The 72,089-nt window shown below is 46.8% G+C and overlaps 1 long non-coding RNA gene, 1 pseudogene and 2 gene segments (V, D, J or C); all 4 read left to right on the top strand.

Annotated features, from left to right (window-relative positions):
- Nucleotides 1-5,424: 5,424 nt before the first annotated feature.
- LOC119258609 (immunoglobulin kappa variable 1-39-like) lies at nucleotides 5,425-5,910 on the top strand (annotated as a pseudogene).
- A 10,556-nt stretch (nucleotides 5,911-16,466) lies between these two features.
- Nucleotides 16,467-17,209, top strand: LOC119259172 (immunoglobulin kappa variable 1-39-like). The segment is given in 2 exon segments: nucleotides 16,467-16,549; nucleotides 16,664-17,209. Coding segments are annotated over 2 exon segments (372 nt in total).
- Nucleotides 17,210-41,535: 24,326 nt separating this feature from the next.
- On the top strand, nucleotides 41,536-49,798 carry LOC119259171 (immunoglobulin kappa chain variable 6-17-like). The segment is given in 3 exon segments: nucleotides 41,536-41,564; nucleotides 44,467-44,777; nucleotides 48,739-49,798. Coding segments are annotated over 3 exon segments (675 nt in total).
- A 15,940-nt stretch (nucleotides 49,799-65,738) lies between these two features.
- On the top strand, nucleotides 65,739-69,603 carry LOC129146974 (uncharacterized). Its single transcript, XR_008554401.1, has 3 exons — nucleotides 65,739-65,759; nucleotides 67,729-68,112; nucleotides 69,456-69,603. It is a non-coding gene; the product is annotated as an uncharacterized LOC129146974 (long non-coding RNA).
- Nucleotides 69,604-72,089: the final 2,486 nt, after the last annotated feature.

Here is a 72,089-nt window from a genome sequence, read left to right as displayed (position 1 = left end):
CCTCCAAGTGGTTCAGCCTTGAACAAATCTCCTTCGTGAGTGACCATCTGTCAACTGGGAGCAGGCAGGTGCTCTCAGGGTAAGAGGAAGACTTAGGAGAACTCAGGGGGCTTGTTCACATGCAAGGGCTCCTGATCATGAGTCTCCACTGCACCTCAGACACCACCTTTCCCAGCCTCCTCCGCTGAGCAGCCTCGTCCGGACGGAAACCACAAGAGGATTTGTTCCTACCTTACTATACGTCGGGTAGCAGCCCTGGAATTTGATTTGAAACCATCTTTGCTGTTACACGTGCTCATTGCTCCACACTCAGAGCCCTGACTTCACTGCTTTCTTTTATTTTCGTATACACATCTTCAATTCAAATTTCTTTCTGGTTTTCTTTTTTGTTTCATGTTTGAATCTAATTTCATAATTTCTATTTATTTCCAAATAATTGGGAATTTTTGGATAGATTTCTATTACTAATATTGAATATAATTTTTTAAAAATTGTATAGAATGTACTTTGTATGATTTGAACGTGTTTAATTTCAGTGTCCTGTCTTGAGGCCCACAGTATGTCATGTCTTAGCATATGTTTCACAGGATGGGAATGTGACTGTTGCTCACTGGAGCCTCCCTGGTGTCAGCTAAGGGCAGGGTTGATCATGTTGGAGTCTCCTGTAATCCCAGGGGCCCGAGGGGCAGGACTGCTTGGCCCCCAGGCTGGCCAGCACAGAATCCATCACTTTCTAGTCCCCATTCAAAGCTGGCTCTTCACATCCTCTGCTTCAGGAGCCAGGCCTGGCCTATACAAGGAGTGTACTGTGTCCAGAAGACAAGAGGCCTGGCCATTTCTCTAAAGAAGAAGACACACGTTCAACACAGGGAAAGGGATGTCCCACCTGTTGTGGGCCCCTGAGAGCTGTCATCCCACTGCAGTTGGGAGCCAGCCTGAGAGCAGATGAGGGCAACTCCCAAGGGGCAGATGAGCTGTGAGACTGTGGCCTCCTGTCCTCAGCAGCCAAGAAGAGCTCCCGGGTCCTGTGCAGATGGTTTGTTTGTCTTGACGCAATTTCTGGACAGGTATCATGTTAGGAGACTCTAAGATTTGAAATATCATTGCTCTATTTGTATGTTTCTGCTTTCACCTGTTCCTTCTGTCAGCAGCACTCTAGGGGGCAGGCAAGTCAAATTCTTATCACAATCTTTCTCCTGTGGCAAGTGCTGGCCCAGAGTTGTTCTGTACTTGAATGTAATGTGAAGTTTCCATACAGGCAATAGCAATTCAGTGTCTCTCTCCTTTCCTTACCCACTCCATCAAGACCCACGCCTATCAGCATTAGGACTTTTCTCCTTCTGTATACAATAAATGGTTATTCACATTTCATACACAAAATTTTTAGTGAAATTCAAAATTTTGTTTGATATTTATGTAAACATGTATCTCATTAGCGAATGGATCATTTTTACCTGTGAAAATATATACCTGTCTTGAAGTCAATGTAATGCATTGAATTATTTTTTAGTAGCAAAGAATGGCAAGTTTTCCCCTAAATGCTTTTTTCCCTAGTGTTAGGATCTCAGACACTAGTTCACAGTTGTCATGTGAGCAGCAATTTTATATGAGCAAATAATACAACTTAGATCCCATATAATCCTGTGCCAGTGGTAGCAGAGAAGGGAGCTGTACAGAAATAAATAAGTGTAAACTGTTGAATAAATAACATAGGAATTGTTAAATTGAATAAAAATCAGGCAATGGGATGGAACGTGGAGCTGAGAGACTACTGATCTATGGGGACCAGGGAGGCCTCTGGGTTCTGTTTCAGATGCATCTGAGCCAGGAGGAGGCAGCAGTGACCATGTGACTGAACATAAACAGCAAAATCCAGAGATTTTGCAAAATCCAATCAATGGAAAGGGCAAGTTCTCACCTGCACTTTTTTTCCCCCATGAGTCATGGAAAGAGTCATGTGTCACTTGCTTACGTTCTCCAGCACAGGGAGCCATCATAGCAGAGAAGGAGGACTGAGAAGCTCTGGGTCTACTTGGTGAGAAAATGTGGCCAGGAATAAGCTGTCCTGATCACCAATCAGAGAATTACAGTAAATACTTTCAATACTCTTTTGCTCTTCTTACATCCGCTGCCTCCTTATGACATTCCCATCTAGAGAGAGGGAAACTCACTTTGCCACAGCCCTCACGCAGCTTGGTACAAACTCTGTGTTAAAAATAAGTTCAGGGTCTCCTTGGTGGCTCAAGGGTTAAGACACAACTTATGAAGCTGTCTGAAGCTACTGTAACAAGAGTTTGCCCCAGCCAGGGAGCTACCCACATGGTGCAGCAGACCTCTCCTGTCTCGCCCGCTGCTCCCCTCAGCAGTGTATTTCAGTCAATCTGCCTGTTCTGTTCCCCACTCTGTCTCTGATGAATCCTCTCATCACCCAAACCTCTGACCTGCATCCCAGCTCTTTTATGCATATATAAATAAATCTTAAAAAAAATAAAAATAAGTTCAATATCACAACGATATTTATGAATATTAATGTAAAACAGCAGAACCTAACACAAACCACAAGCAGATCAACATATTTAAAATAGACTTCATTAAAATGAGAGACTTTGCTCCTAGTTGTACCAGAGATTTTTTTATTTTTTAAGATTTATTTATTTATTTATTTATTTATACATGCACTGGGTACAGTCAGAAGCGCGGGAGTGTGAGAGAATTCACCAGAGCCAGAGCGGGGAGCAGAGCAGGCAGAAGGACTGAAGTACACTGCTGAGGGGAGCAGCGGGCGGCAGGAGAGGTCTGTGCGCCATGTGGGACCCTCACTGGTGGCCGGGGTTCGAACCGGTGCTGCAGAGGCTGAGGGCAGCCTCGCAGCTCAGCGCTCAACCCCTGCACCACCAGGGGAGGCCCTGTAACAGCGATGCTTTAAGTGCTGACTTAACACTGTGGTTCTCACCTGCACGTCTTACCTGTGGCCCTAGAGATGCTCTGGACTGTGTCTGGAGGAGGGACAAGGCTGGGGTGACAGATCTAGAGCAGGATCCTCTGTCCTTCCCCATTCCACCATTGTGCCTGCAGGCTCCCTCCTGCTCCACCTTCTCTCTCCAACCCCAGCTTTGGTCTCTCAAGTGATCAAAGGACCTGGTCGGAGCAGCCTTGTCACGAATAGGATGGCCAGTCCTGCTCACCTGTTTTCTACTTTTCTTCTACCAGGTGACCTGTTTATTGCGAAGAGGAATCATTTTCTGTTACTGAAGAGTCTGTTCTGGGACCCCTAACAGTAGTTTCAGCATCACCGAAAACAGGGAAATTCTCAGCCCTGACTGAGTGGGGCCCATAGAAAATCCTATAAGTTGCTGCAGCACAGATCAGCCAATAGATGTCACCAAACCCCCAAGTAAACACAAGACTCAAACCCCTGAAAGAAATACTGAGAAAGAGGGAGCCCCTAAGGCAGGATGGTCTCTGGCTGGACTGGGAGCCTGGGGGACTCCAGTGCTGACTGTGAGCAAACCTGCCAGTGCCTGTGCTCAGTGTCTGGAAGCATCTTTGCACTCCCTGCTGCGGGCTGTGTCCCCACAACCACCCCCAACTTCTCAGTGTAGGATCAGCCTCAGAGGAAACTTGATAGATGGACCCAGCTTTGCTCCTTTTCCTCCAACTCTGGTTCTGCTGAGGAAAAGGGTTCAGACTTTACCCCAGGATTGCTTGCCTGATAATCAGACATTTATGTGAAAGTGAACTCCTAGCCTGTTTTGTGTCCTGATCATAAATAAATCTTACCTTAATGATCGACATGTTTGGCATTGCTATTTGGGGATCTCCATGTTCATTTCCCACTTAAGTACCAGTGGGGAGGACACTGAGTGAGTGATGATCCAGGCTCCTGCCCTGTGTCCCATAAGAGGGATATTTTCACCTGCAAAGTCAGGCAAAGTTCACATAATCCCAACCTGAAATTGCAAATCCAGCTCCCAGGCTCCTGCTCCTTGGTGCTGCCCCTGGACATGGTCCCTGCCAGGGCCAGCGGCTTTGGGTCTTGAGAGAAGACCCACCATCAGCTGCCAAGACACCCTCATCCTGCCCTCTGTCTGTGCCTAAATCCCCCCACTTTTACCTCCTGTCCTGGTGCTACTCTGGTCTCAGGAACCTTCTCAGGGAAGTAGACCTGAACAGATAGCTGTGCAGTCTCATCCCCTTCCTTCCTTACCTTTCTGGTCACCTTGCCCGCCCCTCCCCACCCCCAATGCATTAATGCATTTCCCCTAAATCACTCAGTGGCTCAGTGTGTCTGGACCCACCTCCTGTGCTGAGTCCCACACCAGGACGTCCTGCTTCACATACAGGCTGTAGGCATCTCCCAGTCAAGACCCTGGAGTGTCTCCCCATCCTGCCATCTGCTGTCCAGAGGTGGTGCCTTTTCTAGGAATCCTGTGCAGGAGGTTGGGGATGGGAACAGGACACACAGGAGGATGTGCTCAGAGAATGCACAAGGGGCAGACACTGTATTAGGGCAGCGTCCTGGCAAGATGAGAAGTGAAGGGAGCAGGGCAGGGAGACCCTCCCTGACAAGAGCTGCTATCTCTGGACACCTGAAGGAGACGTGGCGATGGGGGAATCTGCAGGTGCAGGGACACAGTAGACTCCAGGGATCACTGAGAAGTTGTTCTGGGAGGACCTCAGCTCAGAAGGGTGCACCTGGGGGATGAGGATGAAGGACGTGAGCTACAGTCCAGGGAGACCCGGGAATTTGCTCAGGTCTGTTGATGACAAAGCACCGGGGAGTGAGGAGGCTGTCAAATGTGGGGGGAGAACACCCTTGACTTTGGGAGGAGGTGGATGTGGTGGGACAGGGCCTCAGATGTGGGGGGACACAAGGCCTAACCGGAGATGAGGTCAGCAGGGAGGATGGTCAGTGTCTGGGTTCTTATTTGCAACTCAGGACACCCACAGTCTTATTTCCTTTCTACCTCAATGCATTTCTCTCTGGAAGTGAAGACAATTTCTCAATCAGTAATATCAGGGAGTCACAACTTAGAAATAGCCTCTCGGGCTCCAAAGTTCAAATAAAGAAGTTTGTAAAATTTCTTTGAGTGCCATTCTTTACAGGCCCTGTAATAACTACATAGAGATTAAGAAGTAAAGCATGTCAAGGGTAAGACTAAAAGAACACTATACTCACAGGAGTGTAGGTGATTCTGTCCTGTCATCCCCAGTAGAAATACCTTCTCTGCAGGCAAGTTCACCCTACCGTTGGGGGACCTGGTGAGTGGGGAGTCCCTGCTTCTGTACTGCTTAGAATAGCCCCTGCAGCTGTGCCCACTGTCCTATCCCTGCTCATTTGCATGTTCCCAGAGCACAGCCCCTCCCTCCACACTATTCATAGTCTGCCCCAGCCCCTGAGGGTCAGTCCAGGCAGGACCCAGCATGGACATGAGGGCCCCTGCTCAGCTCCTCAGCCTCCTGCTGCTCTGGCTCCCAGGTGAGGAAGGAAACACCTGGAGTTGATCAGTCCCAGGTGGACAGGCCCCCTAGCCCTCAGGGAAGTCCTCTGATAATAGGATGACAGTGTGGGTGAGTTTTTTGTTTCCTTCTCAGGAGCCTGGTGTGACATCCAGATGACCCAGTCTCCACCCTCTGTGTCTGCATCTTGGGAGACAAAGTCACCATCTCCTGCCGGGCCAGTCAGAATGTTTACAATAATTTACACTGGTATCAGCAGAAACCAGGGAAAGCTCCTAAGCCCCTGATCGATCGTGCATCCAATTTGCAACCTGGCGTCCCATCCCGCTTCACTGGCAGTGATCTGGGACAGATTTCACTCTCACCATCAGCAGCCTGGAGCCTGAAGATGCTACAACTTATTACTGTCAGCAGTGGAAAGCTGTTCCTCTCACAGTGATACAAGCCTGAACAATAATCACTCAGAGGCAGTTATGTGAAACTGGGCAGCCCAGATGTTCATTCTTCTACTGAGAACTGTTCTCAAATGCAGATATGCTTCCATTTTTTTTTAAAATATTATTTATTTATTTATTTATTTATTTATTTATTTATTTATTTATTTATTTATATTTATACAAGCACTGGGTACAGTCAGCAGCGTGGGAGGGTGAGAGAATTCACCAGAGCCAGAGCGGGTTGCAGAGCAGGCGGAAGGACCGAAGTACACTGCTGAGGGGAGCAGTGGGCAGCAGGAGAGGTCTGCGTGCCATGCGGGACCCTCCTCCAGTGGCCGGGGAGCAGCTGGGGATTGAACCAGAGCTGCAGAGGCTGCGGGCAGCTTCGCAACCCAGCACTCAACCGCTGCGCCACCGGGGAGGCCCTGATATGCTTCCAATTTGACTGGATATTTCTGGAAGAAGGAGATTCCCTCTTCTCAACATTGAATATCCTATACCAAGATAAGACTTTTGTTATAATTGATGGACATAGATTGACATTTCCTTATAACCCCCAGCTGTAATTTACAGAAGGGATTACTCTGGGTGTTTTATATTCTAAGGAAAGTTGAGAAAAAAGACACATTGACACTGTATGTATCCACTATAGCAGGATGTAAAGAGCAGCTTCACTGCCCTAAAGCTTAAACTGCATCTTTTAATTGACTTGGGGGTGTGCAGTCAGGGCGGCAAATAATAGTAGAAACGGGGATTCTCGGAGCACAGCCTCCTTGACTGGATAAATGGCTTAAAGTGTGGTCCTTTCCAGAAAAGAAAGCTTCCTTGAAAGCCCAGGGTTCGGGAGTGATGCTGAGGCCTCTGCAACATCTTTGCAAGCAATTCTCAAAACTTCACTTTGTCCCTCTCTGAGTGCAGATATGATAGACAGGAGTGAATCCTCCCCTAACTTGAAAAGCTCGGTAAACATCCCTCACTGAACAAATCTACAGAAACCCAAAAGGAAAATGATTCTGGTAAATGATCTTCCAGAAGAGAAGGCTATGAGGGGAGGTGACAACTAGCACCCCAATGTAATCAAAGCGTCCCCTGCTCAGTTGGGACTTGTCTCTTCACGTGGTCCAATGTCAGCTCCAGATGTGAGGATGGGAACCGAAAGAGCTGCTTTCACCCTCTGCCCTCCTTCAGGTCTTACAGGGCAGGGAGAGGGGCACCCCAGAACCCCCAAACCTGCCTGCTCTAAATAGGTTCTGCCGTCTGCCTCATCAACACGAAACATACAAGACTTTAATGGGAAGGAAATTTAATACAATTAGTGAACAGTGCAGAAAAGACAAAGAATTCAGTTTCTAAATCAAGCACCCAAAGTCACCCATCCCCTCCTGGGTAAATGTCCACCCCAATGGGATTGACCCATAGCAAGACCCGAAATCCTGACACAAGTCTAAAGCACCTTCCAGTGGAGACACATAGAAAAAGGTCAGGAACAACCAGACAAGTCTGAGAGGAAAAGAGCAAAATCAAAATCAAGAAAAAGCTGCCATTGTCACCTCCCCACGGGTCTCTCACCCACATCTGTGTCACCCAGTCCACGACCAAAAGGCAAGTTCAGAGTTTTCCATGTGCCTCCTCCAAGTCTCCTTCTGGCTCCATCCTGCTTCCATCCTTCCTCTGTCTCTTCTCCAGCTTCTTCTCTTCTCTCTTGAGCTCCACCCTCCCTTGGTTGGGGCAGAGAACCTGGAACTTCCATTTTCCCGTGGACCACCCTGTTAAACAGGGACCGTGTCAGGACTGCAGACACAGGGGTCTCCCTCTCCCGGGACCTCATGCAGCTCATTCTCTCCAAGCAGCATGTACACGCTTAGAAGCATCTTCAGTGCCGCATTCCTCCACCCCTAGTGGGCTCCTCCATTTCCGGGCTCCCCGAGACTGCATATCTAACCTAACAGTAGTTTCAGTCTTTCCCAAAAGTGGAAATTTAATCTAGCCAATTAGGATTTTCCCGGTCAGTACTGTGAGATCATCTGTACGAGACACCCCTAATGGAAGGTGGCTTTTCCTAAATGATTACTTTTGGGGGGTTAATAACCTTGTCCCACCATCTTTCTGGCTACTAAAAGCCTCTATTGTAACAATTTCTTGTAGCATCATTGTATTTGTTATGGAATAGTGTAAATCCCATAGAAAGGGGAGATTCCAGGTTTCCTGCCCCACCTATTGCAGAGTGGAGCTGAGCAGGTGGGAGAGGGAAGGATCTACCAAGGACTTGAGAGAGACCAGGAGGAGGAGACATGTGGAGTGGAGAGACAAGGGGAGAGTCAGGTAAAGACAAAACCGCACTTGCTTTTAGGTGTTGGATTTGCACCAGGGACTTGGGGGACATGAAAGGAGACACTTGAAAGATGTAGGAGAAAGATCCCTGGGGATGCCGACCATGGCAGCCTTTATCTTGACTTGCGTTTTGATTTTGCTCCTTTCCTTCCAGGCTTCCCTCGCCCCTGCTACCGTTTCCTATGGTCCCCACCAGAAGGTGCCTTTTACTGTGGCAAGCTTTCGGGCCTCAGTGGTCCAGCTTTGGGCCAACCCTGGTTAGCTGGACATTTACCCAAGAGGGGATGGGTAACTCTGGGTGTTTCATTGGGAAACTCTATCCGTTTTCTTCTCTCTATTGCACACTAATTCTATTAAAGTTCCTTTCTATTAACGGTATTCCTCACTAAGACGAGTACGCTTTGTTTATGTGGTGGACGGCACAACCCATTTAGAGCACGCAAGTTTTAGGACCTTGGGGGACCCCTCATTCTGCCCACTACAAGATGGGATGCTGCCTGTATTCCAGGGTATCCCACAGGAAACAAGGTGACTTGCATGTGCGTCCTCATTGTCAAATCTTAGAATTTGAGTTATACCCAAGGCAGACACGTAGAGAGAAATAAAAATGAGATAAAAAGATTTACAAAGGTAACCGGAGTGAGAGAAAGAGGGATAGATTATTAATTGGCTAACACGTGGTCAAATACTATTGCCCTACTGCCATGAGGTAATAGGATGTCAGTAGCCTCCGGAGAAGCAAGAAGAAAAACTCCAAGAGCCCCAGGCTCCCAAGTGTTCAGTTATACACTGAGCTGCCTGCTCAGCCCTGCCCCAGGTCCCCTGCTCAGGAAAACTGATTTAAGCATTCTAGAATGTGTGGTTTAAGGGAGCTGTTCCTAAGCGGGGCAGGGAACATGGTGCCTTTCCTTTTTGAAGATTATACTGTTACACCTGGTTTGTGAGTCATTTAATAAACTTGATTAGCTCTTTTAAATTAATTCATTTGCATTTTTGCTATTTAACACAGTTGATATCAGACAAGTCTTGAACTGGCTCCAGCCCATGCTGGTATTGGGAGAAAACTGATTGATGGGGTTTTGGTGAGAGGAGTTGTTGGGGTTCTGTGAGGGGGTCCTTGGGTTACCTGTGAGAAAGTTTTAGCAGAGTTCCCCTTTCAGCAGCACGTGGTAAGTTCACTAAGGAAAATATGTTTGCATGGACACAGCAGGTTGCATTTTGAAAGGACAAAGGGCAAAGGGAAAAAAGAGGCAGCTGCATAGACACAGGTAGGCAGAACCACCTCTGCTTTTGAAAGGAAAATGTTCGTTAAAGGAGGTGTCTGCATAGACACAGGAGGAGAGTCTTGGGACATAAACTGCAGTTTGTCAGGGCAAGAGTTGTTTTTATACAGTGTTTTTATTTTAAAGATTTATTTATTTATGCATATAAGAACTGGGGTACAGGACAGAGGTTTGGGGTGAGAGGATTCACCAGAGACAGAGTGGGGAACAGAACAGGCAGACAGACTGAAATACACTGCTGAGGGGAGCAGTGGGCGAGACGGGAGAGGTCTGCTGCGCCATGTGGATCACCTCCCTGGCCGGGGATTGAACTTGTGCTGCAGTGGCTGCTGATAGCTTTATAGGTTGTGTCTTAACCCCATGTGCCACCAGGGAGGCCCCATTTTTTTTTTCCTGAGGGAGTTCATCCTCTGTGGACTGATGATCTCCATTCCTGTAGCAGTCTACACCTGAAGCTCTCCTGTAGCCGTCTGCTTCTAACACCTTTCAGTGCCTAAGGATTTTTTTTTAATATAGCCGTGATGGGGGCTCAGAGTAGAAAATTTGGGAGGACGGCATCACAAGACGAGAAATTGGGGGTGAGGGTAGAAATGATCATCAAAGTTGTTAATCCAGATAAAGAAATGGAAAACCCTTGGGTGCAGACTGCTAGAGCGAGTATCCCAAGGCGCAGACCAGAGGCGAGTTGTGAAGATGAGGACCGTTACAGAGAATCATGCATCCTTACAAATCAACCTTGCCACACCCTGGAAGTAAAGAATCTGACAACAGATAACAGTTCCACACATGAATGAACCCCTCTCCAAAACAACACTCTATTAGTAAAATTTCTACACTGGCAAAATGCAGGTCTCCCGCCTGCCCACCTGTGCTGCAGGGGCCTCTCCTTTCCTGTCTCCTGTTCCCAACAAACCTGCCCTTTAAAAATAGCACCATCCCCTGCTGGTGTTTATGCCAAAGTCTTCTTCTCCTGGGTGAGCTCGCCATGTGCCGCTGAAAGGGGAAGTCAGCCGACACTTCTCAGACTTAACCCCGAACCCTGTTCACTGAAGCCTGCAGCTCATCAAAGCAACATCAGTACTTTGTAATGACTGACAATCTCCATAAGCCCATTTTCAGTGAGGCCTAAGAATTGTCTATTTCCCATGTTTAATGATTATGTCAGTGATTTCTACCCTCGCCTCCAGTTTCTGGCCTTGCGAAGTCTCCATCCCAAATTTTCTACTCAGAGCCTCCATCAAGATGATCAGTAATTGTGGGTTGGGGGCAGTTAGGGAGCGAGAGATAGCAAGAGGAGAGAGAGAGAGAGAGAGAGAGAGAGAGAGGAGAGAGAGAGAGAGAGAGAGAGAGAGAAGGGATGCAGGTATCTGGAAAATTGAAGGTAGAGGGAGCTTTGTCTTTGGTTTCACAAAGCTTAATCATTTATTGGTGAGTTTAAAACTTGAGATGGGAATGAAAGAAAAAAAAAATGCTGGAAGGAAAAGCAAGAGGTCAAAATGTCAGTTAGGTAATCAAGAGTCAGTGCAGTAAGTCAACCACTGTCTCTGAAATGAAGGACAATTAGGGCTGGCTGGGCTGCTCTCTGTCCAGCCCTGTCCCTGCCCCTGGGCCAGCCTCTCACAGCCAGATCCTCCCGGCACCACTGCAGGAGCACGGATTCTACCAGGTACATTCCTCCACACAGAAAGCACTCTCTGTTCTCTCCCCTCACAAGAGCTTCCTGTGTCCTCCTTGAGGCTCTCTCCACCCAGCTGTCCCCCCATCCCAGGGCATTTGCATGAGGGTCCCCAGGGAGGAGCTGCCCTGGCAAGTCTCAGCTAAAAGGCCAGCTCTGATCTTGCCTTGACTCAGGGGGCTCCTCAGTCAGCTTCTGAAAATGAGGTTCTCGGTTAAGCTGCTGGGGCTGCTGAAGCTCTGGCCCTCAGGTAAGGCAGAGGGGAGGGGGGAAAGGTGGTGGGGTGGGAGGCTGAGCTCAGGGTGACCACTCCTGTGTATTCTGTACACACTTTAGACACATACCTCTCAGTGTCTCGGTAGCAGCAATCAAAAATTAGGACTCAGTGTTAGGGACCTGTGCTCTAGTGAACGGTGACACAGAAAGAGAGGGAGGGTGTAGGAGGATTGTAGAGATTCCTGCAAATCAGTTTGGAAAGTAGATATTTTCACTATCAGTATCATAATCAAAAATACAATGATGTAGCAAGAAATAATTACCAAAGGAAATGTATGAAAAAGGTTCATTAAATTTGGTCATAACCTTGTATTTCTTTCTCATTATCTCAGGATCCAGTGGGGAGGTTGTGCTGACCCAGACGCCCCTCTCCCTGCCCGTCGTCCCTGGGGAGCAGGTCTCCCTCTCCTGCAGGGCCAGTCAGAGCCTTGCATTGGTTCCAGCAGAAGCCAGACCAGCCTCTAAGACAACTGATCTATAATCATCTGCAGGCCCTCTGGGGTCCCGGACAGGTTCAGTGGCAGCAGGTGAGGAAGAAAACACCAAGAGTTGATCAGCCCCGGGTGGGCAGGACCCCTGGTCCTCAGGGAAGTCCTCTGATGACAGGATGACAGTGTGAGTGTTTTGTCTTTCCATTTCAGGGGCCAGGTGTGACATCCAAGTGAGCCAGTCTCCACCCTCCCTATCTGCATCTCCAGGAGACAAAGTCACATCTCTTGCCAGGCCAGTCAGAGTGTTAGCAATAATTTACACTGGTACCAGCAGAAAGCAGGGAAAGCTCCTAAGCTCATCATTGATTGGGCATCCAATTTGTAACCTGAGATCCCATCCCAGTTCAGTGGCAGTGGATCAGGGACAGATTTCACTCTCACCATCAGCAGCCTGGAGCCTGAAGATGCTGCCACTTACTACTGTCAGCAAAGTTATAATTGGTCTCCCACAGTGGCAGAAGCCTGAGCCAAAACCACCCAGGGAGCAGCTGTGTGAGGCTGGGCTGTCCCAGCTGCTCCTCCTGGTGCCCCATCTGCTGAGAGCTGCTCTCACTTGCAGTTTAGTAGAAGGTGATTGGAGGTTTCTGGTAAAAGGGGTTCCATTCTTTCCAACACTGAACATCCCATACCAGACTAGAACTTTTATATTAATGAAACTACATTGCCATTTCTCAAACCCACAATACATAATTAATAAGGGGGCTTACTCTTGGTATTGTATATTCTAAGGACAGTTTAGAATAAGGACAATGATAAGGATATGTACTCACCTTTGTACCATCACAAAGAGGAGGATCACTGCCCTAACATTTCTCTGTGTTCCGTTACTCCACCCATTCCTAAAACCCCTAACATCACTGATTTCACTGCCTCTTTAGCGTTCCCTTTTCCAGAATGCCCATAAATGGAAATCACAGCCTGTTTCAGATTGGCTTCTTCATTTAAATGAGCATTTCATTTGTGTCCATGTCATTTCAGAACATATTAGCTTATTTTTATTGAGTGTCGATTAATATTCCATTGTCTGGATGTGTCTCCATTGATTTATACATTTAACATCTACTGAATGACACCTCTCAGGCTTCGATATTTGGTATTTAGGAATAAAATGTTATAAACATTGTGTGCAGGTTGTTTGTGAGCATCTGGCTAAACCCTTTTGGGAAAATACCAGAGAGTCCAATCACTGCTGGACTAGATGGTTAAGTGTATGGTTAATGTTGCAAGAAACCAGCAAACAGTGATCCAAAGTGACTACACCAGCTTGAAATCCCGCCAGTAGTGTGTGGCAGAGCCCCTGTGGCAGGAGGAGGGGGCCCGCAGGAAACAATAGCTGTGTAAATGGGAATGAATAGATAATGTCAGGAAATGTCCTAATACAAATCCTGATATAAATCAGTCCTAATATAAATCAGGCAATGGGATAGAGAGTGTGGCGCTGAGAGACTGCTGATCTGTGGGGGTCAGGAAAACCTTTCTCATCCCTCATCCGGACCATGGCCACACCCTCCTCCAAGGCCACCCCCAATCTAGTCTCCACTCAGCACCACAGGATCTTTGTAAATGTACCTCATGCTTCTCTGCTCAACTCTTCCCACATTCCACTTCACCCAGAGTAAGAATCCAAGGCCTTGCAATTCCCCCGGGGTCAGCTAACCTGCCCCTCCCTGTTCTTCCCCACCTTTCTCCAAACACCATGACCTGCAGGGCCTGTAAGGAGGCCACTGTTTAAGCCTGTCCACATGGCGGGACTCAGAGTCCTGCCGCAATGGGAGACTGAACACCGGGACCGGCATGGCACACAGCACCAGGACTGCTGGCTCCACACAGGCGCCTCCCTTTACGCAGAGCTAGCAGGATGGAGCCACAGGGAGACTAGGAAGGAAGGTGGGTGTTAGTGACGCACAGGGCAATGGAGTGAGCGTTTTCTTACCTACCACTTGGGATTTTCACTGTTTGAGTACACAGATCTTATTTACTCTTCCTGTTCACACTTGCTATTTAACGCAATGCGTATTTTGGGTTCTGCTAATTGTGTCTAAATATTTGACAAATGATCCTACAATCCTTTTTTTTAAGGTTTATTCATTTATACAAGAACTGGGGTACAGGCCAGTGGCACAGGAGGATGAGAGAATTCACCTGAGACATAGCAGGGAGCCAAACAGGCAGAAGGACCAAAGTACACTGCTGATAGGAGCAGCGGGCGAGACAGGAGAGGTCTGCTGCACGATGTGGGTTGCTCCCTGGTCAGTCGCAAATCGAACCGCACTGCAGAGGCTGCGGACAGCTTCACAGTGCAGTGCTCAATCCCTGCTGTGCCACCCGGGAGGCCCTGATCCTGCAATCTTAAGCTAAATATTTTCATCATGGAATTGGCAACAACACTTTATGTATGAAAGTTATTTATTTATTTATTTTTACTGTGACGTGGTCTGTTTAAAATCTGAGTTTAGAGTTTCATAAATGATGTAGGCCAAGTGTTGTACAAGTCAGAAAAATAAGAAATGATAGTCTATTTCCTACATTTTTTACAACAATTTTTTTGTTGGAGCCATTAAAAATCTTAACCTAAACTTACTTTAAAAAAAAGTTTTTAAAGATTTATTTATTTATATAAACAAACACTGGGTATAGTCAGAAGAGTGGGAGGGTTGGAGAATTCACCAGAGCCAGAGCGGGTAACAGAACAGGCAGACTGACGAAGAAATACACTGCTGAGGGGAGCAGCAGGCGCGGCAGGAGAGGTCTGTCGCACCATATGAGACCATTGCCGGAGGCCAGGGATCGAACCGGCGCTGCAGAGACTGCGGGCAGCTTCGGAGCCCAGCGCTCAACCGCTATGCCAACAGGGGAGACCCTTGATTAAAAATTTTAAAAATATTAGTCACAAGTATAAGACGGAACATAATCTTACTGAAGAGTAAGCTCAGAAAACAGATCTGAAAACATTCACAAACACACCTCCCCACCCCTCACTCAAACACACACACGTTTTCATAAATTCACCACAGGGCCCTAAAGCAGCAATGGTCTAGCTGTCAACGAGCTGCACTATCCTGCATGTCGCAGTTTGTTCACACATGGAAGATCCTCAGCTCCGCATAGGAGGGTGATGCTTGAATGGACATGTTTAGATGCACTTGGAAACAAAGACACTAAAGATGAAAGAACATTCTCTACGTCACTAGAGCTGGCCACACAGCACACAGAACATGGGACACAGACAGGTGTCCCCAAGTATGGGGGACACGGTTCCTGTCTTTGCAGCCACCTCAGGTACTGGGGCTCCTCGGTCTGTCACACGCAGGCTGGCTCTGTCTCCATCCATATCCCTCCCTGCTGTCCTCTCTGCAACTCACATCAACTACGGGCTCGATCCCAGTGGTCGAGGACTGATTTAGGATTGGTGCTTAAACTCACCCAAGTTCCATTTCCAGGGACATGCTCTTTAATGAAGAAAGAGTCTGTGACTATATTGGGGAAGTGGGCAAGCATCAAAGACACACGATGCTCCTCATCTCATCTAGTTCATAGCTCTGCACCAGCAAACAGATCCAACTCTCCATGTGGAAACCCCTTGCTCCCACACTCTCCTCCACACTTCATGCTATACACTCCTCATTCCCTTAAGGAAGATCAGTCTACACTGCATGAGCTCCAAACTCAGTGCAGTGTCTCCCTTCACCTTCCTCTACACAGTCTCCTTACTCTACCTGGGTCCCAACTCCCTGCTCCAGCACCAAGAGCTGCTGTCTCAACACCTGGAGGATATTTGGTGACTGATGAACATGCAGATGGAGGAACGCAGTAGACTCCAGGGATCACCAGGAGTTGGTCTGGGAGGACCTCAGCTCAGAAGGGAGCACCTGGGGAAGGAGGATGAAGGACGTGAGCGACAGACCAGGGAGACTGGAACCGTGCGCTTGGGTCTGTGTGATGACACAGCGCTGGGGAGGGAGGAGACTGTCAGATATTGGGGAGAACACCCTGAGCTTGGTGCTGAGGCAGACGTGGTGGGACAGGGCCTCAGACAGTGCAGAGACACAAGGCTTAGCTGGAGATGAGGTCAGCAGGGAGGATGCTCAGTATCTGGGCTCTCACAGCTCCTCACAGCCACACTCTGCATTGTCCTCCCACCTCACTGCATCTGGTTGGCAGTGATGATAATTTTCACTCCAGCAATATCAGGGAACCAGAGTGAAAAGGAAACCTCACTAGCCTTAAGAACATACCCTAATGAAAATGAAAACACAATTCACGGAGTGTTACATTTGAAAGGATCTGTATGACATGAAGAATAGGAAGTGATGCTTTTCCTAAATATTGAGATCAAAAGACACTCCACTCACAGGACAGTAACTGATTCTGTCCTGTGTTCTTCAGGCAAAAATGCTTTCTCTGCAGGAAAATGATCAGCCCCTGCAGCTGTGCCCACTGCCCCGCCCCTGCTCATTTGCATGTTTCCAAGCACAGCCCCTCCCTCCACACTATTCATAGTCAGTCCCAGCCCCTGAGGGTCAGTCCAGACAGGACCCAGCATGGACATGAGGGCCCCTGCTCAGCTCCTCAGCCTCCTGCTGCTCTGGCTCCCAGGTGAGGAAGAAAACAACAGATTGATCAGCCTCGGGTGGGCAGAACCCCTGGCCCTCAGGGAAGTCCTCTGATGACAGGATGACAGTGTGGGTGTGTTTTCTGTTTCCATCCCAGGGGTCAAGTGTGCCATCCAGATGACCCAGTCTCCATCCTCCGTGTCTGCATCTCCGGGAGACAGAGTCACCATCTCCTGCCGGGCCAGTCAGGGTATTAGCAGTTATTTAAACTGGTATCAGCAGAATCCAGGGAAAGCTCCTAAGCTCCTCATCTATGGTGCATCCAATTTGCAAACTGGGGTCCCATCCCGCTTCAGTGGCAGTGGATCTGGGACTGATTATTCTCTCACCATCAGCAGCCTGGAGCCTGAAGATGTTGCCACTTACTACTGTCTTCACAGTTACAGTTCTCCTCCCACAGTGACACAAGCCTGAACAAAAACCACCCAGGGAGCAGCTGTGTGAGGCTGGGCAGCCCAGCTGCTTTCCATGCTGCTTCTATCTGCTGAGAGCACATCTCAGATGGAGTCTCACTTCGAAGGACTGAAGGGTCTGGTAGAAGGAGAAGGTGGTTCTTTGTCCCTAACTCTCTTTTCCCTCCTTGCCCAGCAGCACAGAGAAAACAATGTCTCTGTGAATTCAATAAAGACAGAGCTGATGACACCTGAGCTGTCTGCCTGTGACCTGATGAGGTCATAGTGGTAGGGAGCCACTGTAATTTGAGTAAGAAGTTTTTAAAATAAAATACACACATACACACACACACAGATGATTAAGACTCCTAGAAATTGAGCATAATTATTTTCCCATAACACCCTCCTCCCACGCTGACCTCATCTCCCCAGCAGGTGTACAGATGTTCCAGCTAAAGACCCTGAACCCACAGACTAGAAGAGGACCCGCCCCTGCTCAGGGTCCTGCTTAGTGCTCAGGCACTAAGGGTTTGCAGCTGACCAGGGCTCGTGTCCCCAGTGACAGTGCCCACAGAGCAGCTTCACTGTTTCATATTCCTTCGTGCTCCACCTCTTAATCCCCCCATAGCCCTTGACGTCATTACTGTCCCCACTGTGTCCCCTTCCCCTGAATGTCCTTCACATGGATGCACGTTTTTCAGCTTGATTTCTGCCCTTAAAATTAAGTTTCTTCCATGTCCATTTTTGTTCATTCAGGAATCACAAATTAAATCATCAGCAGCACACAGTCACCCCCTAGGATGCCTGACTATAACAGTGACCCCTCCTCACAGCGTCACCTGTCATGATGATGTGACATCAGGGCCTCCCTCAAATATCATGGTGGGGACCATTTAGTGCTGAGCAATGATCCATTGTCTGGATGAGCCACAGTTTATTTGTACATTTACCAGCCCCTGGAGGACACCTGGGCGCTCCCAAATTCTTAATTTATGAGTAAAGTTCCATAAGCACTGAGGTCAGGGTAATGTGGATGTTTAACTCTTTGGGGGAAATACAAAGGAGTCCAGTTGCTGGCTGACATGCAGGAGTGTGCTCATCTTGTAGGAAACCAACGCCCTGTGGTCCAAAGTGATGGCACCAATTTCCGTGCCCACCGTGATGCGTGAGATAGTCCCTGGGGTCACATCTTAGTGACAGATGATGTTGTGATGAAGTGTCACTGTTCTAGATTCAGACATCCCAATGGGGGTGCAGTGGGGCTACTGCTGATTTCCTTTGCATTTCCAGATGATGTGACATGTGGCCCATCACTTCACTTGCTTATGAGTCGACTGTGTATCTCCTTGGGTGAGGGGTCTGCTAAGGACATTGCCCCAATTTTTATTGAGATGATTGTTTTAAGAATTATCTGTGTATTTCAAATAATAGTGCCATCCCTGATATGTCTTTTGCAATTTTTCTCCCTATTCTTTCTTGTCTAGAAATGTTTTAATAGAGGGAGGTAGAGGTTAAATTACAATCCTTTCAAGGTCTAGGGGCATGTGTTCAGGGAAGCAAACACCCGGCATGGAGTTCTCTGTCGCTGTCCAGGAAACTAGAGCATATTATCACTGAGTGGATAAGTTGCCTGCTATTGTGGTCCTCAGACCTCTCTGAAAAGCCCAGGGCAGGGCGCAGAACCTCTAGCCTCTGCTGCAGCTCTCCAGGTGTCTCTCCAGAACTGCAGGCGTGATGCACGAGTGAATCCTCTCCTCTTCCAGAGCTCAGTGAGGACCCCTTAGGACAATTCTAAGGAGACATACAGAGAAAAGGGGCTGTGGTAAATGTGCATCCAGAAGAGATGGCCATACGGGAGGTGACAACTAGCACCCCAATGTAAACAAAGCATCACCTGCGCAGTGGGGCCCTGTCTCTTCACGTTGTCCAGTGTCAGCTTCATATCTGAGGAAGAGCAGCCGCTGTCACTGTCTGTCCTCCGTCAGGGACCGTGCTCAGGACTGGAGACGCAGGTGTCTCCTCCCTCGGGACCTCATACAGGTCATTCTCCACCTGTGTCCTCTCCATCACCAGTGGCCTGTGTGCATGGCCAGATTCAGACGTGGTCAGGATTGTGTTATTTTCATGTTTGTTTGCCTCTTATCATACATACATCCACACACACATATATATAGTTTCTTATTGACTTAGTTCCATTCCCCCAAGATCTCTTTTCCTTCAGAAATTTCTTAAATTAATTCATTATGACTACAGTGTATAAGGATGATAGAGTTCAACAGACTTTAATAACTGGCTGCCCTAAATTTGGCATTTACTAAGATACAACATTTTTTTTTTGTTCTTTCTTCTTAAACAAGTCTATTTGGTCTCTCTAAGAAAGAAAGTGTATTCTCCTTGTCAGGGTCTTCTGACTTCAATATACCTATGGAGATCAGTGTACTAGGTCCTTCTATCTGACAGAGTTAAACTGTTAACCTGATCACAGCAGATACAAAGGACACTGACCCTCACATCCATCCTGTACCTTGAGACGCTGCTCATCAGTCCAGAGGAGGAGCTGAGTCACTCGTGAGATCACCTGGGAGAAGCCAAGAAGGTGGTCACTCACTTACCTGAGGGAGACCTGGACACGTCTCTGCGTGGTCAGAGGCAGTGCCTCAGTATATGCAATTTGAAGAGAAGCAGGAATACACGGCTTGCATTGTGCACAAAACAAATAAACTTGCAGAATCTGATCTTTCTTGTCTTTGGGATACACAAATGTTTCTTTCAGTTGCCCTGAGACTGATGAAAGACAAGACACTCACTGTTTTCCTATGAAACCCTCTGGTCTCCCCTGGGCTCTATCCACCCCACTGCCCCCACCAGGGGCATTTGCATGGGGGTCCCTAGGGAGGACCTGGGCCTTCAGGGCTGAGATTAAACACCAGCTGCAGACTGATCTCACCCGACAGGGCCATCAGGTCACCCTTTCAAAATGAGGTTCCCTGCTCAGCTCCTGGGGCTGCTGATGCTCTGGACCCCAGGTAAGGCAGAGGGGAGGTGAGAATGGAGCCCAGGGTGGGGAACCTGAGCTCTGGGGCCCTCCGCTCCCCATGTGTATTCCGTTTCTGTGTTAGGTGTGTGTGCCTTGTCCTTAAGAGAAAGTGGTGCTAAGTCTGTGACTACGTGAAGCATCTGTACCCTGGGGACCCTGACTAGAGAGGGCAGGCAAAGTTTTGGGGTCTCTTCCCACAAGTTATTTATTGTGAGCTCATGGTTTTGGTGTACAATTATATACCTCAAATATTGATAGTAAAACAAAGCAGTATTTTAGCCTAAATGAATAACAGACTTGAAATAATGAAAATGACTGATAATACTTGTCTTTGCTTGTCACTTTTCTCTCCTTTCTTCAGGATCCAGTGGGGAGGTTGTGCAGACCCTGATGCCACTCTCCCTGCCCGTCGTCCCTGGGGAGCAGGTCTCCATCTCCTGCAGGGCCAGTCAGAGCCTCCTATATAGTGATGGAAACACCTATTTGTATTGGTTCCAGCAGAAGCCAGGCCAATCTCCAAGGCGCCTGATCTATAAGGTCTCCAACAGGCCCTCTGGGGTCCCAGACAGGGTCATTGGCAGCGGGTCAGGCACAGATTTCACCCTGAAGATCAGCAGGGTGGAGCCTGAGGATGTTGGAATCTATTACTGCTTGCAAGGTACACATTACCCTCCCACAGTGGTTGAGCCCCGAACAAAAACCTCCCTCATGGCCTGGACCAGATGCCCACGCAGTTGACTTTTGTCTCATGAGCAGTCAGAGAAGACCCTGAGTGTGTGTCAGAGGAAGGTGGTGGAGAGCTCTGGACCATGAGTGTCTCAGCCCACCAGAGACACCAGCTGTGAAGCCCTGTCAGTGCACAGCGTCCGCCTGAAGTAAGAGCAGGATTTGGGTGGCCTGGAACTGGCCACCCTTATGGTGAAAGGAACAACTGCTTGGATGCTCCCTGCCTGGCCTGGTCAGTGACATGTAGTCATCCTCATAACCACACAATAACAGACATTTTGCCAGAAAAGGAAAAACTAATGGAATTTATCAGTTTTGTATGAATCTATAGCATAAATTCGGTCATTTTGTTAAATTGGAATTTTGCCATATTCTCAATTTCCTACTCCTTCATTACTTAAACTCTCATCTGCACTCATATGATTGGGAAAACATTCTGCAAACCTATTCTTAGTCATAACATGATGTCAACACTTACTCAAAATATTTGTTTTTTGAGCATTCAAATAACATGATAATTCATAGCAAATATTAGATTTCCTATTTCTTTTTTTAAGATTTATTTATTTATGCATGCAAGAACTTGGGGGAGTGACATGTGGGTGAGTGACACGTGAAGAGTCTGCTTCTGGGACTAAAGTGTTTTGCAGAGATGATGGCATCTGTTGTAGTGACATCATGGTGGATTACATCATGTATTTTGAATTTGGGGCCCTCCTTCTGTCCAAGTTCTCTGACACCTGCCTAAATCCTTTCTTGAGGTTCCCCACCAGAAGCTTTCTTAGACTTGTGGCAACTGGCCCGCTTTGGGTTGAGCATCTTTTACTGGGCTTTTGCCCACAGGAAAATGGATAATTTTCAGAGTTTGCTATTATTTGAAATCTTTCTTCTCTCTCTGTCTCTGAACATGGAAAGTTCTTCCACACTAAGAGTCTGCTGTCTTTGCCTCTGTGCACATAGATGACCAACTCTTTGAAGGCGCACCCTTTAACATTAGGAGGCCCCTGCTAGGTAGGGTTGTACAATTGCAAGAACATATTTTGGGACTGACAGATGTTTGTTCCCCTTCAAAAATCAATGCCAATTTAAAATTCTGTATAAGATTACCCGTCAGAACTGAAGGTAAATATTTTTTAAAAAGTAAACACAGGAAATTGCCCACTAGAAGACACAAATTAATTGAAATTCTTAAAAAGTTTATCAGGGATCCTTGCCAACAGAATCCAACAATGCATCCATAAGATAATTCACCACGATCAAGTAGGATTTATTCCAGGGACACAACGATGGTTCAACATCAGAAAGTCAATTAATGTAATCCAACACATCAACAAAAAGAAATATAAAAACCATATGATAATATCCATAGAGGCTGAGAAAGCATTTTACAAAGTACAACACCCATTTATGATAAATTTCAATGACATTCTTCAAAGAAATAGAAAAAATATTGATGAAATTCATATGGAGCCACCAAAAACCCCAAATAGCCAAAACCCTCCTGGAAAAAAAAAGAGAATGGAGTCATCACTCTCCCAGATTTTAAACGATATACTACAAAGCCATAATAATCAAAACTGCATGATATTGGAACAAAAGCAGACACACAGACCAATGGAACCAAACAGAAAACCCAGAAATAAAACGAAAGATTTATGGTCAACTAATCTTTGACAAAGGAGCAAAGAATATGCACTGGAGCAAAGAAAGTTTGTTCAATAAATGGTGCTGGGAAAACTGGGTCGCTACATGCAAAAGAATGAAGCTTGACCACTACCTCACACCATACACAAAAATCAACTCAAAATGAATTAAAGAACTAGACATAAGGACCTAAAACCATAAAATATATAGAAGGAAATATAGGCGAAACACTACATGACATGCACCTCAAAGACATCTTTACAGACATATCACCCAACGCAGTGACTGTGAAGGCAAAGATAAACAGCTGGGACTACATCAAATTAAAGAGCTCTGCACAGCAAAAGAGACAACAACAAAAACAAAGAGAAACCCCACCGACTGGGAGAACATTTTTGCACACAACACTAACGATAAAGGACTGATCACAAAAATCTGCAAAGAGCTGATGAGACTCAACAAAAACAAAGAAAATAATGCAGTCCAAAAATGGGCAGAAGAGCTAAAAAGAAACTTCTCTGAAGAGGAAATGCAAATGGCCAACAGGCATATGAAAAAATGTTCAACATCACTTGTAATCAGGGAAATGCAAATCAAAACTACCATGAGATACCATCTTACACCAGTGAGAATGGCACATATTAAAAAAACTAGCAACAACAAATGTTGGCGAGGGTGTGGAGAAAAAGGAACTCTCCTGCACTGTTGGTGGGAGTGCAAACTGGTCCAACCACTATGGAGAGCAGTGTGGAGATTCCTCAACCTACTAAAGATAGAGCTTCCATATGATCCAGCAATTCCACTCCTAGGTGTTTACCCAAAGGACACAGAAACATTAATTCCAAAGGGCACCTGCACCCCTATGTTTATAGCAGCACTATTTACAATAGCTAAGCTTTGGAAACAACCCAAATGCCCAAAATTAGATGACTGGATCAGGAAGATGTGGTACATATACACCATGGAATACTACTCAGCATTCAAAAAAGATAAACTCATGCAATTTGCAGCAACATGGATGGAGCTGGAAGGGATCGTGCTCAGTGAAATAAGCCAGAAGAAAAAGAAAAATACCGGATGGTCTCACTCATAGCAGGAATCTAGAAAACCTAAATAAGTTACCGGGAAAAAGAATAACTATAAGAAAGAAAAAATCAAAATCACCAACAACTATAAACCAGAGACACACTATGGGGGGCTGAGTTGGGAAAGGAGGGATTAGGGTTCAAATAAGGAGGGTGCAATTGTATGGGGAATATAAAATTAAAAAAAAATTTTAAAAAGTGAAATAATACCAGAACAAAAAATTTATCAGGGAGAATAAAATAATTGCAGGAATAAGATAAGGGATGAAAAAAGAAGTGAGGGACAGTAGAGGGGTTAAACATAGGAGATAGTTACATAACCTTGGCTGTATAAAAAATTTTTCATGGGCCTCCCCAGTGGCGCAGAGGTTGAGCACTGGGCTGCGAAGCTGCCCGCAGCATCTGCAGCGCCGGTTCGAACCCCGGCCGCTGGTGAGGGTCCCACCTAGCACACAGACCCCTCCTGCCACACCTGCTGCTCCCCTCAGCGTATATTTCGTGAGTCTGCCTATTCTGTTCCCCGCTCTGGCTCTGGTGAATTCTCTCACCCTCCCGCGCTTCTGATTATACCCAGTGCTTGTATAAATAAATAAACTTAAAAAAAATTTCTTCTTGTAATTAAATTCCAGATCCAGTAATATTATAAATAATGACAGAAAAGACAAAGAGCTGTAATCACACATTCTTCAATTAAGAATAATTAAAATCCTATTTTCAGAATTGCCTCTCAACTGCATTAACATTGGTGGCAACTATAGTGTCACAGCAAGTGGTTAGAATTAGCTCAGAGCTCCTGGTCTATTAGACTTTGGTACCAGCTTAGTGTTAGTAAATGATGTTCATTTGCCATATATTTGGCTCAGTTTAACCATTCATTGTTGGATACTACCATGTTTTAATAAATCCCATGAATTTTCCCTTTCTGAAGACTATCAACAACCCAGGCATAAATGGCTATTTCAAACAACAGTAATCAGATTGTAATATAATCCAGAAAATAGTTTTTCTAGAGTAGGATTATGATGTGGGTCCACAAGCAAGGGACATTTGAAGGTGTGTCCACCAGGGTCAGGACATGGAGAGGTTTTATGGGTTAATGTAGGCGTGGTGTCAGCTTATGCCATTTGTTTTAAAACTATTTTTTGGTTCTAAAGTCCATTTCACATCTATGTTTGGCTGAGTGAGCCTGCAGGGTGCAGTCTTTAGTAACAAACAGCCAATATTACCTGTTTTGTTCACAGGACCAATAAGGAAAAACAAAAGAAAAGAGGAAACTGACCAGTCAGGCTACAATAGCCACTCACCCACATCTCATCATGGCAGGAGAGACAGGTGGAGCCTGCTGAATCAAAGGCTCCAAGGCTTCCAGAATCATTGTCATTTAAAAAGGAACATAAATTACTTACAACAGGTTTGCATTTAAGCAGCTTTAAGGAGAACTAACATCTGGAAAAATAGGTAAAGACTGGATTAGTAAGTAAAGATACTAAAGAAAGCTGGAATCAGAAGAATGCTGACATCAGTTTAGATGAAATTCAAAGTCAGGATAGATCAAGCTGCTGTGACAGATGTCAAAAGGGCTCTGACTTAGTTGGGGGAAGATATCGACTTGAAAGAGCTTGAAAGAGCATCTAAAGTGTTTGAAATGTGCTGAATTTCATCCACCTAAAGAATCTATGAAGCTCTTATTCAGTTACATATAAGATTTCTGCTCTTTATTCCGTATGTGTTTTATCACAATTAAAACAACAACATACAAACCCCACAATCTCTAAAAAACATAGAAAGACAAAATCACCAAATATTTATGGAATTCAACCCTATTAAAAAGAAGTATAAATTTGATATCTGAGCAAGTTCTAGAACTGGTACAAGAAACAGCATTGGGTAGACAGCATAGATTCCTTTCCACAGATTTTTTTACATTCTCAGAGAAGAGCCCCACCCTCCCTTTGGCTCTCTGCACACTGCTGCCCCGACCTGGGGACTTGCATGTGGGTCCCTGGGGAGGACTTTCCCTGGCAGGGCTGAGATAAAAGGTCAGCTCAGGTCTTGCTTTGACTTATCAGGGCTCTCAGGTCAGCTTCTCAAAATGAGGTTCCCTCCTTTGCTCCTGGGGAGCTGATGCTCTGGGTCCCTGGTAAGCGCAGAAGGGAGGGTGAGCTTTGGGGGTACCTGCACCCCACGTGTCTCAGTGCACATGCAGACGTGTACTGTGACCCCATGGTCAGTATGAGAACTGGAAGAAGCAAGTACCTGTCTTCTGGTGACATAGAAGAGGGGGCATGTTGTATGCAGGTGTTAAAAGTCATTCTGTATTATGGAAATTTTTAAAAGTGGGAATATTAGGATGTTGATAAAAGTAAAAAATAATTTAGTCTGAAGTATGTAAGAAAGGAAAACAGCTCATAAGATATGTACATCATCTTGCATTTTTCTCACTCTTACAGGTTCCAGTGGGGATGTTATCCTGACCCAGACCCCCCTCTTCCTGACCTGGGAGAGTCACCCTGGGAGAGTTGGCCTCTATCTCCTGCAGGGCCAGTCAGAGCCTTGTACATAGTGATGGAAACACCTATTTGCATTGGCACCAGCAGAAGCCAGGCCAGTCTCCAAGGCACCTGTTGTATTTGGTTTCCCACAGGGCCTCTGGGGTCTCAGACAGGTTCAGTGGCAGCGGGTCAGGCACAGATTTCACCCTAAGATCAGTGGGGTGGACGCTGAGGACCTGGGAGTCTATTACTGCCAGCAAAGTACATATTATCCTCCCACAGTTGTTCAGCACTGAACAAAAACCTCCCTCCTGGGTGACCAGCTGTCAACTGGGAGCAGGCGGGAGCTCTCAGGGTAAGCATAAGACTTAGGAGAGCTCAGGGCTCCTGATCATGAGTCTCCACTGCACCTCAGACACCACCTTTCCCAGTCTCCTCCGCTGAGCAGCCTCCTCTGGACAGAAACCACAAAAGGATTTGTTCCTACCTTACTATACGTCGGGGTAACAGCCCTGATATTTGATATGAAACCATCTTTGCTGTTACAAGTGCTCATTGCTCCACATTCAGAGCCCTGACTTCACTGCTTTCTTGTAAACTTCATATACACATCTTCACTTCAAAATGCTTTCTGAGTTTCTTTTTTGTTTCACTTTTGAATCTAATTTCATAGTGTCTATTTATTTCCAAATATTAGGGAATTTTTTGCATAAATTTCATTACTCATATTGAATATAATTTTTTAAAAATTGTATAGAATGTACTTTGTATGATTTGAATGTGTTTAATTTCAGTGTCCTGTCATGAGGCCCACAGTGTGTCCTGTCTTAGCATATGTTTCACAGGATGGGAATCTGACTGTTGTTCACTGGAGCCTCCCTGGTGTCAGCTAAGTGCAGGGTTGATCATGTTGGCATCTCCTGTGACTGCATGGGCCCCAGGGGCAGGACTGCTTGCACCCCAAGCTGGGCCAGCTGCAGAGCCCATTGCTTTCTAGACCCCATTCAAAGCTGGCTCTTCACATCCTCTGCTTCAGGAGCCAGGCCTGGCCTACACAAAGAGTGTGCTGTTTCTGACAGACAAGAGGCCTGGCCATTTCTCTAAAGAAGAAGACACACATTCAACACAGGGAAAGGGATGTCCCACCTGTTACGGGGCCCCGAGAGCTCTCTCCCTACTATGCTTGGGAACCAGCCTGATAGTAGAGTGAAGGCAGCTCCCAAGGGGCAGATGAGCTGTGAGACTGTGGCCGCCTGTCCCCAGGCAGCTGGGAAGAGCTCCCGGGTCATGTGTAGATGGTTTGTTTCTCTTGACGCAATTTCAGGACAGGTATCAGGTCAGGAGGTTCCTGTATTTGCAAAGATCATTTCTCTATTTGTATGTTTCTACTTTCACCTGGTCCTCTGTCAGCACCACTCTAGGGGGCAGGCAAGTCAAATTCTTATCACAATCTTTCTCCTGTGGCAAGTGCTGGCCCAGAGTTGTTCTGTACTTGAATGTAGTGTGAAGTTTCCATACAGACAATAGCAATTCAGTGTCTCTCTCCTTTCCCTACCCACTCCATCAAGACCCACGACGCTCAGTATTAGGACTTTTCTCCTTTTGTTATCAATAAGTCGTTATTCACATTTCATACACAAAATTTTTAGTAAAATTCAAAGTTTTCTTTGATATTTAGTAAACATGTATCTCATTGGCCAATGGATCCTTTTTACATGTGGAAATATATACCTGTCTTGAAGTCAATGTAATGCATTGAATTATTTTTCAGTAGCAAAGAATGGCAAGTTTTCCCCTAAATGCTTTTTTCCCTAGTGTTAGGATCTCAGGCACTAGTTCACAGTTGTCATGCGAGCAGCAATTTTACTTGAGCAAATAATACAACTTAGATCCCAATAATCCTGTGCCAGTGGTAGCAGAGAAGGGAGTTGTGCAGGAATAAATAAGTGTAAACAGTTGAATAAATAACATAGGAATTGTTAAATTGATTAAATATCAGGCAATGGGATAGAACGTGGAGCTGAGAGACTACTGATCTATGGGGACGAGGGAGGCCTCTGGGTTCTGTTTCAGATGCATCTGAGCCAGAAGGAGGCAGCAGCGACCATGTGACTGAACATAAACTGCAAAATGCAGAGATTTTGCAAAATCCACTCTATGGAAGGGGCAAATTCTCACCTTCACTTTCATGGAAAGAGTCATGTCTCACTTACTTACATTCTCAGCACAGGGAACCATCATAGCAGAGAAGAGAGACTGAAAAGCTCTGGGTCTACTTGGTGAGAAAATGTGGCCTGGAATAAACTGTCCTGATCACTCATCAGAGAATTACATTAAATACTTTCAATACTCATTCTACTCTACTTCCTACATTCGCCTCCTCCATATGACACCCCTCTCTAGAGAGAGGGAAACTCTCTTGGCCAAAGCCCTCCACAAACTTGGTACAAACTCTGTGTTAAAAATAAGTTCAGAGCCTCCTTGGTGGCTCAAGGGGTTAAGACAAAACCTATGAAGCTGTCTGCAGCCACTGCAGCACGAGTTCGATCACTGGCCAGGGAGCTCCCCACATGTTGCAGCAGACCTCTCCTGTCTTGCCTGCTGCTCCCCTCAGCAGTGTATCTCAGTCAATCTGCCTGCTCTGTTCCCCACTCTGTTTCTGGTGAATCCCCTCCACCCAACCCCACACCTCTGACCTGCACCCCAGCTTTTATATGCATAAATAAATAAATCTTTAAAAAATAATACGTTCATTATCACAATGATATTTATGAATATTAATGTAAAACAGCAACCTAACATAATGAACACAAACCACAAGCAGATCTATATAGTTAAAATAGACTTCATTAAAATGAGAGACTTGCTCCTAGTTGTAACAGCGATGTTGTAAGTGCTGACTTAACACTGTGGTTCTCACCTGTGCATCTTACCTGTAGCCCTAGAGCTGCTGTGGACTGTGTCTGGAGGAGGGACAAGGCTGGGGTGACAGATCTAGACCAGGATCCTCACCTGGTCTATATCTACTTTCACCTGGTCCTGAAAATAGATCCTAGTCCTGCCCCTGCCCACCATTGTGCCTGCAGGCTCCCTCCTGCTCCACCTTCTCTCTCCAACCCCAGCTTTGGTCTCTCAAGTGATCACAGGACCTGGTCAGGGCAGCCTTGTCACAAATAGGATGGCCAGTACTGCTCACCTGTTTTATCCTTTTCTTCTACCAGGTGACCAGTTTATTGAGAAGAGGAATCATTTTGTGTTACTGCAGAGTCTGTTCTGGGACCCTAATCGTTAGTTTCAACATTACCCGAAACAGGGAAAGTCTCAGCCCTGACTGAGTGGGGCCCATAGAAAATCCTATAAGTTGCTGCAGCACAGATCAGCCATTAGAAGTCACCAAACCCCCAAGTAAACACAGGACTCAAACCCCTGAAAGAAATATTGAGAAAGAGGAAGCCCCTAAGGCAGGATGGTCTCTGGCTGGACTAGGAGCAGGGAGGACTCCAGTGCTGAATGGGAGCAAAGCTGCCATTGCCTGTGCTCAGTCTCCGGAAGCATTTTTGCACTCCCTGCTGCGGACTGTGTTCCCACAACCATCCCCAACTTCTGTGTAGGATCAGCCTCAGAGGAAACTTGATAGATGGACCCAGCTTTGCTCCTTTTCCTCCAACTCTGGTTTTGCTGAGGAAAAGGGTTCAGGCTTTGCCCCAGGATTGATTGCCTGATAATCAGACATTTATTTGAAAGTGAACTCTTAGCCTGCTTTGTGTCCTGATCATAAATAAATCTTACCTTAATGACCTACAAGTTTGGCATTGCTATTTGGGGATCTCCATGTTCATTTCCCACTTAGGTACCAGTGGGGAGGACACTGAGTGTGTCCTGACTTGGGCTCACTCCGTGTCCCACGAGAGAGTCATTTTCGCTTGCAGAGTCATCCCAGCCTGAAATCTGCAAAAACCAGCTCCCAGGCTCCTGCTCCTTGGTGCCGCCCCTGGTCATGGTACTTGCCAGGGCCAGGGGCTGTGGGTCTTGACAGAAGACTCCCCATTAGCTGCCAAGACACCCTCATGCTGTCACCTGTCTGGTCCTAAATCCCCCCACCTGTCCCTCCTGTCCTGGTGCTACTCTGGTCTCAGGAAACTTCTCAGGGAAGTAGGCCTGGATAGCTGTGCAATCTCATCCCCTTTCTTCCTTACCCTCCTGGTCCCCTTGCCTGCCCCTCTTTTCCCTCTTCAGCCCCAGCAGCACACATACAACAAGGCCTCTGGTGTTTTCATAAAGACATCGGTGATTATACCTGTGTTGTCTGATTATGGTATCTGTCACGCTCAGACAGTGAGAAGGAGCCACTCTAGATCATTCAAGCTAGAATTTTCTTTAATAAATCTATATCTACATCTACGTCTATTATATACGAGTGTAGTTTCCCAGAAAATTTAGTATATTGTATGGAGATTTCCCATAACACCCTCCTCCCACAGAAACATCATCTCCCTTCTTTTCTGCTCTAAGCATCACCCCCCCCCCCACAGTGTTGCAGATGTTATAACTGTAGAACCTAAACCCAGTTACAAGAGGACCCACTCTTGGGGTTGCACCAAGTACAACAAGGGTTTAGAATTGGCAAGGGACATGTGTCTACCGTGACAGTGTTCACAGAGCAGTTTCACTGTCTTCAAATTCTTCCTCATTTCATCAATGGTAGAGTAGGTTTCATTTTGTAAGAAGCCAACACCTGTGGTCAAAGTGCCCATGCATCCCCACAGGCATGAATAGGAGGCTCCTGTCACTCCATTGCCAGCGAAGGGGGGAGCTGTGCTCTATATTCAGGCATCCCAGTAGGGGTGCAGTGACATTTTATTGCTGCTTTAATTTTCATTTTCTGATGACATGAGACATGGAGCATCTATTCATATGCTTTTTTGTGAATGGTATAACTTCTTTGGTGACTTTACTCTTAAGGACATGGTCCATTTTTATTGAGTTCCTTCTTCGTTGATTTATGGATTTTTAGGAGGATTTTGTGTATTTTGAATAATAGTCCCATATCAGATATGTCTTTTGCAAGTTTTTCTCTTGATTTTTTTTCCTTAGGAATCGTTTGAATACAGGAGTTAGAGTTTAAATTTCAATATTTTAATGGGCTGCAGGTGTATGGTCAGGGAAACAAATACTAGAAATGGGGCTTCCCTGTTGCTCCCCCAGAGCCAGAGCACTTTACCCACTGACTGGATAAGTTGTCTAACCATGTGGTCCACAGACCTTTCTAGAATGCTCAGGGCTGAAGCTCTAGCTTCTGTTGCACCTCTCCAGGTGACTCTCTGGAACTCCAGGGTGATGGGCAGGAGTGAATCCTCTCCTCTTTCAAAGCTCAGTGAGGACCCCTTAGTGATAATTCTAAGGACACATAGAGAGAAAAAGGGCTGTGGTAAACGTGCTTCCAGAAGAGATAGCCAGGAGGGGAGGAGACAATAAACAGCCCCGCTGATTAAAGCGTCACCTACTCAGTGGGGCCCAGTCTCTTCATGTGTCCAGTGTCAGCTTCAAATGTGAGGTGGGGAAGCTGAAGAGCAGCTGCCGTCACTGTCTGTCCTCCGTCAGAGACCGTGGTCAGGACTGGAGACGCAGGGATCTCCTCCCTTGGGACCTCATGCAGGTCATTCTCCACCTGCGTCCTCTCCATCACCCGTGCCCTGTGTGCACGGCCAGATTCAGACGTGGTCAGGCTTGTGCTTGTTTTCATTTGTTTGTTATTTGCTTTATTTAAGCTTATTTATTCATTTTCAGATGCTTATCAAGTGGGAATGAAAAATGTAATTAAAAAATAAAGCAGTGAAATAAAGGACATGGCTCTTCTATTCCTATGTCTTCACCTCAATTTGTCATCAGCATCCAGAGTCCTGCAATGGAGGTCAGGGATGAAGGTCAACATCACCTTTGAATATGTTTACCAAGCTTGTTAAATTTTTTATTTTTGGAAAATTTTAGAGCAAGCTTTCTTATAGCATCCTACCTAGATTTATATGTGCTGATTTGTTTTCTCAATCAATTTGAGAGGGATTGAGGTGTAAATATCTCAAGATATACTACACTTTCAAACTATTCTTTCAACTGCTGCAGGATTTTATTTGTGGTCAATCACGGTCCTTGTTAAGAAATGTGAAGTTGGCACCAATTTTCAATTGCTACTCAATCAAATGTATCTGCATCAGATGACACATGAGGAATAGCTAGGCTATTTTGCTGTTTTAACATAGTGGTGTGGCGGACTGACCCAGGTCTGACTCAGCACGATATTGCATGTTAATCAAGTTTCAGTAGAAACTCAGGAAAACATCATCATCAGTGCAGATTACCCCAAGATATTAAAACATTGGTTCCGGTCTTTTCCCTTCTGGCTACACGGTCTCCTTTTGTGCTGTAGACTCAAGGCCATCACCGCCTACATGCAGGCAGGGGACACCTAGGTTCTCATGCATTTGGGGCAGGGGGAGAGAGAGAGAGAGAGAGAGAGAGAGAGAGAGAGAGAGAGAGAGAGAGAGAGAGAGAGAGAGAGAGAGAGATTCTCTCTGTGTCTCTCAGCCTTTATTCTCTTTGTCTACCTCTTTTGACTTAAATGTCCATATGAAATTAAATTGTGGAGTTTAATTCTCTATATCCCAGGGAAAGGTGATTTCTAGCTCTTGCATTTAACAGTGTTTAAGTTTAAGTGTTAGCCTGAAAGTTAGCTGCAGAGCACACTGACGCTCATGTCCATCCTGGCACATGGAAACTCTGCCCATCAGTCCAGGGTCGGGAGCTGTGAGGCGAGGTCACCTGGGAGAAGCCAAGCAAGAGGTTCAGTCACCTACCTCTTTTAGCCCTGGACTCACCTCTACATGTTTAGAAATCTTATGAGTAAGTAATATGTAAGAGACATAGGGACACACACACTGTCTTCCACAAAATAGCACAAAAGCTTTCAGAATCTGATCTTTCTCCTATCTGGCAATTCCAATGTTTCTTTTTGTTTTCATCAAACTGAAGACATGCTACCCACTTTGTTTATATGAAACCCTCCAGGCTCCCCTGGGCTCTCTCCACCCCACTAACCCCACCAAGGGATTTGCATGTGGGCCCCTAAGGAGGACCGTCCCTTGCAAGCCTGAGATAAAAGTCAGCTACATGCTTGTTTTACCTAACTGGGCACATCAGGTCACCCTCTCAAAATGAGGTTCCCTGCTCAGCTGCTGGGGCTGCTGATGCTCTGGACCCTGGGTAAGGCAGAGGGGAGGTGAGAATGGAGCACAGAGTAGGGAGGCTGAGCTCTGGGGCCCTCTGCCCTCCATGTGTATTCTGTCTCTGTGTTAGATGTGTATGTCTTGTCCTTCAGAGAATATGATGTTGAGATCTGTGAATGTGTGGAAGAATCCAGAAGGAACTAGTAGTGCCTATACTCTGGGGAGACTATGACAGGGAATGTAGAGAGGGCAGGCAAAGTTTAGAGGTCTCTTTCCACGGGTTATTTATTGTGATTGCATACTTTTGGGGTACAAATATAAACTTCAAAATTTACATAAAACAGAGCAATATTTTAGCTTAAATTAATAACAGAATGGAAATAATGAAAATAACTGATAATATTTGTCTTTTCTTAGCACTTTTCTCTCCTTTCTTCAGCATCCAGTGGGGAGGTTGTGCTGACCCAGACCCCACTCTCCCTGCCCATTGTCCCTGGGGAGCAGGTCTCCATCTCCTGCAGGGCCAGTCAGAGCCTCCTAAGTGGTGATGGAAATACCTATTTGTATTGATTCCAGGAGAAGCCAGGCCAGTCTCCAAGGCAACTGATCTATAGAGGTGTCCAACAGGCCCTCTTGGATCTCAGACAGTTTCAGTGGCAGCGGGTCAGAGACAGATTTTACCCTGAAGATCAGTAGGCCAGAGGCTGAGGATGTTGGAGTCTACTACTGCATGCAGGCTACACATTTTCCTCCCACAGTGGTTCAGCTCTGAACAAAAACCTCCCTGCCTGACCTGGACCAGATGCCCAAATGAGTTGCTGTGGTCTCATGAGCAGGCACAGAAGATTCTCTGAATCTATTTAGAGAATAATGGAGGAGAATTTTCTCGATACAATCCTAAAAGAACTATCTCAAGCTAAGACTGAAAGCCACTGTTTCCCTCCTGACCTGATAAAGTGGTGGGTCTGATGTTGCCAGGTTGTGAAGGGCAGCTCAGTCACCAAACAACTTGTGCAGCTGATTCTTCACCAGTGTAGAAATTTAATTTAATTTTTCTGATGATGGTGTGATCTTGCAGAAAGGTAGAAATCTATAATGTGGGTTATATTAGATCTTTTCAGAATGAATACACAGTGTCCTTATTTAATAGCATCTAACTAGCCGACCCTGACCTGGATAATATGGCCCAAGTGAGAGTCTCGCACAGCTGGGCTTCACTCTGCCCTCTGCTGCATATTTGTCAAGCATGGTCAACCTCTTACAAAATAGTGGTATAAAGTTCCAGGCATGTGAGATGACTAAGTTCTAGAGTTCTGTTCTCTAACACAGTGTCTATAATTATCAAAACCATTCTGTGTACTTAAAAATTAGTTAAGAAGTAGATTTTATATTGAGCATTCTTAACGTACACATTCACAGTTCTAACAACATCAAACAACAAGAGGCAAAGAACATTTCAAAGGTGACGTTTATGTCCATTGGCTTGACTGTGGTGCTGGTTTCACTAACGCATGAATTTGTTTAAACTTATCCTGTTATGTACATTCACTATGTGTGAACTTTTTGTGTATCAATAAAGCTATTTAAAAAAACCACTCAACATCTCTTAAATCAAAATCTCAAGCAGAGGGAGATCTAATCTACTCAGTGTTCTCTTTGCAAACAGCATTTAAATCAATACAAAGTCTCCACTATTTCCATTTTTCTCCCCTGACATCTGAGGTGGTCCTGCCTCTCAGAAATTTTGATCTTGAGATGTGAGATGAGCAAACTAAACAAGTCAAAAGCAGCGAGTAGATACCCCATCATAGGTCCTCTCCTCTGAGTTTCAGTGAGAATATGGGGAGGAAGGAAAAAGTGAGAATGTGATAGTTATTGCTGATTCATCTTCACTGGAAATCCTTCACCTATGAAATCAAATCTGAAACTTTAAAGACTATACTTACCTTAACTAGCTGCGGTGAGGGGGGACCTCTAGAGATACAGACTTAGTGCTGCCAATGTCCCACATGTGGCTTCAGCCTCCAGGGGTGAGATTGTGCTGACCCAGTCTCCAGCCTCCCTGTCTGGGACTCCAGGGGAGACAGCCCGCGTCACCTGTGGGGCCTACCAAAGCATTAACACCAGCTTACACTGCCACCTGCAGAATCCAAATCAGGTTCTGGAGCTCCTTGTAAATATGCTCCCCAATCCATTTGGGTCTTGGGGTTTCCATTGCAGTCCAGTGACAATGGATCTGGAACACAGTTTATGCTCACCATCTTTACCATGGAAGCTAAAGATGGTGAACTGTCTTATAGTGAATGTAATGCATGAAATTATTTTTCCAGTAACAAAGAATGGAAAGGTTTCCACTTAAATGCTTTTTTCTTGGCATTAGGAGATAAGGAACTAGTCACAGCTACATGTGAACAGCAGTTTTACATGAGTTCATAAGACAAATTTGATACCAAATAATCCTACACTAGTGGTAGCATAGCAGGAGGCTGTGCAGGAAAAACTATGTGTCAACAGAAATTTTAGGGAATGTTAAATTCCACTAAAAATCAGACGAAGTACAGAGCATAGAGTTGAGACTATTGATTTGTGGGGATCAGGGAGGCTTTTGGGTTCAATTGCAGGTGCAGCTATGCAATGTGGAGGCAGCCAGTGACCCTGTGACTGAAGAAAACTGCAAAAGTCAGGGACCCTCATGGGAAGTGCTGGGATCTGAAGGTTTCAGATTAACCAGTGGCTATTGGGAAAAAAATTCTCTCTCCCATATTATAAGGCCATTTGGTATTATAAGAACCAGGTGCCAGTGATTTATTCCCTAACGGGGCAAAATGATCAATATTATGAATCAAGCACCTTGGCCTGGGTCACAGTCCTGAGACAGAATGTGCTTCTACTCAGAAGCTGGAAGCACAGATCAGCAGACCTTCTTTTGCTTTGCCTGTCCCCCAAAGTCCATGTCTGCCCCTGAACCTCTTATCAGAGGGTGGTCTCTGGCCAGAACCCAGTGAGGCAGGCGCAGCCTTGGACACTGGACAGCAGGCCTGTCCCTCTGGGCCCTGCGCCCCAGCTGAGAAATGGGGAACTAGTGTGTCTATGTGAAGAAGCAGAGAGCCTTGATTACAGCCCCCACCCCATCTTGGTGCCTACCCTGTGGTAAAAATTAGCTTCATTGTCCTAATGAGATTGATGCTTATTAACATTTAAAACCACAATACCTAATATTCTAAACACAAGCAGCTCTACACATTTAAAACAGAATTACATAAAATGAGGAACTATTTCTCAATTGTATCAGCTATATTTTAGGTGCTGACTAGCCACTGTGATTCTGCATGTTCTTACCCGTGGGTCTCAGAGCTGCTCTGGTATGTTTCTGGAAGGAAGGATGAGGCTGGGTTAACAGATCTAGACCAGAAATCCTCTGCTTCCTGTCCCAGCTCAACATCATCCCTGAAGCCTGCCTCCTGCCCTCCCTCTTTTGTACAAAGCACATCTTTGGCATCTCACTCACTTGGAACTCAGATCCTGGCCCGTAACGGTCATGTCACCAGCATCCATTCTGAATCCTGGTCACATATTACCCTTTTGTTCTCACCTAGGTTGCTAGTTATCAAGAAGAGGAATCATCTTGTGCGCCCACAGAGTCTGCGCTGCTGATAGTCTAGCTACAGTGTCAGCTTCATAAATAGCAGTGGAAACACAGGCAAGATTCTTTGAGGCCCCACATCAAATATCCTTAAGCTGTCGTGTCATAAAACTGCCCGTAGAGGGCAGCAAACCCACAGTAAACATAAGACTCAGGCTGCTGTTGGAAATCCTGGGAGAGTAGAGTGATGCTGTCCATGTATCTAAGGCAGCCCCTAGTATTTGGAGAGTCTCTGGGGTCTTGAGACATCAGGAGGAGCCCCAGTGTGCTGAGCGAGAGCAAACCTCCTTGGTGTCTGTGCCTGTGATGGAGGCCGCTGAGCCCTCAGGCCTGCTTGGCTGTGTCCCTGTCCTCAGAGCCATCCCCACAGTCTCTGAGTAGGAGGACACTCAGGAGGCCCCTCAGGGACACGGGCACCCCAGTTTTGTCCCTCTTCTTCCTCCTGTCTTCACTCTGCTGAGGATGGAGAACTCAGTTTTCATCCTTAGTTCATTTATTTGGAAATGAGACATTTGAAAATAAGACTACTCTGTTTTTCATCCTGATCATAAATAAATCTAAGTGATGAACTATCTGCTTGGTACAGATTGTTTGCTTCCTCTCCTAGATGCTGGGGGAGACTGTAAGGGTCCAGTCCCCAATTCATCCTTGTGTCCCAGGAGAGGGTCACTGCCGCCTGAAGGACCAGTCAGAATGTTCATATCCTCCCAGCCTGAAATCAGCAACACAAGAGCCAGCGCCCGGGCTCCTGCTCCCTGGTGCTTGTGTGGGATGATGCGGGGCAGGGTCATGGCTGGGGGTCTGGACGCTGACTGTCTCAGCATCACAGCACAGCAGCCAAAACCCTCCTCCTGTCGCCACTGTGGTCGTGCGTCTCCCACGTGCTGCTCCTGCCCTCAGAGATGTGGTCTCCAGGATCTTGTGGGAGGAACAGGATTGAGCCATCGCTGCAGTCACACCCCCTCCCCTCCATTTACTCCCGTCCCCCTCCTCCATCCTTCCCTAACCCCAGGTGCATCTCCCAGGCACCCCTGAGTGGAGGCTTCAGTGTGTCTGGTCCCACCTCCTGTTCTGAGTCCCTCCCCCACCCCAAACCAGGTCATCCTGCTTCACACGCAGGCTGAGGTGCCTCAGAGTGAGGCCCTGGAGAGTGTCTCCATCCTGCCCTCTGCTGTCCTGAGGTTCTGCCTCCTCCTGTGCAGGGTCATGTTGGGAGGGTGGGGAAGAGAACAGGACACAAGGTAGGATGTTCTCAGAGGCTGCACATGGGGCCAGACATGGCATTGAGGGCAGAGTCCTGGCAGCATGAGAAGCGAAGGGAGCTGGGCAGGGAAACCCTCCTTACACTGAGACTAGAGCTGCCGTCTCCCGGGACCCAGAGGAGACGTGGCCATGGGGGAACGTGCAGGTGCAGGGAAATAGTAGACTCTAGGGATCAATGAGGTGTTGGTCTGGGAGGACCTCAGCTCGGAAGGGAGCACCTGGGGGAGGAGGATGAAGGACGTGAGCTACAGTCCAGGGTGACCTGGGCGTGTGCTCGGGTCTGTGTGATGACACAGCGCTGGGGAGGGAGGAGACTGTCAGATGTGGGGGAGCACACCCTGGCCTTGGGGCTGAGGTGGATGTGTTGGGGAAGGGCCTCAGGTGCGGGAACACAAGGCTTATTTGGAGGTGAGATCAGCATGGAGGATACTCAGTGTCTGGGTGCTTACTTATGACTCCTGACACCCACACTTTTTGTTGTTCTCCTACCTCGCTGCATCTGGTTGGCAGTGATGATAATTTCTCACACCAACATGGGGAGGGATTGTAGGTGCTTTGGTGGTAGGTGTGGTAGAGTGACTTCACCAGGAGGGTGACAGCCTATACTTCTAAACACAAATAATGAAGTAAACGAATGGTAAGTAAATTTTTAAAAAGAAAAGAAAAAAACAGCAATATTAGGGAATCAAAGGGAACGGGCAGTTTCTCTCCTTAGGAACAGCCACATAATGAAATAAAAGAAGCCTGTGCAATGTCTTAGTGCCATCCTCTTCACCCCTGCATCATATTGAGACATGGGGAGTAAGACATACAGTGAATCCTTTTTTAAATTGTATTACTTTTATTGAAGTAATGCTGGTTAATGACACTGAGTATGATCGAGGGGGCAGATTCATAAACATAAGTTGTCACAACACCCCCCACTGTCCCCCTCCACACACAGAGCTCCGTAATCCCCCACAAGGTTCATTGCCACACGCTCTGCTCCCCACCCCAGCCTCTCCCTCCGGTAGCTTCAATTCTGTTATCAAAATTTAAGGGTTTTAGTTGTTTGTTTTCTTTTTTTTTGTCTGCTCTTTTCTTTTTTGTATCTACATATAAATAAAATTGTCCAGTATTTGTTTATTTTTCCTTATTACCATTTTGTCTAGCGTATTTCCCTTAAGTTCCATCCAAGTTGTGGATGATGAAGATTTCACCTATTTTTTTTTATGGTTGAGTAACATTATATTGTATATGTCATTACATATTTTTATGACATGAGTGGTAAAGAGAAGAGTAAAACACTATACTCTAAGGGCAATAGACTGAGTCTGTCTTCATGTTACCAGGGGAAACAGGTTCTCCAAAGATAATTTTTTGCTGCCCTCAGGAACCTGGTCACTGGGGAGTCCCTGCCTCTGTGCTGTCACTGAGATCAGCCCCTGCAGCTGTGCCCACTGGCCTGCCCCTGCTCATTTGCATGTTCCCAGAGCTCAGCCCCTCCCTCCACACTATTCATAGTCTGCCCCAGCCCCTGAGGGTCAGTCCAGGCAGGACCCAGCATGGACATGAGGGCCCCTGCTCAGCTCCTCAGCCTCCTGCTGCTCTGGCTCCCAGGTGAGGAAGGAAACACCAGAAGTTGATCAGCTCTGGGTGGTCAGGACCACTGACCTACAGGGAAGTCCTCTGATGACAGGATGACAGTGTGGATGTGTTTTCTGTTTCCATCCCAGGGGCCAGGTGTGCCATCCAGCTGACCCAGTCTCCACTCTCTGTGTCTGCATCTCCAGGAGACAGAGTCACCATCTCCTGCCGGGCTAGTCAGAGTGTCAGTACTAATTTACAATGGTATCAGCAGAAACCAGGGAATGCTCCTAAGCTCCTGATCTATGGTGCATCCAGTTTGCAACCCGGGGTCCCATCCCGCTTCAGTGGCAGTGGGTCTGGGACAGATTTCACTCTCACCATCAGCAGCCTGGAGCCTGAAGATGCTGCCACTTACTTTTGTCAGCAAGGTTATAATTGGCCTCCCACAGTGACACAAACCTGAACATAAACCAGCCGGGGAGCACACCAGAGAGGCTGGGTGGTGGCAGCTGGTCCTTCCAGTTCCCTCATTTGCTAAAAATCGCTCTCAGAGGCAGCCAAGCTTTGAAGGACTGGAAGGTTCTGCTAGAAGGGGCAGGGAGACTCCTTGGCCCTCTAACTCTCTTTCCCTTCCTCAGCCCAGTAACACAGACAGGACAGTGACTTTGGTGATTTAATAGCGACAGAGGTGATTACACCTGAGCAGCCTGGGTTATGACTTTAGTCAGGGTTCATACAGCAGGGGAGAAGTCACATTAAGTAGTACAAGCCAGAGTTGTTTTTAATAGGCATTATTATTTAAAGTGAAAAGTTAGCTAAATCATCTTGCACAGAGATTCCTCACAAACACGCAGCCCCCCTCCACACACACCTCAGCCTCATTATCACCATTCAACACCTCCCCCAGGGGAGAAGGATGAACCCACACTGATATTTCACCATCACCAAAGTCCTCGTTTACAAGGCGCTCACACTTGGTGTGGTTTATTCCAAGGGCTCCTGGTTACTCAATTGAAATGAGACGTCTCCCTCCTCAGTGAGGGAAAATTCTCAATAAAAACAAAAGCTCCGGAGTAACTACATGTGCTCCTTATAATACAGTGAGCCAGGCTCCAATAAATAACCCCACACCTCAAATATATTTGAGCCTCTCTCCACCTTCCCAGCTGTCCAGCGTAAACCTGTCATCCCTCATCTGGACCACGGCCCCACCCTCCTCAAGGCCACCAGCTGCTCCCCTGGCCAGCCCCAGTCTAGTCTCCAGTGAGCCCCAGAGGATCTTTTTTTTTTTTTTTTTTTTTTTTTTTTTAATTTTTTTTTTAAGATTTATTTATTTATTTATACAAGCACTGGGTACAGTCAGAAGCACGGGAGGGTGAGAGAATTCACCAGAGCCAGAGTGGGGAGCAGAGCAGGCAGAAGGACCGAAGGACACTGCTGAGGGGAGCAGCGGGCGGCAGGGGTCTGCGCGCCATGTGGGACCCTCCTCTGGTGGCCGGGGAGCAGCCGGGGATTGAACCGGCGCTGCAGAGGCTGCGGGCAGCTTCGCAACCCAGTGCTCAACCGCTGCGCCACCGGGGAGGCCCCCCAGAGGATCTTTGTAAATGTGCCTCATGCTTCTCTGCTCAACTCTTCCCACATTCCACTTCACCCTGAGTAAGAATCCAAGGCCTTGCAATGCCCTTGGGGTCACGGGACCTGCCCCTCCCTGTTCTTCCCCACCTTTCTCCTATCACCCTGACCTGCAGAGCCTGTGAGGAGGCCACTGCTTAAGCCTGTCCACATGGGAGGACTCACAGTCCTGCCCCAATGGGAGACTGAACACCGGGACCAGCAGGACACACAGCACCAGGACTACTGGCTCCACGCCCGGACCTCCCTCAACACAGGCTGGCACGATGGGGCCACAGGGACACGGAGGAGGAAGGTGGGCGCTAGTGACACACAGGGCAATGGAGTGAGTGTTTTCTTTATCCTACCACTTGGCATTTTCACCATTTAAGTACACAGATCCTATTTATTCTTCTGTTCACACTTGCTATTTACACATAGAAGAGCTCATCTCTGCTAGGAGTGATGCTTTGAATGGATGTGTTTCCACACACTTGGAAACAAAGACACTCAAGGAGATGGAAGATCATTTTCTGTGTCACTGAAAGGGATCTGCTAAGAAAAAGAAATCTTTCCCTGTTAAAGAGTCATAGACCTGGAAATGTAAAGTAAATAATAAGTTTGCTTCCTTAATAAGCTTATCTAAACAAGATCTGGCAGCCTGCTAGGCTGATTGATCTCCCAGGTCATCCTGGAAGTACTTTATCCTTCCCCTTTTTCTGGTCAAGAATTTGTATGCTAACTAACCAACTTTATCAGTGTAAAATGTTTGTGTATAAAAGAAACTCTTTGTCTCTAGACCAATGCTCAGACCTTATGGGGCTACCAAGGCCTGAGACCACATGCATGAGTAAAAAAAGCTTTCCTGACCTCACCATTCCTGAAGTACTGCTTGTTCTTCCGCTGCCTGGGTAAAAGGCTAGAATTTATTTCTGCAATCACAACAGCTGGCCACACAGATGACACAGGACACGGGACACAGACAGGCTTCCCCGTGTGCTGGGGACACGGTTCCTGTCTTTGCAGGCACCCCAGGGACTGGGGCTCCTTGGGTTGTCACACGCAGTGCAGGACTGGCTCTGTGTCCACCCACATCCCTCCCTGCTGTCCTGTCTGTAACTCACAGCAGCTACAGGTGGGGCATCTTGTCTTCACGTGACTTTGGGGAGACTGATCCCCATGGTCCTGAGCCCATTCAGGATTGTTGGCTTATCCCCATCCAAGTTCCACTTCCAGGTCATGCTCTTAAATGGCAAAAGAAATGTATTCTTTTGGGGGTAGTTTGGATGGTTTATAGACACCAGACTGCTTCCTTGTCATATACTGTAGTTCAATGCTCTGCACCAGCCACCAGGGTCACCTCTTCTTGTGGGGAACACCCTCCTACCCAGTCTGGGTCCAGCCCTTCAAGTCCAGCCCTTCAACTCCTACACTGTAGGAGCTCCAAACCCTGAGGGGTGTCCCCTTCACCTTCCAGTGTGTGGTCTCCTACCCGGCTGGGCCCCAATGCCCTGCCCCCTGCATTGGGGTCTGCTGTCTACTAGGACCTAGAAGACATTTGGTGTTTGATGAACATGCAGATGCAGGGACCCCTTGGATTGAAGGGGATCACTGAGGAGTTGGTCTGGGAGTGATACCGGAATTGTCAGGCCTAGTCTCCCAGCCAGGAACAGATCGCAGGCTGCAGGGGCAACGCTGAGCCCCAACCACTAGACCCCCATGGGTTGGTGTCTCACGAAGCCGCAGCAGGAACTTCGCAGACTCTCAGGCGAGCAAGCGAGAAGAGGCAGGTTTGTTTAGAGAAAGAAAAAGTTTATTAAGGAGAAAAAGAACAGAAATAAAGTGGGACTACCAGGCCAGGAAACCAGGCCTGGGAGGGGCAAGGAAGCCAAAGTGGAGTCCTGTCTCAGGGAATACAGACCTTCTTTCCCTCATTATTCTAAAGCTCCACCAGTCTCTTTGTGATTGGTTAGTTCTCGGCTGTCTCACTTAATCTGCTACTGAGCAGGGGATCTTCACATTCCTTATCTAACAGGTTTGTCTTTCCCCATTTGTTGCACCTTCCCCCTTATTTGATAGATTTATCTTTATGGCCCAGTCTCCCAGATGAGCACCCCTGCATTTTAGGGAGAGAAAGTAAAACATCAGCTATTGAAGAAAAACAGGCTGGCGCCCACTGGTGCTGACCCCTTCTCATCTCCCCTTTGCAAAAATATCCTGCACTCTGACAAAGGGGAGGACGGAGATCTACCAGACACGAGTCTGCTGCCCTCCCAATTTGTCCATAAATTAAACCACTCTCTGTTTCCTGCTGCAGGGGGCCTTGTTGTCCCAGCCAGATAAGACACTGGCAAGCAGCTAAGTCAAAGGGCCTCACACGGTGGGGCCGAAGCTAAAAGGCCTCACACCGTGGGGCTGAAGATTTAACATCCCTTCGTTTTTTGTTCTTGGTCATAAAAAAAGAAAAATTTCCCAAAAAGTACATTAGGCAATAAATTATATGCATCAGTATACTGTAAATAAACGGCATGGAAAATTATCTGTTTACAAAATTGGTTATTAAACAATTTGGCCCACTTGACAATGGGAGACAATTATTGTACATGCCTGACAAGCAATCCAGCACAACTATTATAGCAAGTCCTTCTTTTGCTTTTTTAGAAGTTCCTTTTTATTTAGAAGTTTCTTAGGAAAGTTTTTAAATGAAGTTAACTGTGTTAAGAAGTTTCTAGGTAGAAACAGTTTTGATAGCTGAGAAGCAGCTGGTCTCCGGCTGAAGGCCATGTGAATAGAAGAGTCTTTTGATGCTTAGACTTTAGCTGATAGGGATGTACTGACGGCTATCCCCTGTCTTAGGTAATTGTCTAGCTGAAATAATAAGTTTTAGTGTAAGGTTTAGTTTTTTATCTATTAACCTTGAAGGCTACCATCTAGCTGAGAACCATAGGAGCCAGCCCCTGCAGCTATGCCCACTGTCCTGCCCTGCTCATTTGCATGTTCCCAGAGCACAGCCCCTCCCTCCACACTATTCATAGTCTGCCCCAGCCCCTGAGGGTCAGTCCAGGCAGGACCCAGCATGGACATGAGGGCCCCTGCTCAGCTCCTCAGCCTCCTGCTGCTCTGGCTCCCAGGTGAGGAAGGAAACACCAGGAGTTGTTCAGCCCCAGGTGGGCAGGACCCCTGGCCCTCAGGGAAGTCCTCTGATGACAGGATGACAGTGTGGGTATATTTTCTGTTTCCATCTCAGGGGCCAGGTGTGACATCCAGATGACCCAGTCTCCACCATCAGTGCCTGCATCTCTGGGAGACACTGTCACCATCTCCTGCCGGGCCAGTGAGAGTATTAGCAATTATTTACACTGGTATCAGCAGAAACCAGGGAAGGCTCCTAAACTCCTGATCAATCACGCAACCACTTTGCGGCCCGGGGTCCCATCCCGCTTCAGTGGCAGTGGATCTGGGACAGATTTCACTCTCACCATCAGCAGCCTGGAGCCTGAAGATGCTGCCACTTACTTCTGTCAGCAGGGTAACAGCTACCCTCCCACGGTGACACAGGCCTGAACAAAAACTACCCAGGGAACAGACCAGAGAGTCTGGGTGGTGGCAGCTGCTCCTCCCAGTTCCCTCATTTGCTGAAAATCGCCCTCAGAGGCAGCCAAGCTTTGAAGGACTGGAAGGTTCTGCTAGAAGGGTCAGGGAGGCTCCTTGGCCCTCTAACTCTCTTTCCCTTCCTCAGCCCAGTAACACAGACAGGACAGTGACTTTGGTGACTTAATAGTGACAGAGGTGATTACACCTGAGCATCCTGGGTTATGACTTTAGTCAGGGTTCATACAGCAGGGGAAAGCCACACTAGGTAGGGCAAGCCAGAGTTGTCTTGAATAGGCATTATTTTATTTTATTTTTTTAAATAATAAATTTTATTTTTATATTCCCCCATACAATTGCAAATGCCCCATTCTGACCCCAATCCCTCCCCTCCCGCCTCCCACACCCCAAAAAGTGTCTCTGGTTCATAGTTTTTTGTTGATTTTGATTTTCACTGTCTTATATTCGTTTTCCTGGTCCCTTATTTAAGTTTTCTAGATTCCTCCTATTAGTGAGACCATCCGGTATTTTTCTTTTTCTTTCTGGCTTATTTCGCTGAGCATGATCCCTTCCAACGCCATCCATGTTGCTGCAAATTGCATGTGTTTATCTTTTTTGAATGCTGAGTAATATTCCATGGTGTATATGTACCACATCTTCTTGATCCAGTCATCTATTTTTGGGCATTTGGGCTGTTTCCAAAGCTTAGCTATTGTAAACAGTGCTGCTATAAACATAGGGTGCAGGTGCTCTTTGGAATTGATGTTTCTGTGTCCTTTGGGTAAATACCTAGGAGTGGAATTGCTGGATCATATGGAAGCTCTATGTTTAGTAGGTCCAGAAATCTCCACACAGCTCTCCATAGTGGTTGGACCAGTTTGCACTCCCACCAACAGTGCAGGAGAGTTCCTTTTTCTCCACACCCTCGCCAACATTTGTTGTTGCTAGTTTTTTTAATATGTGCCATTCTCACTGGTGTGAGATGGTATCTCATGGTAGTTTTGATTTGCATTTCCCTGATTACAAGTGATGTTGAACATTTTTTCATATGTCTGTTGGCCATTTGCATTTCCTCTTCAGAGAAGTTTCTTTTTAGCTCTTCTGCCCATTTTTTGACTGGATTATTTTCTTGGTTGTTGCTGAGTCTCATCAGCTCTTTGCAGATTTTTGTGATCAGTCCTTTATCATTAGTGTTGGGTGCAAAAATGTTCTCCCAGTTGGTGGGGTTTCTCTTTGTTTTTGTTATTGTCTCTTTTGCTGTGCAGTAATAGGCATTATTATTTAAAGTGAAAAGTTAGCTAAATGTTCAAGCGCAGAGGTTCCTCATAAATACGCAGAACCCCCTCCATACACCTCAGCCTCATTATCACCCTTCAACACCTCCCCCAGGGGAGAAGGATGAACCCACACTGATATTTCACCATCACCAAAGTCCTCAGTTTACAAGGCGCTCACACTTGGTGTGGTTTATTCCAAGGGCTTCTGGTTACTCAATTGAAATGAGACGTCTCCCTCCTAGTAAGGGCAAATTCTCAACAAAACCAAAAACTCCGGAGTAACTACATGTGCTCCTTATAATACAGTGGGCCAGGTTCCAATAAATAACCCCACACCACAAATATATCTGAGCCTCTCTCCACCTTCCCAGCTGTCCAGCACAAACTTCTCTCATCCCTCATCCCTCATCTGGACCACAGCCCCACCCTCCTCAAGGCCACCAGCCTCTCCCCTGGCCAGACCCAGTCTAGTCTCCAGTCAGCCCCAGAGGATCTTTGTAAATGTGCCTCATGCTTCTCTGCTCAACTCCTCCCACATTTCACTTCACTGAGAGTGAGAATCCAAGGTCTTGCAATGCCCTGGGGGTCACGGACCTGCCCCTCCCTGTTCTTCCCCACCTTTCTCCTATCACCCTGACCTGCAGGGCCTGTAAGGAGGCCACTGCTTAAGCCTGTCCACATGGCGGGACTCACAGTCCTGCCGCAATGGGAGACTGAACACCGGGACCAGCAGGACACACAGCACCAGGACTGCTGGTTCCATGCTGGGGCCTCCCTCAACACAGGCTGGCACGATGGTGCCACAGGAACACATGGGAGGAAGATGGGTGCTAGTGACACACAGGGAGATGGAGCGAGTGTTTTCTTAAACCAACCACTTGGGATTTTCACTGTTTAAGTACACAGATCTTATTTACTCTTTCTGTTCACACTTGCTATTTTCACATAGAAGAGCTCATCTCTGCCTAGGAGTGCGGCTTTGAATGGATGTTTCCACACACTTGGAAACAAAGACACTCAAGGAGTGGACGAATATTTTGTGTCACAACAGCTGGCCACACAGATGACACAGGACACAGGACACAGACTGGCGTCCCTCTGTGCTGAGGACACGGTTTTTGTCTTTGCAGGCACCCCAGGGACTGGGGCTCCTTGGGTTGTCACACAGTGCAGGGCTGCCTCTGTCTCCACCCACATCCCTCCCTGCTGTTCTGTCTGCAACTCACAGCAGCTACAGGTGGCGCATCTTGTCCTCCCGTGACTTTGGAGAGATCGAGCTCTGTGGTCCTGAGCCGAGTCAGGATTGTTGGCTTATCCTCATCCAGGTTCCACATCCAGGTCAGGCTCTTCAATGGCAAAAGAAATGGATTCTTTTGGGGGTAGTTTGGATGGTTTCATAGACATGAGAATGCTTCCTTGTCATGTACTGTAGCTCAATGCTCTGCACCAGCCACCAGGGTCACTTCCTTTATGGGGAGAGTCTGGGTCCAGCCCTTCAAGTCCGTGTAGATGATCATCCTACACTGTATGAGCTCCAAACCCTGAGGGGTGTCCCCTTCACCTTCCAGTGTGTGGTTTCCTGCCCCAATACCCTGGCCCCTGCACTGGGGACTGCTGTCTGCTAGGACCTGGAAGACATTTGGTGTCTGATGAATATGCAGATGCAGGGACCCCTTGAATTGAAGGGCATCACTGAGGAGTTGGTCTGGGAGGACCTTAGTTTGGAAGGGAGCATCGTGGGAAGAGGATGAAGGACGTGAGCTACAGTCCAAGGAGACTGGGAAGTGGACTCAGGTCTATATAATGACACAGCACTGGGGAGGGAGGAGACTGTCAGATGTGGGGGGAGAACACCCTGTCCTTGAGGCCACGGTGGACATGTTGGAACAGGGCCTCAGATGTGAGGGGACACAAGGCTCAGCTGAGATGAGGTCAGCAGGGAGGATGCTCAGTGTCTGGGATCATGCAACCCCTGACAGCCACACTCTGCATTGTCCTCCTGCTTCACTGCATCAGGTTGGCAGTGATGATAGTTTTTCAAATCATCTTTAACCGTGAACCAGAGTGAAGAGGAAACCTCACTAACCTTAGTAACATACCCACATGAACACATTTCTTTGAGTGTCATATACTGTAGTAGATGGAGAATCAAGTAAAGCGTGTTACAAATAAGGGGTGTCCAAAAGATCTCTACACTAACAAGACAATAAATGACTATGTCCTGAGATCTGCAGTGAGAAATACCTTCTCAGCAGGCAAATTTGCCCTGCCCTGGGGGGACCTGGTCACCAGGGAGTCCCTGCCACTGTGCTGTCACTGAGATCAGCCCCTGCAGCTGTGCCCACTGCCCCACCCCTGCTCATTTGCATGTTTCCAGAGCACAGCCCCTCCCTCCACACTATTCATAGTCTGCCCCAGCCCCTGAGGGTCAGTCCAGGCAGGACCCAGCATGGACATGAGGGCCCCTGCTCAGCTCCTCAGCCTCCTGCTGCTCTGGCTCCCAGGTGAGGAAGGAAACACCAGGAGTTGATCAGCTCCAGGTGGGCAGGACCCCTGGCCCTCAGGGAAGTCCTCTGATGACAGGATGACAATGTGGGTGTGTGTTTTCTCTTTCCATCTCAGGGGCCAGGTGTGATGTCCAGATGACCCAGTCTCCATCCTCCGTGTCTGCATCTCCAGGAGACAGAGTCACCATCTCCTGCCGGGCCAGTCAGAGTGTTAGCAACTATTTACAATGGTACCAGCAGAAACTAGGGAAAGTTCCTCAACTCCTGATCTATGGTGCATCCAATTTGCAACCCGGGGTCCCATCCCGCTTCAGTGGCAGTGGATCTGGGACAGATTTCACTCTCACCATCAGCAGCCTGGAGCCTGAAGATGCTGCCACTTACTACTGTCAGCATCATTACAGTGCTCCTCCTTCCACAGTGATACAAGCCCGAACAAAAACCACCTGAGGGAGTGAAAGTGTGAGGTTGGGAAACCCAGCTGCTCCCTCTGCTGAGAGTATATCTCACATGTCGTCACACTTGAGTGGAAGGTTCTGGTAGAAGGGGCAGGGACACTGCCTCACACCTGCTTCTTTTTCCTCCTCCCCCTTCCCAACAACACAGACATGATAACGCCTCTGCTGACTCAATTGTGACAGAAGTTATTACACCTGAGCTGTCTGGTTATGATGTCGGTCAGGTTCATCAGTGGGAGAGGAGCCACTTGAGATCATTTGGATAAGAACTTACTTTAGGGCCTCCCCGGTGGGGCAGTGTTTGAGCGTCATGCTGCGAAGCTGTCCGCAGCCTCTGCAGTGCCAGTTCAATTCCCTGCCAGCCAGGGAGAACCCCACATGGTGCAGCAGATCTCTCCTGCTTCACTCACTGCTCCCCTCAGCAGTGTCTTTGTTCCATCTGCCAGTTCTGCATCCCGCTCTGGCTCTGGTGAATTCTCACCCTCCCACACTTCTGACCTGTACCCCAGTTCTTGTATAAAATAAATAAATCAATCTTAAAAAAAAGAACTTACTTTAATAAACAATTCTCAATGAGATACCATCTTACACCAGTGAGAATGGCACATATTAAAAAAACTAGCAAAGACAAATGTTGGTGAGGATGTGGAGAAAAAGGAACTCTCCTGCACTGCTGGTGGGAGTGCAAACTGGTCCAACCACTATGAAGAGCTTTGTGGAGATTCCTCAATCTGCTAAAGATGGAGCTTCCATAGGATCCAGCAATTCCACTCCTAGGTATTTACACAAAGGACACAAAAACATTAAATCATAAGGACAGCTGCACCCCTATGTTTACTGCAGCACTATTTACATTAGCTAAGCTATGGAAACAACCCCAATGCCCTGGATCAAGAAGATGTGGTACATATACCCAATGGGATATTACTCAACAATCAAAAAAGATAAACATGGGCCTCCCCTGGTGGCGCAGGCTGTTGAGCGCAGTGCTGTGAAGCTGTCCACAGCCTCTGCTGTGCTGGTTCGATCCCCGCTGGCCAGCGAGGGTCCCACATGGCGCCTCAGACCGCTCCTGCTGCGCCTGGCAGATCTCTCCTGTCGCACCCGCTGCTCCCCTCAGCAGTGTATTTCGTCAGTCTGCCTGTTCTGTTCCCCACTCAGCCTCTGGTGAATCCTCTCACCCTCCCATGAATCTGGCCTGTACCCTGGTTCTTGTGTAAATAAATAAATAAATCTTTTAAAAAAAAAAAGATAAACATGCCAAAGTTACCTCAGCTAAAACCCTATAAAAATGAAAAATGATGTAAAAAAGAAAAAAACAACATTTCTCTCTCACTCTGCGTGTGTGTGTGTGTGCACGTGTGTGTATAGGGTTTTAGCTGAGGTAACTTTGGGGTATCACTATCAGTTATGACCAACATAGTGTAACTACAACCAACTCACCCGTGCTCCACCATTGTGCCTCCTCCCTCCCTTTCTGCTCTTACCTCCCCTCATCCCCTTTCTTGGTTCTGTTGTGAGTTATCAAGGGGTTAGTTTTTCAGCTTGTCTTTATATGACTATTAATGTAACTCATTATGTTCACACATTAGCGACTCCAACTGGTACTTATGTTTCTCCTTCTGACTTATTTGCTTAGTGTTATCCTTTCAAGCTCCATCCATGTTTCTGCAAATGGCATGAGTTTATCTTTTTTGATCACTGAGTAGTACTCCACTGTGTATATAGACCAGATCTTCTTGCTTCACTCATCTGTTCAGGGGCATTTAGATTGTGTCTGTAGATTGGCTGTAATAAATAGTGCTGCAATAAACATGGGAGTGCGATTTTCTTTAAAATTAATTTTTTTTAATTAATGCCAAAGAGTAGAATTGCTGGGTTGAATGGCAGATGTGTGTTTAATATTTTGAGACACCTCCATGCAGCTTTCCATAAGGGCTTGGCCAGTTTGCATTCCCACCAGCAGTGTAGGGAGGTTCCCTTTTCTCCACATCCTCACCAGCTCTTGTTGATTCTAGTTTTTTGATATGGATCATTCTCATAGTTGTGAGTTGGTACTACATTGTGGTCTTGATTTGCGTGTCTGTGATAATAATTGGTTGTTCCTGTAGGCCAAATAAACATTTTTTTTAAAGAGTAGGTTTATATTTACAGCAAAACTTAGTGAAATGTAGTGATATGTAGTTGCTAGGTATTATCACTCCCACAAATAGTCTCCCATCTTTTCTGTTCTTAACACCCCCACCACAGTGGTGTAAATGCCATAACTGATGAAAAGGACTCACACCTGCTGATGCACAGTCCAAGGGTTTGTAGACTCACAGCCATCACCGCCCACATGCAGGCAGGGGAGACCTAGGTTCTCATGTAATGTCCATAGACAGAGAGAGAGAGGAAGAGAGACTCATAGAAGTCATATATTATTTGTAAGAGACATAGGGACACACACACTGTCTTCCATAAAGCAATTCAAAAATTTCAGAATCGGATCTTTCTCCTATCTGGCAATACCAATGTTTCTTTTCATTTTTATCAAACTGAAGACCAGCTACTCCCTTTGGTTATATGAAACCCTCCAGGCTCCCCTGGGTTCTCTCCACCCTAAGGCCCCACCTGGGGTTTTGCATGTGGGTCCCTAGAGAGGACATTTCCTTGCAAGCCTGAGATAAAAGTCAGCTTACAGTTAGAACCTAACTGGGCACATCAGGTCACCCTCTCAAAATGAGGTTCCCTGCTCAGCAGCTGGGGCTGCTGATGCTCTGGACCCCAGGTAAGGCAGAGTGAAGGTGACAATGGAGCAGAGGATGGGGAGGCTGAGCTCTGGGGCCCTCTGCCCTCCATGTGTATTCTCTCTCCGTGTTAGATGTGTATGTCTTGTCCTTCAGAGAATGTTATGCTTAGCTCTGTGAATATGTAGAAGAATTCAGAGGAATACGCACCTATACTCTGGAAAGCCATAACAGGGAAATGTAGAGACAAAAGGCAAAGTTTAGAGGTCTATTTCCAAAGGTTATGTATTGTGATTATATATTTTGGTAAATAAACATAAATCTCAGGTGGTGCAGGGGTTAAGACACAACCTATGAAGCTGTCCGCAGCCTCTGTAGGACAAGTTGGATCCCCAGCCAGGGAGCTACCCACATGGTGCAGCAGACCTCTCCTGACTCACCCTCTGCTCCCCTCAGCAATGTATTTCAGTCAGTCTGCCTGTTCAGTTCCCCACTCTGTCTCTGGTGAATCCTCTCCGCTCCCGCTCCACACCTCTGACCTCTACCCCAGTTCTTGTATGCGTAAATAAATCTTTAAAAAAAATAAAATAAACATAAATCTCAAAAAAATAACATAAAACAAAGTGATATTTTAACTTAATAACAGACTTCAAATAATGAAAATAACTGATGAAAATGACTTGGCACTTCTCTCTCAATTCTTCAGGATCCAGTGGGGAGGTTGTGCTGACTCAGACACCCCGAACCCAGGCCTTCGTCCCTGGGGAGTCGGCCTCCATCTCCTGCAGGGCAAGTCAGGGCCTCCTAAGTGGTGATGGAAACACCTATTTGCATTGGTACCTGCAGAAGACAGGCCACTCGCCAAGGCTCCTCATCTATAAGGTTTCCAACAGGCCCTCTGGGGTCCCAGACAGGTTCAGTGGCAGGTGGTCAGGGGCAGATTTCACCCTGAAGATCAGCAGGGCGGAGGTTGAGGATGTTGAAGTCTATTTCCGCATGCAAAGTACCCATCATACTCCCTCCCAAAGCAGTTCAGCCTTGAACAAAAACTTCCCTCATGGCCTGTACCAGATGCCCACTTGGGTTCCTTTTGTCTCATGAGAAGACACACTAGATTCAGTGAGTCAGTGTCAGTGGAAGATGGTGGAGAATAAAGGAAAGTAGCTCCTGAACCATGAGCGCCTCAGCCCCACCAGAGACATTAGCTGTCAAGTCCTGTCACCTGCACATCTTGGCCTGGAAGAGGCCAGGGAGCAGGGAGCCTGGGTAGCCTGGGAATGGGAACAGCCCCTGTGGTGAAAGGGACAGCTGCTCCCTGCCTGGCCTGCATTGGTCAGTGACATGTAGTCAGCCTCCTAACCAGACAACTGATAGCTATTTTGCAAATGAAGTTTAAAACATAATGGAATTTACCAGTTTGTATATGTTTTTCATAGCATAATATTGGGTAATTTTGCTAAATTGGCATTTTCCCATCTTCTCAATTTCCTACATCTTTATTACTTAAACTATCTTCTCCATCATATGGTTGGGAAAACATTCTACACAAGCTATTCTCTGGGAGAACTAGATGACAATACCCAGTTTTGACTTGGGTGGAGGCTGAGGATGTTGAAGTCTATATATCTCTGCATGCAAAGGAGCCATGATCCTCCCACAGTGGTTCAGCCTTGCACAGAAACCTCTCTTGTGGCCTGTACCAGATGCCCACTTGGGTTCCTTTTGTCTCATGAGCAGACACAGAAGATTCAGTGAGTCAGTGTCAGTGGAAGATGGTGGAGAACAAAGGGAAGTAGCTCCTGAGGGGTCTGGACCATTTTTAGTATTCAAATATTTAGATAATTTACAACGAATACAATATTTCAATGCCAAGAAAACTTGATTTGCTTCTAATGCATTTTCTGAGTGTTGTGGGTGTTTTTGTAATTTCAGAGTGGTTTTTAAAACAAACACCATAAACTGAAAAATGAAGACCATGAAATTTACCATAGGTAAGAGAAAAATCCAGAACAACATTCTCTCCCAAATGGCAAGGATGTTAAGATTAATTAACCTGAAAACAATTTCAGATGAGATATTGATACTGGGCAATATGGGAAGCTAAAGCTGGCCAAGGAGAGTGCCGAAACAGCTTACTGGTCACTGAGTTCTTCACCCACGAGCACAGTTGCAAGACCACTCAAGTTCAGAAAACAACAATAATGGGATTTATTTAACAAAGGGAAAACAAAGAGTCACTGAGGGCACAAATGGCCAGTTATTTCACCCAAAGCATATCCAGTGTTTTGAAATCCTAAACAAAAGTCATATATGATGGCATCTTCCTGCTACTGAAGGTGCGGAATGCCTATGCCAAACAAAAGGTCACATTCCCAAAATGAAATCTTCCTATCACTGAGAAGTGGAACCCCCAGTCCGAACAGAAGAGACAAGATGGCATCTTCCCACCACTGAGAGCCTGGAGCACATGGTAGCCAGACAATAGATTGGGATCAAACTCACAACCACAGCAGAAGATGCAGCAGGAGATGCTCACTAGAGCTGATGAGGTGTGCCAGCTCAGCACCAGATTAGCAACACTGGGGACAGCAGCTGCAGCAGCCAAAGGACCCAGCAAGTGGCCCACACTTACACAGCTCAGTGAGGTGCCCAGCCCTGGGGTCCTTCCCTTGCAGGCCGTAACAGCAGCAAAGCAGGGAAAAGTTTCAGTTGCTTGCCTACCTGCAAAGCCTCCAAGTCCTCAGGAGGCCTGCAACAGCCTTCTAGTGGGGGCAGGAATGATTGACCCAGGAATCCTGAGTCCTGGAAAATGCTGAATCCTCAAAAACACTGAATCCTTGAAAACACCGAATCCTTGAAAACACTGAATCATGGGGGCTGCTTCTGCATTCCCTTACATTTCCTATTAGAGTCTCCACCCCACAGATACTTTGTCTGTATTTTCCTGGGCTCTTCATCCTCACCTGCTCCTCCTCCTCCTGTAAAAGCCTTTGATTTCAGCCCTGTGTTACAATATGGCAAATTTGTTTCTGTATTGTCATAAGAAATTATTTAATAAATTATTTAAAATTATTTAATAAATGAATGCATTATTTTCACAGTGCTTGGTCATTAACTGAAAATGAATCACAATAATATATTTTAATTGAAGGTTTATAAACATAATGTGTTTTGAATAGATTTCACTTAATATAGTGTTCCAAAGTGATATCTCACCTACCATGGATCAAGCTGTTTACATGTATAACATTCATTACATTCAGAGTGTGACAGAAGTGAAAGAACAGTTGGATGGACCAAGCCTCCTGTCCTGCTCCTGGTTCAGGAAACAAACCATGTCGCCGATAACTGTTCATTCCCAGATAGGTGAATCCATGGCAAGTGTAATTACAAGTCTAATGCATCATTTTTGTTAAGTTCAAAGTAGTAAGTAAAATTTATACAGAATCCAGCTGATTTCTTTTGGGGGCATTACAGTTGCACATTTATAAGTAAATAGACATAAATGTGGATGATCATGACTAGCCAGGATGTGCCTAGATCTAGGGATAGGTTGGTTATCCTGGGTTCATGGAGTGGCAGATTGAGTCTGTACTTAAACCTCAACATTTTTTATGCCACATTAGCACTAAGGTTCACTTCAAGAGTAGTTCCTTTGTGGGGCCTCCCCAGTGGCGCAGCGGCTAAGTGCTGGGTTGGGAAGCTGCCTGAAGCCTCTGCAAAGCCGGTTCAATACCTGCCCGCTGGGCGAGGGTCTCACATGGCATGCAGACCTCTTCTGCCGCCCCTGCTGCTCCCCTCAGCGATGTACTTAATCGTTGTGCTCCCTGCTCTGGCTCTGGTGAATTCTCTCACCCTCCCACGCTTCTGACTGTACCCAGTGCTTGTATAAATAAATAAATAAATAAATCTTTAAAAAAAAAAAAGTAGTTCCTTTGTGTGAGTATCAGCACCATGGATATTAATCTGCTCTTGGGCAAAAGGAGAATTTCCCACAGGGAATGTGCAGCTGGAACGGGGGAGGAATCTGAGGCTTCTGTTGCTAGTCTTGGGTGAAACTCAGGTCTCCTAGCCTAGGAGGGGTTGAAACTCAGAATCCACAATGAGAAGGTAACTGGGAGTTGAAGTAAGGGTGGAGAGTGACAAGGACAACTGTCCTGATTGGATGAAATACACCTTTCACCCAAAGAAAGAATAGTCCTTACTGCTTATCTCCTCCTCATCTCACTATACAATTCTAACTGTAGTTTGCAAATGACTTCCTTTCACACCCACCATTTGGGACTAATGGAACCAGGATCTCCAATGATACTTTTTATACAAAGAAGGACTTCAGTGCATTTGTCTGATTATGTTTCCAGTGCCCTGTTGTTTTAGGGCAGGCTGGGGCTACCTCAAAAGCCCCTAACCTGTCTCCCCTAAATAGGTTCTGCCATCTTTTGATATCAAGACAAAAGATACTCTAGTGTGTAATACCCTTACTGGAAAGGAACTTCAATACAATTAGTGTACAACACAGAAAAGGGAAAAAATAAAGTTCCAAATCAAGTACCCAAAGTTACCCATCCCCTGGTGGGTAAATGCCCAGCCAAAGAGGGCTGGCCCAAAGCTTGGGCACTGAGGCCCGAGAGTTTGCCACAATACCAGGGCAATTCTGGTGGAGAGCATAGGAAAAGGGCAGGCAAGTCTGCTGGGAAAAGAATAAAACCTACATGCGCATCAAGAAAAAAGCTGCCATTGTTAGCCTCCCTGGGTGACTCTCACCACCCTCTCTGTCTCTCAAATATGTCCCCCCAGTTCCTGGTACAGGTCAAAGGCCAAGAAGCGAGCATGGTTTCTTCTTTACATGTCTCTCTGCTCCACATGCCTCCTCCTGGTCTGCTCCTTCTTCCTTCTTCTCTCTTCCAAGTCCTCTTCCCAGTCTTTTCTAGCTCTCCCTTGCTGCTCAGCTGTGCGCTTCCTGGGGTGGGGCAGGGAATCTGGAACCTCCCCTTTCCCTGGGGATTGCACTGTGACAAAAGTGCACCACCCAACATAACACACACAAACCACAGGCGGCTCTATACATTTAAAATAGAATTACTTAAAATAATGAACTGCTTCTTAGTTGTCCCAGCTATATTTCAAGTGTTAACAAACCACTGTGATTCTCACCTGTGCTTCTTACCTCTGGTCTCAGAGCTGCACTGGAATGTTTCTGGAAGGAGGAAGGAGGCTGGATTGACAGACCTAGACCAGGAGAGTTCTGCTTCCTACCCCAGGCCACCATTCCTCCTGCAGGTCTGTCCTGCCCTCTTTCCCTTTTTCCAAAGCACATCTTTGGCATCTCACTCACTTGAATCCCAGATCCTGGCCCTTAACGGTCATGTCACAAACATGTATTCTGAATTCCTGGTCACATATGATCCTTCTGTTCTCACCTAGGTTGCCAGTTATCTAGAAGAGGAATCATCTGGTGCGCCCACAGAGTCTGTGCTGCTGATAGTCTAGCTACAGTGTCAGCTTCATAAATAGCAGTGGAAACAGGCAAGATTCTTTGAGGCCCCACATCAACTATCCTTAAGCTGTCGTGTCATAAAACTGCCCGTAGAGGGCAGCAAACCCACAGTAAACATAAGCCCCAGGCCTATGTTGGAAATCCTGGGAGAGTAAGAGTGATGCTGTCCATGTATCTAAGGAAGCCCCTAAGATTTGAAGAGTCTCTGGGGTCTTGAGACATCAGGAGGAGCTCCAGTGTGCTGAGCACGAGTAAATCTGCCCGGTGTCTGTGCCTTTGATGGAGGCCACCGTGCTCTAGGCCTGCTTGGCTGTGTCCCCAGAGCCATCCCCACAGTCTCTGAGTAGGAGGACACTCAAGAGGCCTCTCAGGGACATGGGAACCCCAGCTTTGTCTCTCTTCTTTCTCCTATTCTCACTTTGCTGTGGATGGAGAACTCGTCTTTCATTCTTAGCTTATTTACTTGAAAAGCAGGCATTTATTTGAAAGTAAGACTAGTCTGTTTTTTTATCCTGATCATAAATAAATCTAAGTGATGAAATATCTGCTTGGTACTGATGTTAGGGGATGTCATTGTTTGCTTCCCCTCCTAGATGCCACCAGTGGAGACTCTGTGGTCCAGTTCCCAATTCATCATTATGTCCCAGGAGAGGGTCACAGCTGCATGAGGAAACATGAGGAAACGTTTACCCACATCCCCCACGCTGAAATCAGCAAAACACAGAGCCAGCTCCCAGGCTCCTGCTCCCTGGTGGTCCCCTGGGATGATGCCAGGCAGGATCAGGGGCTGGAGATCTGGATACTGACTGGCTCAGCATCACAGCACAGCAGCCAAGCCCTCCTCCTGTCACCACTGTGGATATGAGTGTCCCATGTGCTGCACCTGCCCTGGGGCTATGTGGTCTCCAGGATCTTGTGGGGGGAACAGGACTGGGTCATCTCTGCAATAACATCCCCTTTTCTCTTTTTATTCACTCCCCCTCCTCCATCAGAGTACATCTCCTTGACATCCCTCTTTGGAGGCTTCAGTATGTCTGGTACCACTTCCTGTTCTAAACCACCCACCCTCAACCCCCGGGTCATCCTGCTTCACACATAGGCTGAGGCGCCTCAGAGTCCAGTCCCTGGAGTGTCTCCTCATCCTGCTCTTTGCTGTCCAGCAGGTCTGTTTGCTCCAGGGTCACGCTGGGAGGGTGGGGATGGAACAGGACACACAGGAGGATGTGCTCAGAGGCTGCATGTGGGGGCAGGCTTTGCATTGAGGGCAGCATCCTTGCAGCATGAGAAATGAAGGGAGCTGGGCAGGGAGACCCCACCTCACCCTGAGACTAGAGCTGCTGTCTCCTGGGACTCGGGGGAGACGTGGTGATGGGGGACCGTGCACGGTGCAGGGACACAGTTGACCCCAGGGATCACTAAGGAGTTGGTCTGGGAGGACCTCAGCTCAGAAGGGAGCACCTGGGGAGGAGGATAAGGACATGAGCTACAGTCCAAGGGACCGGGGCGTGTGCTCGGATCTGTTGATGGCAAAGCACTGGGGAGGGAGGAGACTGTCAGATGTGGGGGGAGAACACTCCTGACCTTGGGGTCGAGGTGGACAGGGCCTCATATGTGGAGGGGTATAAGGCTTAGCTGGAGATGAGAGGTCAGCATGGGAGATACTCAATATCTGGGCACTTAGAATTCATAACACCAACCCTTTCTACTGCCATTCCAAATCACTGCACCTCTAATTGGCAGTGATGATAATTTCTTATACCAGGAATATCAGGGAATCAAAATCAAAAGAAAATCTGATTAAGCTCAATAAAATATTCTCATAAACACATGAGATCAATTTGTTAAATTTTTAGACCTGTAATATATGGAGAATAGGAAGGAAAGCATGATATAAATATTGAAGAAGCCAAAAGAACACTACACTTGCAGGGCAGAAGATGAGAATCTGTCCTGTTTTCTTCAGGTAGACATAATTTCTCTGTAGGCAAATTGTTGCTGTTCTACAGGAAACTGGACGTATGGAGTTGCTGCCTCTGTGCTATTCTTGAGATAAATCCCCCTAAATCCTCTGCAGCTGTGCCCACTGCCCCGCCCCTGCTCATTTGCATGTTTCCAGAGCACAGCCCCTCCCTCCACACTATTCATAGTCTGCCCCAGCCCCTGAGGGTCAGTCCAGGCAGGACCCAGCATGGACATGAGGGCCCCTGCTCAGCTCCTCAGCCTCCTGCTGCTCTGGCTCCCAGGTGAGGAAGGAAACACCAGGAGTTGATCAGCCCTGGGTGGGCAGGACCCCTGGCCCTCAGGGAAGTCCTCTGATGACAGGATGACAGTGTGGCTGTGTTTTCTGTTTCCATCCCAGGAGCCTGGTGTGACATCCAGTTGACCCAGTCTCCACCCTCCGTGTCTGCATTTCCAGGAGACAGAATCACCATCTCCTGCCCGGCCAGTCAGAGTGTTAACAGTTGGTTAGCTTGGTTTCAGCAGAAACAAGGGAAAGCTCCTAAGCCCCTGATCCACCAAGCATCCAATTTGCATCCCGGGGTCCCATCCCGCTTCAGTGGCAGTGGGTCTGGGACAGATTTCGCTCTCACCATCAGCAGCCTGGAGCCTGAAGATGCTGCCACTTACTTCTGTCTGCAGCATGATAGCTACCCTCCCACAGTGTTACAAGCCTAAACAAAAACCACCCAGGGAGCAGCTGTGTGAGGCTGGGCAGCCCAACTGCTCCTCCTGGTGCCCTGTCTTCTGAGAGCACATCTCAGATGTCATCACCCACAGAAAGGCTGGAGGTTTCTGGTAGAAGGAGCAGGGAAACTCCTTGACCCCTAACACTCTTTCCTCTCTTCAGCCCAACAGCTTGAGAGGAGAGTGACTCTGTTGTTTTCATAGAGATAGAGGTGATTACACCTCAGCTGCCAGGTTACAACACCAGTCAGGGTCATACAGTGGGATAGGAGCCACTCGGGATAGTTAAAGCAAAAACTGTTTTCAATAAGTATTACTTTACTAGAGCATATTTATGTTCCCATCAAAATTTAGCATAATGACTGGGATTTCCCATAATACCTCCTCCAACACAAACACAAGATCCCGTCTTTTCTGCTCTCACCCTCCCCCACACAGTGGTGTAAGTGCTGTACCTGCTGGACCCAAACCCCTAGTTACAAGAGGACTCACACCTACGGGTGCAGTCTAAGGGTTTGGAACTGACCAGGCCAGGTGTGCACCATGACAATGTCCACAGAGCAGTTTCACTGCCTTCAAATTCCTCCATGCTCCACCTGCTAGTCTCCCCCCACAGTCATAGCCCCTGACACCACTGCTGTCACTTCTATCCCCAGGGTCCCCTTCCCCTGAATGTCCTTCAGATGCAATCAGTATGTTGCTTTCTTCAGGTTGATTTCTTCATTGTGAGAGACATTTAAGTGTCTTCTCTAGATTATAAACTTGTTTCTTTTAGTGCTACATAAGGTCCTGTTTCTGGGTGAGCCACAGTTCATGCCTAAATTTACTGCCCACTGAAGAACACCTGGACACTCCCAAATTCTGGAATTTATGAATAAGGCATTTATGGGGCACCCTCATGTCCTGAACAGGTGTAACTGTGTTCTAGACTTAGGCATACTAAAGGGGTGCTGTCTTAATTGCATTTCCTGATGAGATATGATGTGGAGCATCTTTTCACGATTACCTGTCTGAAATATATCTAAGACAAGCACTGAAGGCAGCGTCCTGGCAGCATGAGAAGAGAAGGGAGTGGGCAGGGAGACCCCTCCTCACTCTGAGACTAGATTTGCTGTCTCCTGGGATCTGGAGGAGACATGGCGGTGAGGGAATGTGCAGGTGCAGGGACACAGTTTACCCCAGGGATCACTGAGGAGTTGATCTGGGAGGACCTCAGCTCAGAAGGGAGCACCTGGGGAGGAGGATGAGGGATGTGAGCTACAGTCCAGGGAGACCAGGGTGTGTGCTCAGGTCTGTGTGATGACATAGCACAGGGTAGGGAGGAGACTGTCAGATGTGGGGGGAGAACACCTTGACCTTGGGGCTGAGGTAGATGTAGTGGGACAGGACCTTATATGTGGGGGGACATGTGGCTTAGCTGGAGAGGAAGTCAGCAGGGAGGATGCTCAGTGTCAGGGCTCTTACTACTCTTGACACCCACACTGCTGATTGTCTTGCCACCTGACTGCCTCTCTGACTGGCAGTGATGATAATTTTTCACACCAGGAATGTCAGGGAATCATAGCAAATAGGAAGTCTTATTGACCTCACTAATGTCCACATAATGAATTAAAAGAGTCTTTGCTATATATTAGAGTGTTATACTCTTATCCCTGTGTTATATGGAGAGATAGGAAATAAATAAAGCCTATGGTGAATCTTTTTTTTTCAATTCTATTGTTTTTATTGAAATGATGTTGGCTTTTATCGCTGTATGTAATGTGGGGGTATAAGCTCACACCTCTTTAAATCAATATTATTACCCACAGCCATCACCAGAGCACCCACGATCCCCCACCCATACTCCAATGTTCCCCGTTTTGCTCCCAACACTAAATTCTCCCTCTTGTAATCTCAGTTCTACTATTAGACTTCCAGGGTTTGTTTTATTAGTCTTATTTATTCCCTTGTTTTTTTCATATTCAACATGTATTGTAATTATCCAGGTTTTGTCTTTTCCTTCTGACCTATTTTGCTTACCATAACCCCTCCATTCCATCCGTGTAATAGCAAATGTTAAGACTTTGTATTTTTTTATAGTGGAGATGTATATATACTCTACCTCTCTTTATATCGTGAATCTTAAAGATACCACAGGAACAGTATATTCATAGAAAAATAGATGGAAATTACAATGTTTTCCCCAAGAAAAAATACAAATTTTGCTGCCTTGGGGGCACCTGGTCACTGGGGAGTCCCTGCCTCTGTGCTGCTGAGATCAGCCCCTGCAGCTGTGCCCACTGCCCCGCCCCTGCTCATTTGCATGTTCCCAGAGCACAGCCCCTCCCTCCACACTATTCATAGTCTGCCCCAGCCCCTGAGGGTCAGACCAGGCAGGACCCAGCATGGACATGAGGGCCCCTGCTCAGCTCCTCAGCCTCCTGCTGCTCTGGCTCCCAGGTGAGGAAGGAAACACCAGGAGTTGAGCAGGCCCAGGAGGGCAGGACCCCTGGCCCTAAGGGAAGTCTCTCATGATAGGATGACAGTGTGGGTGTGTTTTCTGTTTCCATCCCAGGGGCCGGGTGTGACATCCAGATGAGCCAGTCTCCACTCTCCATGTCTGCATCTGCAGGAGACAGAGTCACCATCACCTGCCGGGCTAGTCAGAGTGTTAGTACTAATTTACAATGGTATCAGCAGAAACCAGGGAACGCTCCTAAGCTCCTGATCTATGGTGCATCCAGTTTGCAACCCGGGGTCCCATCCTGCTTCAGTGGCAGTGGGTCTGGGACAGATTTCACTCTCACCATCAGCAGCCTGGAGCCTGAAGATGCTGCCACTTACTTCTGTCAACAGGGTAACAGCTACCCTCCCACGGTGACACAGGCCTGAACAAAAACTACCCAGGAAAGCAGATGTGCAAGGCTGGGCAGCCACAGCTGCTCTCCTGGTGCCCCATCTGCTGAGAGAGGTTCTCATATAGCCAAGGTTGCAAAACTATAATGTTCCTTTAGATGGGCTAGGGAGGTTCCTTGACATCCTGAGTCTCCTTCCCCATCTCTGTCCCAGTAACACAGTCGGGACAGTGATTCTGCTGACTTAATATAGACAGAGGTGATGATACCTGAGGAACCTGGGTAATGACATTAGTGAAGGTTCATACATCAGGAGAGAAGCCACACACATAGTACAAGCAAAAGTTAATTTTAATAGGTATTATTATTTAAAAAGAAGTTTTATGTTCTCAAGAAAAGCTATTGACATACAGAAGATTCTCATAAATACCCAGACCCCCATATACATCACCTGTCCCATTAACAACATTCAACATCTCCCTTCAGGGGTAAAATGAATCTACTCTGACCTGTCCTTGACACACAAAGTCCACAGTTTACAAGGGTCACACCAGCTTTGTTTTTTTCCAAGGGTTAAGACAAATGGTCAATGACTTGTATCCACTGTTATGTTATCATACATGGTAGTTTCACTGCACTAAAAATCCTCTTGTTCCACCTATTTCTCCCCTTCATAACCTCTGAAATCTGCTGATGTTTTTACTATCTCCTTAGTTTTACTTTTTCTAGAATGCCAAATGGAGGTATTCATAGCATATGTGGCCTTTACTACTTTTACTTAGTAATGTGTATTTAAGTTTCTTCCATATCAGCTGGTGTCTTATTAACTCATTTCCTTTCACTGCTGAATACGCTCCACTGTCTGGGTGTACACAGTTATTTGTACCTTCCACACCTGCTGGAACACTCCTGGGTTGCTGTCCTGTGTTGGTCCTTATGAGCAGATGCTGTAAACAGTGTGTGCAGGTTCATGTGGGCCTTGTTTTAAGCTCTTTTGGGTAAATTCCAAGGAGACTGATTGCTAGATCATGTGGTAAAAGCCAGTTGAATTTTGTAAGAATCCAATAACCAGTGGTCCAATATGAAGCACAAATTAGCATCCCCACCAGCACTTAGAGTTCCTGTGTCAAATCGATGCCAGAACAGCATGTTTCCATGTGCTGGAGGTAGGCTATGGTGGTAGGGCTGCAGTGCTGACTTTTTTTTTTTCAATTTGCATTTCCTGATGACTGATGCTGTGGGGTATCTTTCATATGTTGATTTTCATCTACATATCTTTGTGGTGAGTGAGTTAAGGTCTTGGTCCAATTTTAATTGTGTTATTTGTTTTGTTTTTGTTTAAATTAAAGAGTACTGTGTATTTGCGTAACAACTTTATCAGATATGTTTTTGGAAAGTTTTCTCTTGGTGGGTCTTGTCAGGAATTGTTTAGATACAGATGACAATATTGAATAGTATTTGTGAACAAAGATTGCAGGATAGTCAGTAAAGTAAATGTTAGATGGGGTTTCTGTGATGTCTCTCCAGAAACCACAGGACTCAGGTCTATCTAGAGAGCCTGGGGGCGGGAGCTGAGGCTGAGCCTTGGCAGCACCCCTCCAGGGGCCTTCCAGACCTCACCTTGTCAACTCTCTGCCCACATTTACTGTGATTGGTTGGGAATCCACTTCTCTGGCTTCCAGAGCTCAGTGGTGACCCTCTCCTGAACAATCTCTAGGAAGCCACAGAGGGAAAAGATACATCTGATTCCGGAGGTGATGCTGATGTTGGGAGCTGGACCTCAGACAGCCTGTGTGGGCATATTTCCCCACTCTCAGAGTTTGGACACATAAGAGACACGTTAAGAACACACATAATGTGCTTCCAAGCCCATCAGCAAATCTGTCACGAAACAAAAAAATCAGTGGGTCACAGAGTATAAATCTCATAACAAAAGTTATGAGATCATTCACATCCTCAGTAACATGAATGCCAATAACCAAGAACACACTGTTGGCACTTCCCAGCATCCACCATCCAAGAATGATAAGCCCTCCTGCACCCCTAGCCATCTACAGAACCCCAGAGCAGCAGACTCCTGGGTGCTGTGGATTCTGGGAAACCTACATGGAGTAGGCAGCCCATGTTTCCTACATGTGCACCTGCCTTTGCTGTGAGCTGTGTTTCTGCCAGAAATATTATGTGAGGATTCTGAGTTTTTGTTCAGAGTCAGAACATGCCACACAGTGTAGTTAAGAGCAAAGAAGCTGTTTGTAACACAAAGGTGAAACACATTGTAAGTGCTCAGGAGGCATCTGTGCCCAAAGGCAGCTTCCTGATTGGTTGGAGGGGCCCATAGTCAGTCAGGCAGATGAAACACAGGCCTTCTGATGTCATATTTCTGCTTTACAGAACGTTGGCCGTGTAAGGTGCTATTGGTCCCATAATCATAATATTTATGTTTAGCACATAAGTTATGACCCATCCCTGTTTCTTATGCCCACTGAGCAACTGGCAAATTTTTCTTTCTTTCTTTTTCTTTCTTTCTTTTTTTTTTTTTTTTTGGCTCAACTGTGGATTTATGGTTAACAGGTCTTTATCTACAATGTTGAAACAGCTATTATTCCATTGACGTGGAAGAAATGACAAACACGTGGTAACTCAGACTCTATGACATAAGATAACCTGCCAACAAAGGGTTTCATTGTGGAGAAGACATCACAGACCCCAGTGAGAATGACAATCAGGCCATTTCTACAGATGAACAGGAGGAGGTGGAGAATATGGGGAACCTGGAGGAACTTTTGGAATCCTTCTATTCCTGCTCTTTCACTGCTGGCAGATACTGCACATATGCTCCTACAGGATTCAGAATGGAGGAGAGGGTGGCACTGTCAGATGAACACCACTTTGTCCTGGACACTAGTGAAGGCAAAGGGAACATGAGCTACATGGTGAGATATGAGCAGTAACACCACGCACAGCCCCTACCAGTCATTATCCCATCTACCATGTTTTCATATATCCCATACTTTTTTCCTTTCTCTAGTCAATCAACAATCCCGGCATAATGGCCATTTGACCAAGCAATACTCAGACTGTAGTATAAAAAGAAAGCATTTTTCACAGATTAAGGATTATGATCAGGGTCCACAAACAAGGGGCATCTGAAGGTGTGTCCATTAAGGTAACGGCACACAGGAGTTTTATAGTAAAAACATGGTTTGAGCTTAGGTCATTTGTTTGAAAACTGTTTGGTTCTTTTTTTTTTTTTTTTAAAGATTTATTTATTTATTTGTACAAGCAGTGGGTACACTCAGAAGAGCGGGAGGTTGAGAGAATTCACCAGAGCCAGAGTGGGGAACAGAACAGGCAGACAGACGAAATACACTGCTGAGGAGAGCAGGGGGCATGGCAGGAGAGGTCTGCATGCCATGTGGGACACTTGCCGGCCGTCCGGGGATAGAACTGGTGCTGAGGAGGCTGTGGGCAGCTTCGTAGCCCAGCGCTCAACCGCTGTGCCACAAGGGGAAGCCCTGTTTGGTTCTTAAATCCATTTCACTTTCTTTGATTGGCTGAGTGAGTCTGCAGTGTGGGACCTTTTATAACAATCAGCAACAGGTCCCCTGTTTCTTTCGACTTTGCCAATAAGGGAAAAATAAACCAGGGAACTAATGAGTCAACCACACTAGTGAACTTACCAGGATCTCAAAGTGACAGTAGAGACCAGATGGAATTGCCTGGTTCCAAGTGGATTCCACAGCCATCACAGGTTCAGGGTCCTTTAAAATAATTTAGAAGTTATTTGCAAGATTCTTTATATTTCAACAGCACTCAAATGAACTGAAGTCTGATAAACTAGTAAGGTCAGGATTAGTAAGTAAAGAGTGGTGACTTCAGTTAAGATGAAATTCAAGGCCAGAAAAATTCAAACTGCTGTGACAGATGTCAGAAGGGCATCTACCTTGGATGGCAGTAGATATTGGCTTGAAAGGGCATCAGGAGGCATCTGAAGTATTTGAAATATGCTGAATTTCATCCAGGTAGTGAATCTACGTAGTCCTTGTACAGTTAGGTATAAGATTTCTGCATTTTGTTCCATATGTGTTTTATCTCAATTTAGACAAGAAAGAATAAACCCACAGTCTTTTATAAGATGTTAAAAAGACAAAATCATCTGATACTGCTGCTACTTCAACCTTATTAGAGTGACTTGTAAAGGTGGTATCTGAGAACTTTCTAGAAAACTAGAAAACTGGCACAGGAAACCAGGAAGCAGGGCCTTTTCCCTTAGACAGCATAGATTTCCTCACTGTTGGTTTTCCTTCCACACAAAAACAGTTTTTCCTATGTTCTCAGAGATGAGCCCCACCCTCCCTTTGGCTCTCTGCACCCTGCTGCCCACACCTGGGGATTTGCATGTGGGTCCCTGGGGACCTTCCCTGGCAGGGCTGAGATAAAATGTCAGCTCAGGCCTTGCTTTGATTTATCAGGGCTCTGAGGTCAGCTTCTCGAAATGAGGTTCCCTGTTCAGCTCCTGGGGCTGCTGATGCTCTGGGTCCCTGGTAAGGGCAGAGGGGAGGTGAGAAAGGAACAGGGAGGGTGAGCTCTGGGGGCACCTGCTCCCCACGTGTCTCAGTGCACATGCACATGTGTACCAGCCTTGGCCCTGTGGAAAGGACAGGGGAAGGGACATCTCTGAGAGTAAAGAGGAAACCAGAAAAACAAGTACCTGTCTTCTGGTGACAACAGTGACACAGAGAAAGGGAGATTGTTTGTAGCTCTAGACATCACATTATACCTTGCAGAGGTTGGGGTCTACCTTAGGGTATTAAAATGAAAATGAATTTATCCTGAATACATAACAGAAGGAAAATTATGAAAATAGTTTATCAAGTTTTCTTTTTTCTCTTATTATTTTAGGATCCACTGGGGATATTGTGCTGACTCAGACCCCCCTCTCCCTGACCGTCACTCTGGGAGAGTCGGCCTCCATCTCCTGCAGGCCAGTCAGAGCCTTGTACATAGTGATGGAAACACCTATTTGCATTGGCACCACCAAAAGCCAGGCCGGTCTCCAAGGCACCTGATCTATAAAGTATCCAACCGAGCCTCTGGGGTCCCAGACAGGTTCAGTGGCAGCGGGTCAGGCACAGATTTCACCATGAAGATCAGCAGGGTGGAGGCTGAGGATGTTGGAGTTTATTACTGCCAGCAAGGTTCAAGTACCCCACCCAAAGTGGTTCAGGCCTGAACAAAAACCTCCCTCCTGGGTGACCAGGAGCAGAGCAGGCCTTTTCTCTTAGGGTAAGAAGAATACATTGGAGAACTCAAGGGGGTTGTTTACACTTAAGGGTTCTTGATAACGAACCTCTATTGCACCTGAGGCCTCACCTTTCACAGGGCCTCAGGTGAAAAGTCTCGTCGTGACAGAAGCAGCAGGGAATGGAGGTCCATGTGCCCTCTGAGCCAAAAGTCTCGTCCTGACAGAAGCAGTAGGGAATGGAGGTCCATGTGCTCTCTGAGCCATAGTCATGAGGAGGGGGAGTAAGATCTTAGCCTATTGCTCCTTTCTGGGCTCAACCATTAAATCAGTGTCAGCCTGACAGGTGGACAACTGAGGCATAGTTCACATTTATGGGCATGTTGGAGTTGAGTGGTTTTGGGTATATTGTTGAGGAGATAATATTTCATAATACCCACAAATTTTCTTCCACACCCGACCTATTTTGCTCCATTTTATTACTTATCTTCCCACTATTAACATGTTGGAGACAGCAGTCTACACACATTGGCCTCAGGGATTGGTAGCCTTGAACAGTTTATAAAAGTTTTGGGATATGAATGTGGGAAAAGTCTTTTTTCAATCCATAGCAGATACACTAGCTGATCTCAGTGGTCCTGAGCAGATTCAGGATTGTTGGCTTATCCTCTTCAAGGTTCCATTTCCAGTCATGCTGTTTAATGGTGAAAGAAACAGGGATTACATTGGGGTAGTTTATTCAGTTTCATAGACACGAGACTGCTTCCTTGTCATATACTGTAGTTCAAAGCTCTGCACCAGCCACCAAGGTCACCTCTCCTTGTGGGGAACACCCTCCTCACCCAGTCTGGTTCCAGCCCTTCAAGTCCGTGTAGATGATCATCCTGCACTGTATGAGCTCCAAACCCTGAGGGGTGTCCCCATCACCTTCCAGTGTGTGGTCTCCTACCCAGCTGGGCCCCAATACCCTGCCCCCTGCACTGGGGACTGCTGTCTGCTAGGAGCTCGAAGACATTTGGTGTTTGATGAACATGCAGATGCAGGGACAGAGGAGATTCCAGGGAATCGTTGAAGAGCTAGTCTGGGAGGACCTCAGCTCAGAAGGGAGCTCCTTAGGAAGGAGAATGAAGGACCTGAGCTAGAGTCCCAGGAGATGGGCATGTCTTCGGCTGTATAATGACAGCACTGACAAGGGAGGGAGAATGTCAGGTATGGGGGGAGAATAGCCTTGACCGTTGGTTCAGCATGGATGTGATAAGACGGGGCCCTCAGACATGGAGAGACACAAGGCTTAGCTGGAGGTGAGGTCAGCAGGGAGAATTCTCAGTGTCGGGGCTCACTCTTACAACTCCTGACAGCCACACTGCATTGTCTTCCTACTTCACAGCATCAGGTTGGCAGTGATGATACTTCTCACATCAACAGTAACAGTGAACCAGAGTCAAGAGGAAACCTCACTAACCTTAAGAACATATCCACATGAACACATAGAGCAACCTGCACAATTTCTTCGAGTGTCATAACAATAGCCCTGTATTATGTGGAGAATTGAAAGTAAAACATGTTGTAAATAAGGTGAGACCAAAAGATCGCCACACTAACAATACAGTAAATGACTATGTCCTGTGATCCCCAGTGAGAAATACCTTCTCTGCAGGCAAATTTGCCCTGCTCCGGGGACACCTGGTCACTGGGGAGTCCCTGCCTCTGTGCTGTCACTGAGATCAGCCCCTGCAGCTGTGCCCACTGCCCTGCCCCTGCTCATTTGCATGTTTCCAGAGCACAGCCCCTCCCTCCAGACTATTCATAGTCTGCCCCAGCCCCTGAGGGTCAGTCCAGGCAGGACCCAGCATGGACATGAGGGCCCCCACTCAGCTCTTCAGCCTCCTGCTGCTCTGGCTCCCAGGTGAGGAAGGAAACACCAGGAGTTGATCAGCCCCGGGTGGGCAGGACCCCTGGCCCTCAGGGAAGTCCTCTGATGACAGGATGACAATGTGGGTGTGTGTTTTCTGTTTCCATCTCAGGGGCCAGGTGTGCCATCCAGATGACCCAGTCTCCAACCTCTGTGTCTGCATCTCCGGGAGACAGAGTCACCATCTCCTGCCGGGCCAGTCAGGGTGTTAGCAGTTATCTAAGCTGGTATCAGCAGAAACCAGGGAAAGCTCCTAAGCTCCTCATATATGGTGCATCCAATTTGCAGCCTGGGGTCCCATCCCGCTTCAGTGGCAGTGGATCTGGGACAGATTTCACTCTCACCATCAGCAGCCTGGAGCCTGAAGATGCTGCCACTTACTACTGTCATCAGAGTAACAGCAACCCTCCCACAGTGACACAGGCCTGAACAAAAACCACCCCGGGAGCAGATGTGTGAGACTGGGCAGCCCAGCTGCTCCTCCTGGTGCCCCATCTGCTGAGAGCTGTTCTCGCATGCAGCTCTGCCTTGATGGTGACTGGAGGTTCTGGTAGAAGGGGCTCCCCTCTTTCCAACATTGAACATTCTGTGCCAGAGTAGTACATTTGTTACAAATGATGAGGCGATATTGACACTGCTTCATAACACAAAACTCATAATTTATAAGAGAGCTCACCCTTGTTTTATATCCTAAGGACAATTTAAAATATGGATAAATTCATAATGGCAGGTATCCACCATTAGCATCATAAAGAGCTGTTTCACTACCCTGCAATTGCTCTGAGCTCCACCTATTTCTCTGCCTCCTCACAATGTCTGAAAATTACTGAGGTTTTGACTGCCTCCTTGGTGTTGCCATTTCCAGAATGTCCTGTATGGAATCACACAGATGGAGTCTGTTTCAGATGGGCTTCCTCACATCATCACTTAGGATCTGTACATGCCCTGTCATGTTCCTTTGCAGCGCTGAGGATGCTCCCTTGTCTGGGTGTGTCACAGCTGATTTATCCTCCACCTAAGCTGTTCATATTCCCCGCTGCTTGAAGGACTTTGGCCCAGTTTTCATTGGTTTGTTTGTTCTCTTATTGTTGTATTTGAAGTGCCCTTGTATATATTGAATAAGAGTCACATTTCAAATAAACCTTTTGCAAATTTTCTTTCAGTGTTTCTTGTCAGGCATTGATTTGATACATGAAGATAGAGTTTATATTACAATCTTTTAAAGGACTAGAAATGTGGTGGTTGGGGAGGCAAAAACTAGAAATGGGGCTTCTCTGTTGCTCCCTCAGAAGCCAGAGCACATCTTCCACTGAATGGATAAGTTGCCTAACTACGTGGTCTTAGATCCTTCTAGAAAGCCCTGGAGTGGGGAACTGATACTGTAGCCTCTGCAGCACCTCTGCAGGTGACTTTCCAGACCTCTCCTTGTGACTCTGCCTGCAGGTATGATGGACAGGAGTGAATCCTCCTCTCTGACTTACAAAGCTCAGTGAGGACCTCTCCTTGAATGAATCGAGAGAAACCCAAAAGGAAAATGATTCTGATAAACAAGCTTCCAGAAGAGCTAGCTGTGAGGGGAGGTCACAACTAGCACCCCCAATCGAAGCGTGGGGCCCAGTCTCTTCACATGGTCACCTTCTACCAAATGTGAGGACGGGTACCTGAAGAGCAGCCGCCGTCACCCTCTGTCCTTCAGGGACTGTGGTCAGGACTGGAGACACAGGCGTCTCCCTCACTCGGGACCTCATTCATCCTGTTCACCACCTGTGTCTTGTGTGCAGCAACCAGATTATAGGCTTAATGCTTTACTCATTTAGTTCCATCCTTCTAGTAGAGTTTTCTCTAAAGAAAATTCTTTTATGACTCTGTTATGTTTATGATATTGTAAGCATAAGAAATTCACAGATCATAACCTTGATTTTATATTCACTGACTAATGAAAGTTCTTTGTCCTTTGCTCTGGTCTTAGATGGGCTGTATGTCTCTGTCTATAAAAATGAGATTTTGTCAAGCTCTTTTGACTTAAATATTCTTGTGGAATAATTTACTAGGTCCCAGGGAAGGCAATGTCTAACCCTGGCGTCTACTAGTGGTAAACTCTCAGCCTGA

The sequence above is a fragment of the Talpa occidentalis genome, unplaced genomic scaffold (assembly GCF_014898055.3).
Source record: "Talpa occidentalis isolate TD23 unplaced genomic scaffold, MPIMG_talOcc4v2.1 talOcc4.5, whole genome shotgun sequence".
NCBI lineage: Eukaryota > Metazoa > Chordata > Mammalia > Eulipotyphla > Talpidae > Talpa > Talpa occidentalis.
Note: the sequence above shows the minus strand (reverse complement) of the source record. Positions and strands in the feature narration are given on the sequence as shown.